Source organism: Cynocephalus volans, chromosome 16, assembly GCF_027409185.1.
Source record: "Cynocephalus volans isolate mCynVol1 chromosome 16, mCynVol1.pri, whole genome shotgun sequence".
In the NCBI taxonomy this organism is placed as follows: Eukaryota; Metazoa; Chordata; class Mammalia; order Dermoptera; family Cynocephalidae; genus Cynocephalus; species Cynocephalus volans.
The window spans coordinates 1,596,917-1,667,954 of NC_084475.1; the positions used below are offsets into that span (position 1 = coordinate 1,596,917).

The following is a 71,038-nucleotide window of genomic DNA, read 5'->3' on the forward strand; positions in this document are numbered from 1 at the left end:
TACTGGGCTGCCTGACCTAGGCAAAGGCACAAAGTGTGCAGACCTTGGTGTCCTCCCTCGGTTCTCCTCAGCCTGGCAGTGTTTGGCCAGGAACTGCCTTGCTGCCACCAAGCAGGGCATCTTTCCTAGCCGGTCTGAATGGACAGCCCAAAGGTGGGACTGGAGGTACCCACTGGGAGGAGTGGTGTGAAAAGGAGCCCCATTCAAGGATAGAAAGCAGCCCTTGCCCTGAACAAGGGGGAGACTTGAAAAGACCCCACCAAGAAGGCAAAGGAAGGCAGCCCTTAGGGTTGTGGGGGTCAGTGAGCAGACAGCAAGAGTGGGGACACCCATGGCCTAGAAGCATTTGTCATCACTCAAAACTTTATTGCTTACAGAGTTCACTACAACCTGAACTCTGCAGTACCATGGCTGCAGTTCTTCATGTGCTGGGGCAGGGTCTCTCCATGGGAGCAGTCTGGCTCGATGTGAATAGCTGGACAGAGGCCACCTTGGCAAGATGTGGGGACAAGCTTCTCCCAAAGAGGGGTCTCAGTGCCCCCAGGCCCTAGGAGGTTGAGGCCAGCAGGCCCCTCCCTCCCAACGATTCACAGTTGATTTAATGCTACATGAGTCCTGAGCAGCTCCCCGAGAGAAGAGGCTGGGCCGGGCAACGGGGAAGGGGGTGCTCATCTTGAAATCTGACATGGTTGACGGATCGCATGCAGGTGGACAGGTCAAGACTGAGTCTCTTCACCAATCTCCTGGCCTGCTTGTCCCACCCTCCTGGATGGCAGCTGTGAAAGTGCTTTGAGGTCATCAGAGTGCAAAGTGTAGTCGGCAGTGCCCTGCGACATGGGATGGGGCGGGGCAGGGTCGGCGTGATGCTGAGCTGCGCTCCCGGGGAACAGGAGTGCCTACATCCCCCGCTTTCTTCAGTCTCTGTTATGCTGCATCCTCCCACAATTCCTGTCAGGTGGGCCTCATGTCACCCTTCTCTTTAACAGATGAGGGAACTGAGTGCCAGCTAGTCAGAGGCAGTGACACTCTGGGGAAGAGTGGCCAGCCAGCAAGGAGCACGTGCTGGGCACTGAGAATCACTTCACTTCAACACCTTTGGTCCTTGGCTGAACTGGAGTTCAACTCAGGACCAGTGTGGCAACAATCTGACACAGAAGACTTCCCAGTGTCAGGCATTCCATCCTCCTACATCCGAAAGGGGCTTAGATGGCCAGGGAAGGCCAGACGAGGGGTCAGAGACCCCCATTAACCCAAGGCAGGCAAACCTGCTGCCCTGGTCCTGTACAAGACCTGGATCTGGGCCCTTGGACACCTGACACCCTCACCCTACCTGGGGGCTGAGGGGCCTCACCCCTCCTGACCCGGGCTGGAAGCTGCTCTCCCCTGACTGCCAGCAAGTGGTCACTGATCTGAATGGGTCAGGCCAACTTGTGTGGAGCAGGCAGAGAGGCACCTGTTCGTTTCCCAAGGAAGGGTCCTCCTGTCTTCTTCCTCATCTCCTCATGTTGGCAAAGTATTCTCTTGGCGGGTCAGGCAGGACTCAGGTGGGAAACCCTGGCAGGTGTTTTGCTTGCTGCCATGTTGTGGCTGCCAACCCCTGGGAGCAGGCTAAGCCTGGGTCTCCGGGTGGCATGGAGCACCAAGAAGGAAGGCTGCTTCTGGCAGAGTAGAGCCAGCAGTAGAAGGCGGGGCTAGGGCCGGTTCTCCAGCCGGCCATGCTTGACCCTCCAGCTCCAGGCAAAGCTGCCATCAGGGGCTAGGGTGCACTGCAGGTCAATCCCCGAGTCTGGCACCTCCATGTCATAGCGAACAGGCTGTCCATCTTTGGTCACCAGGCTGAAGGCTGCAGCCGGGATCTAGGGGCGGAGCAAACCAGTGTGCTGAGACAAGGGACTCAGAAGCCACCTAGGAGTGTAAAGCTGATGGCCCCTACTGTGCTGGGAGACATCTCCCTCCAGCCAAACAGGCAGCTTCGAGGGCACTGTCTTTCATTCTGGAAGACTCGGAAGATCCCACCTGGACCAAGTGGGTCTTGAAGACCTCTCAGTCACCACTGCCACTCTTGCTCTGGGACTCTGGGGACATCTGAGACCATGTCCAACTATTCTCTAGTGTGCCATTTCTACTTATTCGAAAACCTTCCTCCTGGAGGGCAGGGCCAGGTGCACTAGCTTCTGGGACTCTGCCCCTAAGTGTGTACCTTACCCGCTTACCTGGCTGCTGATGCCGGTTGCAATGTCTCCCACTTTGACCCGGTGGAACTCCCGGATGTGCAGGTGTTCGCCATTGAGAGACTGTATTTGGACCTTCACACCTAGAAGGAAGCAGGCAAGATGGTAGTCAGGAGGGCAGCTGGGGGAAACTTCTTGTTAAAGTCACTCTACCCTGTGTAGAGTGGAACAGGTCTGGCTGTGATGAAGTGGCAGGGATAAAATTTAGGCTGGAGTGGCCCCAATATTATACACCTGCTAACTTTTCCTGGCCACCAACACCCGGAATTTGGCCTGCACATAATTAAGAGCTGAGCTTGGCTCCTATTGGGAAGCAGGATTCCAACTTTCAGTTCAAAAAGGAACTGAATACAGAAATTTTAAAATTAGATTGTAGGCAACTTGGATTGTTCCCTGAATTGAAGCAGCCTTTGGCCAGGCCATGGGATCTGATGCTGCAAGTCACACCAGCCTGGGAGAGAGCCAGGGAACTGTGAGCTGATGAAGCCCTTGTTCTAGCAAAATCACAACATAACCTATGTAACCAAGCTTGAAAACTGAAAAATCACATGTTGTCTTTCTATCTTCTAACCTCAAATCCCAGAGGAGGGTCCAACAAACTTGTTGCCGAGTTCTTGATTAAAATGCTCATGGGTCCTGTTCCTTCCTTTTCCCTTCAGAAGGCATTAATTGCTCAGTTTCTTGACTCCAGGCCAGGAGAGGCTGCTCTCCTCCCCCAGCTAGGGGGCCTTCTGGGACTCCACCAGCAGCCAATGAGGGGACAATGGTCCTTTACTGTCCCATCAGGAAAGGCCCGTGGGCGATCACGGCCTTTGCTCTAAACCTAACTTACTAGCCAGGGACCTCACATTTTAGGCACCAGGTGCCTTCCTCTCCCTTCCCCACTATGCCAGGGAAAAGGACCATGAACCCTCAGTCCCAGGCAGATTGGCTGCCATGAGGCTGCTGAGCAGGTGAGTTGACAGTACCATTGAAATAGCTTGGGGTGTCGGTGGGCCGCCCCCGGACCAGCACCATGTTCCAGCTGGAGCTTCGAGCCTCTGCCTGGCTGCTCCACGAGTGTACGCCAGAACTCAGGGTGTCTCGTGAGCTCTGAGAGGCCTTTGATGGGTTCTGAAACAACAAGAGTGGCCAAGACTCAGTCCCCTGGGCTCAGGGAACCATCTCTGGCCTTGGTTTCATTTGGGACAGGGGTTCCTGGGCCCTTCCCTGCAGTGAAGAGCTGCTCGTGTCCTAGGCTGGAGGAGGGTAAATGGTACTATGGGGGGAGCAAAGGCTACCTCCCCTCTGTCCCTGGTAGCCAGACTCATTCCCTAATTCCCAGGACTGTTGAAGATGATGTCTCACTCTGAAAAACCATGACCCCCTGCCCCAGTGAGGACCCTCCCAGAAGGAAGGGGTGACCCGGTCACCCACTCTCCTGCCACTCCTTGCACACAGCCCATTCACCAGGGCTCCAGGCCCACAGCCCACTCACCTTCTCACTCTCATCTGACAGGGAGAGGCTGTCGACGCTGAGGCATGAGAGAATTTGCTCCTGCTCCTCCAGAGAAAATGGCTGCGACAGGCTGTTCAGAAATAATTCTGCAGGGAAAAGCGGAAGGTGGCTGTGAGAGACCCGCTGGGACAGGAGCTGAAAGAAAACCCACGCCAGACAGACAGCGGAGACACACGGCCTCGGCGGGAAGCCCAGGGCCCGTGCACCGGGACCCGGAGGCCCCAGGGCTGTGCGGCTGCGTGGCTGGCTGCACACACCGATTTCCAGCTGCTGCAGCTCCTGCTCGGGGAAGGTCGCTTTCCGCTCTGGTGAGCTGGGGGTTTTGGCAGGGGCCGGGTCCAAGGAGGACAGAGGCAAGGGTTCCCATGTCCCAGACTCCTCCTTGCTCAAGTGCAGGGTTGGAGACTTGTTCGGCTCTGGGGGTTCTGGTGGTAGAGGCGGCTGAGGCTTACAGGTCCCGCCTGTTGTGTCCTCAGCTGGCAGGGGCCCTGGAGCCCCTGGTAAGTGCTCCTTCGGCTGGGCGTGGGGGGTCTGGTGATAGTTGGCTTGGTTTGGCAGTGCACATCTTGGTTCCTTATATTCGCCCCTCCAAGGGCTCTGCAGACCTCCCACTACAAAACAGAGAGCACACGTGGTGAGGTGGAAACATGCCGGCACACAGGTGCCAGACCAGGTGGGGACGGCCTCTCCCGCCTAGAGGTGGCCGGCGGGGAGCAGGGGCAGGACTTTGCTGGGGCCCCCGATGGCAGATGATTTAGGAGGGCAGTGTGGTGGTCTCGGAGGAGGCCTCTTCAGTATGATGGCCCTATTTAACAGGAATAGGACTGTGTTTCTGTCTTTTATTCCATTTTCCTTTTAGGTATCAGTAGCAAATTCAGAATCAGCTCCAGAGAAAAACTTTGTTAACAGTGGGGAGAAGATTTAAGAACAACTCCGGGACGAGACCAACTCAGAGTTGTCCAGCAGACTGGCCTCCCCGACCCCTACCCGCAGTTAGCGCTTCCTAAGGGCACCATTTCTGTGGTATGGGAGGCAGTTCAGCTCTGGGGCCATCCTGGAAATTCATTATAACTACCATCTATTTTTGGTGAGGGGTTATGCAAGGTTTCTCATTCCTGTTTTATTAATCCCCGTTTTTTTTTGGCGTCTGGCCAGTATGGGAACTTGAACCCTTGACCTTGGTGTTATGACGCTATGCTCTAACCAACTGAGCTAACCGGCCAGCCCTACTTATTCCCTTTCCTTTCCTCTAACTGCTGCCTTTTCCCTGCCCACCCCGCAGGAAACATTTTATTATGTTTAATGTGTCACTTTTGATTTGATCATGTTCTTGCACAATGTGTGTTGTTTTTATTGATCGATTTTTACAAAAAAGGCATTATGTTCTAGGTCTCATTCTGTTGGTTCCTCATTACCTCAGCCTGTGGCTTTAAGGTCCACCTGTGTTGCTCTGGGAACATCGAGTTGCTGGAACTGCTGCTTAGTGCTCCACGGGGCACCCCCACCTTTTACTGCTCCACTTCCTCAGTGAGGGACCCCAGACTGTGCTCAACTCCCCTCCCACAAGTGTTGCTGTAGTGCACGTCCTCAGACGTATCCCCTTATAGATCTGGTGGGAATTCCTTTGGCAATGCATTCAGGTGCAGAGGTCTGCAGAGAGCTGCCTGAGTGCTGCCAGGTGCCCTCCAGCAGAGCCTAAGGGTCCTCCTGCCCCACATGCCCACCAACACTTGGCACTACCAACCTTCTGATTTTTCCCAGTCAAATGGCTGTCAAGTGGTACCCAGCTTTCTTTTGCACTCTCTGATTCCTAGAGAGTTTGAGCTCCCTTTGCATGCGGTGGCCCCTCTTTCTCGTGTCATGAGCACTGCCTGCACGTCAAGGCATGGCACCAAACACCCGTACTCACATCACCTCAATCTTCCGAACAGCTCAGAGGCTGGCATCATCCCCATACTCCAGATGGGTTAACAAAGGTTCAGAGAGGTCAGTTAAGTACTTTGCTCTTGACCATGACCTGCCCTGCCCTCTCCCTCAGCCAAGGCTCTCCGCCCCTGCTGGGCTCTTACCTTGCTGCAGCGCCCGGCTGACCTTCCCCCACAGCTCCGCTGCGGACGCTCGGTGCGCAGGCTCTTTCCTCAGCCCCTCCTGGATGGCCTGGGCTGTGAGAAGGGCACAGGAAGGTGGGATCTCCCGCACAGGCGGAGGCTCGCTGGCGATCTGAGGGCCGAAAGACAGCATGTAAGGCCTGCCCCTGTCACTGCCTAGCACCCAGCTTTGTTCCTGCTGTCCGCCAATTCCCCTGCTCCCCCGCCTACACTGTGCGGGGGTCTGTCACAAGGAATGGAGAGGTCTGGGCTAGATCAAGGGCTGGGACTTTTCCTAGAAAAGGCAAAAAAGGAGCCAGGTAGGACAGGCCAGAGCCAGGCAGCAAGATGCCCATGATCTCCAGGAACAGCCTGGCAGGAAGCAGGTGAAGATGTCTCAGTGTATGGACAGGAAAGAGCACTAACCTGTGGCAAACTCAGTGAGACCCTTCAGCTATGATCTCCCCTTGTACCCTCAGATTTGGTGGCAAGTATCTTAGTCAGGATCCCACATTTATGATGTGAGCCTCCCCTGTTCCCATCTGCCACTGAACAGCAGCCAAAACGGGAGGCCCCCTCCAGCCTTAAGCTTTCCCTCCCAACCATCCCAAGTGCTGTCACTGACCTTGAGGCAGAGCGGCCCTCGGAAGAACTGGGTCCAAGGGTGGCAGCCATTGAGCATGTGCAGCATCATGCAGCAGCTGCTCCAGACGTCCACCTTGGCATCACAAGGCTTGCCCATCACCACCTCTGGAGCCATGTGGGTCTCTGTGCCAGGGATGTAGTCCCCTGAGAAGGTGTGGGGGAGAAAGAAAAATCACCTGTGAACTCTGATGGCAAGAGCCTAGGCAAAGACCACCCCAGCCAATTTCTGGGCTGCCTTGAATTTGTCTCTCTTAAAGTACTTTAAGAAATAAAGCCTCCAAGTCAAAGTGGCTGGGGATGAGCTAAGACAGGGACTCAGCTGGGGACTGGTACAAAGCAACAGATCACCCATAACATGGGCTCTGCCCTCTGGACCAAACCTTTAAAGTGCTTTTTTAAAATGGGGAGGGGCCTGGACATTGAAAATTAGGTTGTAGAATAATAATTACTGGTATGATGTTCCTGAAATATCAGCAAGTGAAAAAACAAACCAATAATAGAAAACTTATATGTATAAAAGACTGGAAGGATTGATAGCAGATGTTAATTGTGTTTTTTTCCTGATGATTTGTATTAAAAATTTTTGCTTAGCTCTACTTCAAAAGATATTAGAAGAGATAGTATTTTTGTAATAGGAAGAAAACCACCAAAGTTATTTTAAGGTGGAAGTCAGGTGTCCATGTTCAATTTACACCTTCAGAATTACCAACACAGTCTTTTAGCAACACACAATCACAAACTTTTTTTTTTTTTTTTTCCCAAAAGATGACTGGTAAGGGGATCTTAACCCTTGACTTGGTGTTGTCAGCACCACGCTCAGCCAGTGAATCAACCAGCCCTCCCTATATGGGATCTGAACCCGTGGCCTTGGTGTTATCAGCACTGCACTCTCCCGAGTGAGCCACGGGCCAGCCTCTACAATCATATACTTCTAAAAGACTGTTTTTCCTTTGGCCAAAATGAAATTTTATGGTTAATGCTGTAAATGAGAAAAGCAGGGCCCCGAATTGTGTTATAAGGACCTTAACTAGGTACAGGAAAAAAACGTGGAAGGAATTATCTAAAATATTCATGAGTGTGATTATCTCTCTGGGTGACTGGAATGGTGAGAATTCTTCTTTTTCTCTTCTTTTATACCACTTAACTCTGTATATGCCAAATACTTTACAATGGGCATGGATTATTTTAGTAATCAGAAAAATAGAAGTTAAAAGTAGACATTTCACCAGCTACAGAGCCCAGGCTCCTTGGTCAGCCTGCCCTCTGTGCTTCCAGCCAACCATGCTCTCAGAGGTGCAGAAGAGCTGGGGTCACAGGCTGGCCACACAGCTCCCCTGAAAAGGCCAGACAAGAGGGGAGGAGGTACAGAGGCTCTAAGGCAGAAGTCCTGGGACCCAGGGCAAGTCACCCAGCCTTTCTTGTCTCTTCCCTGCTTAATGGGAGCATCAGAACCGAGCACCTGACATCCATTATTGCATTTACACATAACAACAAAAGCCTTATAGTAAGCCCCACTGGCTTAAGTACACTTGATGGATGTAAAGTGCTCACATCTCTTATTCTCGTTATGGAAAGCACGGAAGACACATGGCTAATGCTTAGTAATGGCTACTGGCTACTAACATTGTGGGGAGGGAGAGTCTGGGGGAGCCTTACCTGTGAGCAAGGACTTCCCCAGTCCATCAGGTTGAAGACACATGGCATGGCCAAAGTCGCAGAGGGCTGCACGGCTCCCATCGCTGGACAGGAGCACATTGTCAGCTGCCAGGCCAGCATCAAGGAGGAAGATGAACAGGTGAGTCATGTCGGGCCCCAGCCCACCCTGGCTCAGTTTGCCTGGACCTCCAGTGACCCTACGTGGCAGCTGCTGCTTCTGATTAGTTTCATTAGTCATGGAAGAAGGAAGGAGGGTATCGGTTCAGGCTAGAGGCAGGCAGCAGGCAGTATCTCTGAGGGTGTGGGGACAGGGACAGTGTTCACCCCTGGGGATAGTGCCACTCTGCTCTCCTGCCTTCACCCTCTCCCCGTGGTTACCAGGCTGTAGGAGCTCAATCTTAGTTCTCTGTGGACACCATCCACTGGAAACTACAGTGCCAGGCTGAGGGCTTGGAGAACATCGTTCTCCTTCCCACCGGGCACAGCCCTATCACCTGACTCAAACACTGCCAATGGAGATGACCAGACAGGCCCAGAAGATCTGGGAGGAAATCAGGCAGTATGGCATGAGGGAAGAGCCCACTGGGGACCAGGGCCAGGGGTGGGGGTGGGGTAGTTGAGCCTCACCTTTGACATCTCCATGTAGGACCCTTCGCGTATGGAGGTATTCCAACCCCTCCAGGGCCTGGCCCAGGTAGTAAAGGGCTCGGTCCTCTGGCAGACAGCCTTTCTGCTTTATGAGCTGGCCCAGTGAGCCACCTAGGAGACCAATGGCCAGACTTTACAAGGGGCTTTCCCAGGCCTCCCAGCAAACCAAGGGCAAGAGTGAAGGGCAGGTGATGGAAACGCAGGCCTTTCCTGCAGATGCCACAAGGTCAAGAGGTTAAAAATGGATTGAGTGGAGACCAAGGTCAACCTGGGCAAGACTCAGGGGGAAACCCTTGGCCCTGAATTTCAGGGGTGGAGAGAGAGTGGGTGGGACCTGGCTCCTTACCTTCCAGAAGCTCCATGAAGATGTTGACCCAAGGACCTTCCCTCACAGCTCCATACAAAGGGACAATTCTGGGTGAGGTCAATCCCGCACACGCCATCAATTCCTCTGCCCGAAATACTTCGACCCGCACCTGAAAGGCCCAGAGGCAGCTGTCAGTCATGGTGAGGGGACTGGGGCTGGTTCCCTGGCATCCTGTCAGGACCCTTGCTGCTCCACAGGCAGGGGCTGCTGATGTTTCCAGTGATGACACTGGGGCCAGGCAGGGATCTGGTGGACCCTCAGAGACTAAACTGTACCATGTACCCTTAGTGTCAGGGGCAACTTCTTGTATTTAACTAAAGTTCGGTAGTGCTGACCATGTGCGAAAACACAGTCACTCAAAAGCTACATTCCTTATCCAGCATGCTGCCCATTCTCAAATCTGCCAAACACAGAACATTTTTTCCCTAGCCCAAATGTCTGGACAATTTCTAGGACTTGGGACCTTTTGTTTATCAACATCAATGTCTACTCTCAGAAGCTGGGTTTCTGACTTATGTGACTCTGTCAAGGACCAAGATTCTGATTCTCTCGGGGGCCTCTGAATCCTCAGTATCCCTCTCAGCATTTTTCTTAACTCATTATAACTTGTCTCTTTCCCAGAGGACTAAAATGTCCATACAGACAGGGTAGTGTTTATGTTTATTCTGTTTGCAGCTGTTTCCCCAGCACCTGGGCACATAAAGAGGCTTCTGGGGAGGAGTTTGGCCAAGGCCCTTCCCACCACGGACTAGCCTGTCTGGGATCGTCCACTGCTTTCTGCAGGGACCAGCAGCTTGACATGGTGGGAAGAAATAGAGCTTGAATACAAACATCTTGGACTTAGATCCTGGCCTGATCATTTAAAAAATGGCAACACACTACTGTCAACCCTGTGTTTCCATGAGTATACAGGGGGGATGGAGGTGTCTGCTCCTGGGTAGAGTGAGGATTTTGGAAGGATGACAACTAGCACCATGCCTGGCAACCAGTGTCCTCTCAGGAAGTGGTCGATCCCCACATGCTCCCTCCAGCTCAGGTAAGAGCAGCTTATTAAACACTTAGACTTAGTAGAGACTCATCTCCTTCCTGGCTGCTGCTGGTTCCCCGGTAAGCCTTGAGTGGCATCGCCAGGGGGCGCCAGTGGTAACAGAACCAGCCTGGAAGAGTTCAATTAGGGACCCTGCAGTTTTGCTTGGAGACTTGCTGACGTGAACAGCAGCTCTGATGATGTGGGACTTTTGGACTTTTGGAAAAGTGGAACATGTTTCTCCTCTTGTTACTTAAAGAATATCTGGTTTGGTTAATCGACTCACAGGAACTTTGACTCACTGTTGGCGCTTCCAGTTCTAAAAGGCCTCTGAACCTGAGTTGGAACTAATTCACCAACAGGACTTGTATTAGCAAAGGTCTTTAACCTTACTACTCCTGAACCATGAGTTGAAGCACCCTGGGGGCACCGCAGAGAACTCAGAAGGGCAGAACAGGATATTGCACATTTGAGGGAGATGGTGACGTTCACCATCTGCAGGACACAGCGCAAACTACCAGCTCGAGGCAATTCAGTTTCAACATGAGACTGCACTACCTCTCTCTCTTGGTGGTATATCCTCATGAAGCTAGGGTTTTGGAGGTTGCTCTGATAAAAAGTACTTCAGGGGGAAAATGTAAAACAGGAATGAAGGCAGTGGTGTCCAATCTGATTTCAAGGTTTGAGAAGCTCTGCAGGGCCCAATGAGGAATCTGGTTGTTTAAGAACGGAAGGAAATTTTTCCTTTCAATTTATGTGTTTTGCTTTTTTTTTTTTTCTTTTTGTATTGCTTTTCAAATGGTTGCTAAGTTGTTAGGATAAAGACTTATTATTTGACCTAACTACTTAATAAACAGAAGTTAGGTATTTGTTTTGGCTTGGAATGCTATGAAAAAATTGTTGACATATTAAGGGTTGCGAACCCTTAAGAAATGTGTAAGTCCTCTAGAGTGTCCCAGCAATGCCAGTAAACATTTCCAACCACCCAGACCAAAGCAGGTGGGAGGGACACTTCAAAACACAAGGTGTTGGGCTGGCTGGTGAGTGCACTGGTTAGCTCAGTTGGTTAGTGCACTGCCTTGCAACATCAAAGTTAAGGGTTCAGATCCCCATACCGGCCAGCAGCGGCCAACAAACAAAAACTAAAAACTTCACTCTAAGACAAACAAACAACCACGAGGTGCTTTAAAAGTCTGTGCCCGCCAGAGAAAGCCAGCTGAGAGGGCAGCCCCGAGGGAGCCAGGTGGCAGCAAGCACCCCAGCCTTCCCGGATAGGCCAGCCGCCCGTCTGGCATTTTCTCCTCTCTGGACTTCAGTGTCCCTGTCTGTAAAGGGTAGGGGCTGGACTGTGACGAGGATGTTCACAGAACTAATATACAATGGTCACTTATATGCCAGGCACAAATCCAAAAGCCTCTTCTCTCCATTAAATTGCCTGGGGATCACTTTTTCCTCCATGAAACTCTCTTATTTTCTTTGGCATTTTTATCTGTTTCATTCCATCAGTAAAAAAGAGGATAATACCAATTCTGTAAGTTCTTTTGAAGATTCCAGGACTATAAACTATGAGGAAGTTTATATATGACAGTACCGGGCACACAGATATTCACCAAAGAGGAGGGTCCCCCCCTTATTTCCTCATCACCACCGAGATGTTCTCCCCTTGCTCCTTGCTCCATTTTCATTTGAAAGGTGTCCAGGGCCGGTGGCCACTTCTCTTCCTGCCAGGTGAATGTCTATCCCCTGTTATAATTTGAGTTCCTTCAGGTAAGGACTGTGGATTCCACATCTCTGTCCCCAGCCCTGGCACAGCATCTGGCATAGAGCAGGTGCTCAGGGACAGCTGATCCGACTTGGCCAAGGCCACAATGCCCCAGGTCAGTGGCAGAGCCAAAAGGAGGCTCCCAAAACTCATCCTTGAGCCAGATGTTCTAAAATAAAAGGTTCTTAGCCTTTTTTGGGTCACAAACCTCTGAGAATCTGATAAATGACATGGACCCTTCTCCATCAAAAATGTGTGCATGCCCATACACACAACACACAAACACACTTTGGAATAAAGTTCCAAGAATTTATGGATCCTCTGAATCCATTCACTGACTAGGATAAGAACTTACATGTTGGCTGTTAAAAAGCACAAGTGAGGGGCTGGCCCATGGCTCCCTCGGGAGAGTGCGGTGCTGAGAACACCAAGGCCACAGGTTCCGATCCCTGTGTAGGGATGGTCGGTTAGCTCACTTGGGAGAGCGTGGTGCTGACAACACCAAGCCAAGGGTTAAGATCCCCTTACCAATCATCTTAAAAAAAAAAAAAAAAAAAGCACAAGCAAGTGGTAAATGTATCAACAAGCAAATCTGTCCATGAGAAACTACTGCATGAAAGAAACATGGTAATCATCTCTAGAGTGGGATCTCACTTTTATAAAAAAAAAACAACCACATGTTTATATACGCATAAAAAGTCTAAAAGGATATGTTAAAGGGTGGTTACCTCTGAGAATGGAATTGGGAACAGGGAGACTGGCTTTTTTTGTTATATGAATTCTTTTATAATGAGCCTGTGTTTGTTTGCAATTAACAGCAAGATCAAACAAAAACCTTAAAAAAGAATTAAAAACCCTGCATTAAACCCTGGACCCATGCACGGTCAATCAGCATCTGATCTGAGGCTAAGGATGTTCTAGAAGAGGGAACAAGGCAGAGATGGCATCACCAAGTGATACCACATGCCCTGGATTCTCCCCAGGGAGCACTGGAGGGGCACTGACTTGCTCTGACCCTATGTGCAGACTGACCTCTGACCCCAGGCCCACCTCCTCAGTCCCTGTCCCCTGATTCAGGAAACTTTCTCATGTGGTCTTCCAGCTGATGATCCTAAAGCATACCACTGCCTGCCCTAACCCCTCCCCTTGAGAGAAAGGGAGGCCAGCTGCGTGGGCCAACAAGCCGTCCCCACTGCCCGCTCCTGGCTGGGAAGGAGGTGGGGTTCTCAGAGCGGCCAGCTCTGGTGGGCTTGGGTAGCATCTCTGGGCTAGAAAGTCCACGTTTTGTGCTTGGAGCTTTTCCGACTGCCTCGGGGGTGAGAAGTGAAGTATTTGTCCTCTCCCACTATATTGGGGTTGTTTACCTTGTTGCCTGGGACTCTGAGGACCTCAGCAGGGGAACAGCTGAGAAGCCCAGTGACTAAGCTCCCAGCACTGGGTGCCTGTCTAGGACACTTCACACTCTCTCACCCTCCTCCCACCAGCTCTCAGGAGGGACAGCTGAGCCTTCTCCGGTATCCTGGGGAGGGGAACTGTAGCTGAGGAGGTCAGGCACGTGGCCTTGGCATCCAAGTGGGAGACGATGAGCCACGCTGGCAAGAGCTCAGCATGTGTTTCTGTCAGTGGGGGTGGTGAGAGTGGAGCTTGCTTATTTGACACAGTATGTCTGAAGGTTGGGGTAATCCTACAGACAGTCCCCTCTCATCCCACTACCCCAAAGCCCAAACTCTAGAAATCCAACACCCTGGTACAAACTAGGGAAGCCAGGTTAATTCACATCACCCCTTAGAGCCACAGGCACCCGTGACAGCAGTGGCAGTGTCCACTCTGCATAGGGCCCGAGTGTGCTGGGCTTTTCTGGCTACTTAGTCCCTTTTCTTTTGGAGGTCAGAGTGTCTCTCACATAGGCCACTTGAAACAAGGTCCATCTCTGAGCTTATTTCACCCTACCCAGTAGGCCAAGAAAATGGTCTACAGAAATGTCTCTGAGGCCCTCGTGCTAGCTCTGAGGCTATGAGTTTGGGCTAGGACAAGGTGGCTTCCAATCAAGGTGAGCTGAGAGTCGGGGGAAGGAGAAAAGGTGCTGAAGAGGAGTAGGACTGATACCCTCAAGATCTGTGGACCTGTTGTCTCACCCTGGGCCTGGACTGTGTGGTTGACAAGATGAGGCCTCAGCTCTAGGCGCAGTGGTACAGCCTTGGGCAAGTCACACTACCCCCTCTGGTCTCCAGTTCTGACATCGGTGAGATGAAGGGATGGGAGAAGTGATTCATGCCTCTGCCTCTGATCCAAACCCTAGGCCACGAGTCTTCCTTTTCTTTCCCTGCTTCCCGAGGCATGGCTCAGAGCTGAACTCTAGGGCCAGACAAACCTGGGTTTGAATCCTGGTTCTTCAACTAGGCCAGTTACTTGCCAAATCTCGTTTCCTTACAATGTCCATCCCACAGGACCGTAGTATACCTGGCCAGCAGGAGGCAAAACCTGAACTCAAAGCAGATCTGCTGCACACCCAGAGGGTACGGGATAAGTGACAGGTGGAGGCTCCTGCTCTTATTACCTTCTGGTCCAGGTGGGGGTGGCCCTCTATGTGGTTTAGGGGTTTGAGCTCAGCATGAATTTCATGATGACCCCAGTCTCCCAGGCTTGACCTGCCGGAGGGCCAGGCTGTACTCAGACACCACGGCCGTGTGCTCACTCTCACCCTGCCCCTTACATCCACGCACAAGGACAGCGACCGGGCCAGGACATGGGTCTCAGCGCTCCCTTCCAGTTCCAACTGACCCAGGGAACGGCCAAACTCTGTTAACAAGTCAGACCCAGACCACTCTGTGACTGTCCTTGAAAGGAAGACGGGAGAATACAACAGGCCTCCTGCCTGGCCTCCCGCTTCAGCCCCCAGAGCCCTGGCACACTTCCATGACGGGCACACCTTTTTGACAGCACACTGGAAGCCGGTCTGCTTGTCCTCCATCCTGTGCACCTCTCCGAAGGAGCCTCTGCCCAGGCGGGGCTGCTGCGTGGCCCAGTGGACTTCTTCTCGGTACTCATAATCCACCGGCTTCAGTTTCTGGGGTTGGCGGGAGAGAGAAGCTGGTTTCAGCGGCCAGGACAGCGGAGGGACGAAGGGCTACAGTGGGGAAGGCTCGCTGCTGCTGGTCCCGGACAGGGCTGTGGGGCTGAGCCCTCAGACACCGCCAGCTCTCAAGCAGGGCTCTGGGAGGGGCAGGACCAGAGTGGGTCTTACAGCAATGAGGTGAAGGCAAAGGAGAGCTTCCCGGGCTGCCGGAGGCCACCTGACCCTTGTGGTAGAGACCCTTCTCCCAGACTTGGGATTGTGGGACAGAAGCGGAACTGCCAACACCTCTGGCAATGAAAAGACAACTCAGGAGCTACAAGGTGCAGAAAGGAACAGTGAAGAGGGGGGTCAAGGGACCGTGTTAACGGGGATGAAGCAGTTCAGTCCCCTTACTGGCCAGCTGCCAACAGATCACTAAACAAATAAAGTGGACAAGACAAGCCCCAGAAATTAAAGTCTGGTAAAACCCCTTAACATGACAAGGTTATCCAGGAAGAGAACTAGAGGAAAAAGGGAAGGAAGGGGGTAGTGAAGACGGGTAAATCCTCCTGTTTCATATCAGGGGGCCATGAAATAACAGCTCGAGTTGCTACTGCTTAGTTCTCTGTTTCTTCAGCAATAACGAGGTAGCCAAGCAGAGGAGCTAACACCAGAACCAGCTAACGAGGCTGTGGAAGTGCGGCTGGAGGGGAGTGGGGGACGACTGCTATCACGACGATGAGCACTCTCCTGCTATTTGACTTGTCACCACGTGCATGCGTGACCGATGAAGTGGCAACCCATTGCCCAGGTCTGGCTGGTGTGAGCAACGCCTCTCCTCCAAGCAGGCCCCGCCCTGGCTCCCAGCTGTGGTTCCCCACCCTGGAGTTGGTGGTGGAGGCATGTGGATGGCATCTTTGGGATTAGTTACCTCGGTAAGCAGGACCCCCTCGTTGTCCTCTGTTTCAGGGATGGGCTCTCGGGGCCTGGAGCCCCCTGCCGACCAGGTCTTGGCCAGGCTGGCCAGGCTGTGGGCCTGGCCTGAGCTCACGCTGCCTTGTAGAGCGTGCACTAGGTATTCCTCCACAGAAAACTTCTCACAGGCACCATGAGAAGGGCAGCTGGGCTCCACGTGGGGGCCGGGCAGGGGCTTCTGACTATCTACGTAGGCCAGTTTGCTCAGGTGTGGGCCAGGCAGAGGCTGCTGGCTATCTACACAGGACAGTTTGCCCAGGAAGGACTCCAGGGGGTGAGGTTTCCAGGGCTGAAGAGGGTGGAATGGGAAGGGATGGGGCAGTCTGCTGTAGGGGAAGGGGTGGGCGGGCTGGGGCAGGGGGCCTACATCCTGGGGGTGGTGGAGTTTCCACACATGGTTTAGACATTGCAAGGGGCTGATCAGTTTGTGGAGTTCTGCTCGAGGCAGTGCTGGCCGTAGGCCCTCGCCGAGTTTCTTAAAACAGAGTTGGCCAAGGCCTGGTTCCTTCAGAGGCTTGGTGAACTGAGGGGCATTTCTAGCATACGGGGTGCCTAGTGGAGATTCATCCTCCTGTGGGGGAAAACACAGATATTAGGACACAGGGCCAGGGCACAGGCACAGGCCCCATGAACCAAGGGTCCAGGCAGTGGGTCTTACCTGCACTGGGACTGCACAGCTCTCCTGTTCAGGGGTTCTGGGGAGGGGTTTGGCCAAGGCCACTCCTGCCTGAGCCAGGGACTTCGGGTTCTTCTTTCGTTTCTTCCGGGCTTTGCTGCGACGCTTTCCCTTCCAACACACACGGGTCATCTTGCCTTCAGTTGCATGGGCCACATTGTTGGGGATCTGATCGAGACTCTCAGACTGGCTGTTAAAAAGGGACAGATCCACTTGTTGAGCAGGAGGCAGGAAGATGGAATGCTTCAGATAACCGTATGTGGAGCCATACAGACCAGGTCAAATCCCAGCTTTCTTATTACTTGTGTGAATGTGGGAAAGTTCCTAAACCCCAAGGAACCTCAGTCTCCTCATTTATAAAATGGGTATAGTATTTTCTGCCATGCAGGGTAGAGATAAGGTTTAAATGAAATAGTTCATTTGAAGAGCCCACCTCAATGCCTGGCCCCCAGGCAAGCTGCCAACAAAAGTGCTTCTGACTATGGTGCTGGGGCGCACGCGGGGCTCTTCCTGAGGAGGGGGCCGACTCAGTTCTCTCACTGCTCTCCGAGTGGGCTGCCCCGCAGAGCTCCCAGAGGGGGCTACACACGCGATGAGCATTCTCATTCTGACTGACAAGAGTTTGTTTCTGTTGCCTCAGGAAGGAGGGACAGTGGTGGTTGGAGGCCTCCACCCCCACTGGTTCCTAGAGATATCTGGTTGCTGTAGGATGTAAGGAGCTGGGTATTGGGGAGACTGCTCTTCTCTGATGGCTCGAAGCTCACCACCACTGTGGCTCTAGCTGGGCTCACATCCCTGCCAGGTACTAAAGGAAATGGCAACAGCAGAGTTTCTGAAAGGGCTGCTGCAAACCAGCTGTGAAGCAGACCGCAGCCTCGGCCACCTCCTCCAGCCTCGGCCACCTCCTCCAGCCTCATCTTCTGCCCCACGAAGGAGGCGGACTCACTCAGCCCTGGGGACTGCTGGAGACCTGCAGGCTTCTCTCAGGCAGCCAGAAGTGGGTGCACCAGACACACCCAACCTTGGGCCATCTGGGGCAGCTGAGGGAATTCGACCAAACACTGAGCATCTCTTGGTCCGGGGCAGCAGCCCTCCCCACGACCTTTTTATGACTAGTGTTTTTTCACATTTTAATGCTAAAAAGTCTGCCTGGAAGAGGAGGGAATTGTTTCTAAGGTTCAACTCTTAGTTGTCAAAAATCATCTTTGAGGGACTGGGGAGACTGGGCCCCACCCTGGCTTCCTTGCACGGCTTGAGTCTGCCTGGGCCTCCTGCTTCCCCTCATCCTGCCCGGTGTGTCTCGCACGAGGAAAGACACGGGCGGGTTTCTCCCCTGCAGGACAGTGAAAGCGGCCCCTCTGAGCCTGGCCCGTGGTCACGCGCCAGCGGGAAGCAGCTCCTGTTCCCAGCCCCCGCCCTGTTGATGGGAAACAAGGAGGTGCAACAAGGACTCTGAGGAGAATAAAAATAAAACGTCAAGTTGATGTGACCCAGAGGCGGTCATCCACACGCCGTGAAAAGCTTATTTGGCTGAGAGAGCGGCTCAGCCAGGAAAGCCTGGGCGGGTTCCAGGGCTGAACCACAGGTGCTGAAGGAGGGAGCCAGGGTCAGCTGGGAGCAGCCTGGGCAGGCAGCTGGGGGTGCGGGTCACGCCGGTTCCAGTTCCCTGCCTTCCCGCTCAAGCTCGCCTTCTTACCTGTACTGTTTCGACCCAGCGATGAAAATTCGTTCTGAGAAGGTGGGGCTGAACTCTTGGCTATTCTCACCTTTTAAATAAAGGAGAAAGGGTTGGATAAGCAGAAAGGAGAGGAGAAAGACAGGAATTCAGCACGCAGGAGAGAGACTCTTTACAGAGATCCCCTCTTGGGCCACTCTTTCCCCCGCTTCCCAGACCGCCTCTGTCTGAGGATTCACCTCTCACCCTCCCGACCGTGCCCCCTGCCCTCACTCGCTGTGTCCCCTCTCCCTCCCAGCTGAATGGGCAAGAGCAGAGGGACACCTAAAATATGGGGGGCATACGGGTGCCCACTTCGCTTCACTCACTTGGAGTAAGTGGCGCTTAAGTGAGATAACCCATATCAAACCCTCAACACGGCACCTGGCGCACAGTACATAGAGGCTATTCTAAAAAGCTCAATAAATATAATCTATTATATATTTATATAGGTATGTGCACATAAGTGTGTGTATCGCCATTATTATGTCACTCACTACACTTTCATTTTTATTCTCTTATCTCTCTTCAAAAACCAACCAGAAGGAATTGGGAGACGAGAGGAAAGATATGTAGATGTGGGAAATGCCATGGCAAGCTGTCTGGCTCTCCAGATTCCACCCCAACAAACCTCTGGGTTGGAGGGTGGCTGCTGGAGAGAGAGGAGAACCCCTGGCCCCACCCGGACCTCCTGGAAGCTTCTATCAGGGGACGGCCACCACCACTGAGTAGAAGCATAAAGGGCACGACCAGGCCTCACCCTGGGGTTGCCTGCTGCCCCTGGACTGGCCCAGCAAGCCCAAGAGCAGGGTGTTTGTCCTATGGGGTGGGGCACCTCTAGGTGAAAGGTGGGGAAGGGCCTCCATGCACCAGCCGGGGCTTTCCAGGACACCTGGCCTTTCCTGTCTGGGGCCTCTCCAGACGCTCAGGCTGCTCAAGGTCACAGGAGAAGGTTAGTGGCCTGCTTAACAATCCTGCAAAGGGCCCCCAAGAAGTCTTGCCTCCCAGCTCTCTTCTCCTGCTCTGGTCACGACAGGCATAGCCTCCATTTGCCACGACTCCCATCTGTGTGCCATCCCGGCACTTGTACAGTTCCCACTTCACATTGAGTCTGGGCCTGGACCCCCAGTTGTGTCTCGTTAGAGTCTTGTAGAGTGGTCATCCTGACCTCTCTCTGCCAAAGTGGACCCTGGGCCTGGCCTCCCCTGTGCCCAGCCACCTGCCCCTGCACGCACAACCACCCCCGGCCCTTACATTCGGCCTGGGCGATGATGGAGATGGCGGCTGGCCCTCCCTCAGAGCCTTCCTTGGCTGTGCCTTTGGTGATCACGTCGTTCAGGATCTCCCACTTCCCGCAGAACACGGGGCTCTTCTCTACTGCCTGCAGCTTGTAAACGGGGCTCTGCTTCTTCCCCATCGGTGGTGGCTTCTCCTTGGCTTTGGCGAGCTCCTTCTGCTGCCCGACTGCTGAGCCAGGGGCGCCTGGGCAGGCCATTTCCATCACTGCCATTTCCCAGGCTCACGCTCACCCTGAGAGAGACCAAACAGAAACCAAACAGAACAGGTCACTCAGGGTCCCAGACCAGGGGGCACAGGAGGCACGGGTTGGAGGAGAAAGGGAGAAAAGGGTCTCTGCCTCTTTAGGCCACACATATTTATCCTCCAAACACCCCAAATGGTAATGGAGTCAACCGCTCAACATCTCCACATGTCCCACGTGGTGTAGGCCCCCAGGCTATCAGCGCCCCAACATAAACGGATTTCTGCACTGTGCCCAACAGGAGGATTCCAGCCCATTCCCTCGGGGACACAAATGTAGCGCAAATATTGGGTTGGTTCCTTCTTGCCTTTTTAAGGGCTAAATCTTTGTCTGTTGTTTGTTTTATGGCGAACTTTGCATCCCCAGGACAGCGTGGTGAATCCCATCCTTTAAGATCACCACCACCTCACTGACCCCACACAGCCTTGCCTTCTTAAAGTACATGTCTACACAGACCACAGGGGCTTTCTTCAAGTGAAGAGAATCAAGGTTTTGTTTTGTCCCCTGGCAGGAGGTAGATACATGCATATACGAGAGAGTATGTGTGTATGTATACATATTATAAAGTCTAAAACTCAACATGCAAATGGTACTCAGCACTTGACTTCTTTCCCAAGACTCATCTGCTTGTGAGTCTCCAGAAGGCACACGTTTTCTCCTCTAATGTCCAAACGCACTGGCTGCAAACTTCTTGTATCATTTTTTTTTCAGGCGACATTAGTAGTAGAATTCACATCAGAGACCCTAACACCAACCTGTACCTCTAAAAATAGGACAAAGCACGAGAATTCACTTCTCTCTGGGTCCTGCCTCACCCAGCCCTGTGCATCGCTGAGGATGCTGCAAGGGAGAGCAGCCCACTGTTGCCAACAATTTGGGCCAACAGCACATAGACCAGATTGTCATGAAAGAGAACAGCACCGATCTGAGATGGTTACCATTTGGAAACCTTTTAAAAGACTGGGACTTTTTCACAGGGCAGGGCCCCTCTGGGGTGTGACTTGCTTTAAACAAATCCTGAAAAGTCACCAAATGCAGACAGTTTTTTCATAATTGCTCTCTGATAGTAGGTTGGTCTTAAAGGTGTTACTAACAGCTTTGGTCTTCCCTGCTGTAGCTCCATGAAGCCTGGATCACTTCTGTTTGTTCTCTGGGCAGAAAGGTAGACCACGTGGGGCCGGCCCATGGCTCACTCGGTAGAGTGCGGTGCTGATAACAACAAGGCCACGGGTTCGGATCCTATATAGGGATGGCCGGTTAGCTCACTTGGGAGAGCATGGTGCTGACAACACCAAGTCAAGGGTTAGGATCCCCTTACCGGTCATCTTTAAAAAAAAAAAAAAAGAAAGGCAGACCGCGTGAAGCCAAAGTTACAGTACCTCTGGCCTTTTGCCCGGTCAGGCCCAAAGAGGAAAGGAGACAGTGGGAAAGCGAGGACCACGAGGCGGAAGCGTCCTCCTACTGCACCGGCCTCACTCATCTTTTCCCCACGATGGCTACGAAAGGCTGGGCCTTTCGATTGGGAAGGGGGTGGGGTTTGCTGGTCACTATTAATTTGTTCCCTGCATCTCTGCCTTCAGGAGCCTCCTAACTTTGAACTCAGAGCAGCTCCAGCTTCCAGCATGAATGCCTGGATTTGGTTCTGGAGGCCAGTTGCTAAGGAGGCCGAATGGGCAACCTCACAGTCACTTGATGATCTTAAGAAGTCTTAGGGGGATTCTGACTTCTGATTAGGTGAAAGGCCTCCAAGGCAGGCTATTTTTCTTGCAATCATAGTTTCATTCCACCACATGCTTCCCCAACACACTCCACCTCCGAAAAAGAACTGATAAGGCCTAGAGTAGAGGTTACCTTTCTCAGCCTCTTTTCCAGCGGAAATGAAATCTAAAGGGCAAACTAAATTCTCCAAGCCTAACAGTAGTAGAGGTGTGCTTACAGGGAGCTCAACGTCACTTTAACCTGCTCCTTTTTATTTGGAGAATCTCAGGCCTAATTAAGTGGAGACTAGCCCAACGTCTCTCAGCCCACGTGTGGCAGGGGCAGACCCAGACCCCGGGCTCTTTAGTCCGTGCTGCCCACTCCCCAGCCCCTGGGTTGCAGGCAAACACAAGGAGAGAAAACCCATGGTCCTTCCTGGTCAGAAGGATCCTAAGGGCAGAGGTAAGGCACATGGTGGCACCCCCAGTGTACAGCACAGCGGGGCACAGATGAGACAACTGATGTTGGCTGAACAAGGGACTCAAAGGACGAAGAGCACTTTCCCATGACCTTCAGAGACAGGAAGATCCTGAGCACCAAGCAGGAAGACAGAATCCCATCTGATTAATGAGAAAAACAGGGCCAGGTGGCAGTAGCTACCCCGAGAACAGCCAGCCATTCAGATCTAGCTGTGCTCGGGCTCACATAGCCTGTCTCTGCCTGGCATGGCCCAGCCCAGTGTTCCAGACAGCTCACCCTGAGCTAGAGATCCTCCAGAAAAGCTGTGGGGCACTCCCGCAGCCCAGGAGCCATCCGCTCAGCTGGGCAGCCAGCCAGGGGCCCCGATCCTCTCTCTATGAGCACACCCGGCGCCCCTCTCCCTGGAGGAGAGGTTGAGGCTGAGGCTGAGGCTGAGGCCGAGGCCGCCGAGCTCAGAGCCTCCTTTGCAGTGCCCTGATGACTCATCTGACAATCTGGCAGGCAGACAGTAACAAGAAGGCTGTTGAGAAGCTGACCCCGCAGATGGCAGCTGAACCTGTGAAGGGCATGGAGAAAACAGGCTGACCCTCACCTCCCAGGGGCACAAAATCACGGCCTGGGAGCTGTAAAGCTTCTCCTGCAGCTGGCTTTCCTGGGCCACATGACTATGACTCAGACTCTCACCGAACAGCCTCCAAGTCCAAGAGGCTATTCTTGGGACACTGGTATGACAGCAGCCCTCCTACACATACATACATGTTTGCTCCTGCTCTCCTTCCCCACTTCTCCATGGTTCTGGTCTACAAAAACCAGGGTTCTGTATGAAGCCTGGGATGCCGGCCAGGTGGCCTCCCCAGCCCTGGGCTTTGACTGCTGGCTGTTCACCCAGCTCACAGCCCTGCAGCTTGGCCCCTTCTCTCTCCTGCAGTGTGTGGGGACTGAAGACCAAGTGGGAGTCAATTAGGTCTCTGCCTCTAACAGCAAGTCAAAATCCTGATCCAAGACTTGGCCTGCACACTCTCCCAGCTCCATTCAGGCCTCCAATACTGTTGGATGAGTCATCAGGGTACTGCAAAGGAGGCTCTGAGCTCAGCAGCCTTGGCCTCAATCTCTCCTCCAAGGAGAGGGGAGCCCAGCATGCTCATGGAGGGAGGATCAGGGCCTCCGTCCAGCTGCTCTCTGCATCAGAGCTGAGGACGTGAGCAGGGCAACAGTCAAACCCACTGGCTCACCCACAAGCCATGAAAACAAAAGAGGAAAGGAAAGGAATGGAACTCATCCTTTCAGGCCTGATGATAAACACGCCTGCTCTCTCTTCTGTGGGGCCTCAATGGTCCCCTGGAGAAGTCTTGGGGTAAGAATGACTGGGATGGTACCAGATCAACTCCTGGGCATAGCTGTATGAGTTCTTTATCTGGCCCAAGGATGGCTTCAGGGAGGTCTGTGAGCCCCAGAAAATATATGCAATTTGTATTTTCCTAGGGAAGAGGTCCATAGCTTCGCCACATACTCCAAGGATCTGCCACTCCCCAGAAGGTTGCTCTTAGTCCTCCCAGAAGATTGGTGCTAGGGCTAAATGCCTGGTTCTGGTTCTTTTCTTCCATTCCAAAATAGAGCTCTCTAATACAGTGGTTTCCAACCTGACTGCAATTAGCATATCCAGATGAGTTCTTAAAACCTACTGAATCAGAGTCACTGGGTGTTAGGCCCAGAATCTGTACTTTGACAAGTTCTCTAGGTGATTCTGATGCTAAGGGACCGGAGACTACCATCTGACCCCTGCTCTATACTCTATGGCCACAATGTCTAAAATGGTAGCCGCTTGCACCATACGGCTATTTACATGTAATTAAATAAAATTTAAAGATCAGTTTCTCTGCCACACTGGCTACAATATTAAACAGTGCAGATAGAGAACATTTCCATCACTACAGAACGTTCTATTGGACAATGAGGGCCCAACACTATCACAGCAATGTTTTCTATGACAGCAAAATTTCTGTTCCTAGGATTCTGGGACAGAAATGACGTTTAGGCTAAATGAATTTTTGATTCACTGAAAGGTACAAAAGTAATGTTTTAAATGTTGGTCTTCAAAGATGGTAACCTTTCTAAAATGTATCATTATTTCAGTTCCCTGTTTTAGTAAGTACAGTACAGTGAGAACACAAGACCAGGAACCAGAAGTTATGGGTTATAGCTTGGCAACTTTTTAAAAAAAAAGCAGCAGGACCATTTCTGTCAAATGAAATCATACCTCAAACCCCGATATATAAAAGAGCTAGGAGCATGCAACTGCATGTAACCCACACTAGAAACAGCTGCTCTGACTAAAGGAGGTGGGTGAGAGTTCCTTACACTCAGCTTCCCTCCACTTACCAAGGACCCCTGTAGAATCCTAGGTCTCCAAGAGTTTGGAAACCAGTGGCCTAGGAAATTTTTTGAGGTTCCTTCTAGTTCCCAGAATGTAACTGACTTGTCAGGACTGTTTGAGGGCTGGATGACTCCAATTCTAAACAATAATTGTCAATATTTATTAAACACCTGCCACTATTAATCTCATTTTCAGATGTGAAGATATGATTAGAGAAGTTCAGTAGCATGCCAAAAAGTTTACGCAGTTACAAACTGGGGTTGAACCCGGGCTGCTGCCTCCTGAGCCCACATATAAGCCTTGAACAGGCCACTTAAATGCTGTAAGTTTCTTCTCTTAGCTTCCTCAGAGTTGACTTGAGGACTGAGTGAAGGAGAGGACATGAAATGCTGATCAATTTGCCTGGCCAATAGAAGATGCTAAATGAATGTTCATCCCCTTGCCTGTCACCAGGCTTCTAAAACCCATCCCTGAGATGGTGGGACTTCTCTGTTTCAGCACCATATAGTCAAGGCATCTTGAGCCTTACCTTAGACATTCCACACTATGGAGCCTTAGTTCTCCATACATGAAAGGAAAATAAAAATAAAAATCTGTCTTGAAAATAAAAATCCATCTTGAGAATGTCCACTGAGGGGCCAGGGCAAATCCCTGTCATGACTATTTCATCTGGAAGTAAAAATTTGTCCTTCTCTGAATGCCCAGAGGGGATAAATAGCAGAAGTAGAATGACTCAACTTCCTTAATAAGGTATTGGTTGAAAACCAATTTCATCCTGATGCTTCCTCTTTTAAGCTTTCAGCTTGTCTGGCCACCAGGCCACACTGGGCAAGACTCTGCCTATCAAAAATGAAATGAAGGTCTATGCAGGCAGGGGAACCAAAGGCAAGTGCCAGGCAGAGTGAGCTGGCCTGGCAAAACAGCCTTCTGGCCAGGTGGACCCAAAGATCCACATATATGCTTAGCCCTGGCTCCCCTTTCTGCTCTGCCTGCCCTCCCAGAGCTCCCCACTGCCCACCCCAACCTCTGTTCCAGCCAGACTGATGCTTTCACTTGCCTGAGCAGGGCTGCATGCGCAACCCTCTGATTCTCTTCCTTCACTCACAGTTCCTCTCATAGGGAATGCCTTCTTTCTGTCCTCCTTTATTAATGTCTGCCCAAATCTCACCTATCCTTTATGACCTAGCTCCTCAATGAAACCTTTCATGGTAGACTCCTGCATTCACCACTCAGCAAGTGTTCAGTGAGTGTCTCCTAAGTGCCAAGAAATGTAATAACCACTTCCGTTCATAAATGTCTTTTGTGTGCTGGGCATTGTGCTAGGTGCTTTATCTGTATTATCGATGTACCTCACAGCAACCTTGCAAGATTGGTAATATTGTTCCCATTTTATAGATAAAGAAACTGAGGCTCAGAGACTTAAGTTAACTGCAGGAACAAATGAGGCGCATTTTATACAACTAGAATATCTAACATGGGGCTAGGGCTCAATCCAGGACACTTCTGGCCCATTCCCCTGGGACCCAAGGATCACCAGTTCCTTTCTAGAATAACAATTTGTTGGCAGAGGTACCCAAAACATCCAGAAACTGAGCAGTATTACTATTCACATGGATATTATAACCCATATTTTACCCCCAGGGTCTGCCTATCTACTGTTGGTAATAATTTCTTAGCCCATGTAGGAAATACAAGAACAAAACATGAGGGGTCTCGTCAGCAAGGGTTGCATCAGCAACAAATCTGTCAGACTTCTAGTTGAGTTGTACCAGTCCGTCCTCCTGGGGTGTTATGATTTTTAACTTGATTAGCTTTAACAGGTCATTTCATTTCCTTAAAACAACTGAACAAATCCACACACAATACATACATACACAAACGAGAGTTCTAGGTAAGATGGCACTACCTTCACTGAAAGAACCACTGAAGGAAGTGCTTTGGAAAGCAGAAAAGTAAGCCAGAGAAAAGAAATGAGATGTCAGAAACAGTGGGTAGGAACTGATACAATATGTTAGTCGATTTAATTAACAATTAAATATTAAAAAATTAGTTAAAACCATTTAAAAACATTAAACTTTAGACAACAATAATAAGAAAGAAGAGTGGAGTGGCTTGCTCAATAGGGTAAAGAGTAATAAGACCCTTGCCTTTTTGGAGAACTTACATAAGAAAATATCTAAATTTCATTAGAAAAGTTACAGTTAAGTACACATGTTAAATGTAAGAGTAACTACTGTAAGAACAGAAATACAATTCAGAGTTTCCAAACCAGAAGAGTAAAGAAGGAAAAATAGAAAACTTTGTCATTCTAACAGAACGCAAGGAAAGGAGGAAAAAAGAAGCAAAAAGGACAATAAATATAAAATGAAAACATAAGGTGGCAGAAATGAGCCAAAATATTAATATATTATTAATCACAATACACACAAATAGATTAAAAAACAGACAAATCAGATAGGATTAAAAAAGATTCAGCTAGAGCCTGACTAAAAGAAACAAAATTGTACAGAAAAGTTGAAAATAAAGGGATAGAAAGAGAGATGCTGGACCAATACTAACCAAAACCATGTAATATTAATATCAGACAAAATACTTAAGACAAAAAGATACAACAATCATATACAGGCACCCGATAAAGAACGTCAGAATCCAGTGACTGAGGGCAGGTTGAGGCTTTATGGTGAGTAAGGTGTTGGCTTCAGAGTGTCCTGTCCAAGTGCAGAGTGCTGCAGGATGTGACAACACAGCAGTCCTTGCGCATGTATGGGGTCTGCTGGGTGCTGGGCCCTGCGCTGAGCGCTGGGAGGACACTGAGGAAGAAGACGCAGTCCTTTGAGGAACTCACAGTCTACTAGGGGAGAGAGACAAGCAGTCAGGAGAGTACAATACGATACAGGAGTGCAAGGACAGAGACACACACAGCAGATGCAAGGGAGGGACACAGAGAGGGACACACAGAGGGACAGCCAGCCCAGCCTGGGGGTGTCAGGAAAGGCTTCCTAAAGGAGGTGATGCCTGGGCTGGGTCTCAAGGATAAACATCAATTGCCCAAGAAAAAAGAGAGGCTATTCCAGGTAGAGGGGACGGCAAAAGGTAAGGCACAGAGGTGACTCTACGTAGGAATCACAACAGTTTGAAGTTGCTGGTGGGTAAAGCTTAAGTCGGGCAGCTGCAGGCGAGGAGGCTGGAGATGAAGTTCAGGTTCCAGATCACGGACATGTGCTTGGTCCTCTTACACTCTCACGGTTTAAATTCTCAGAAGAGTGAAGGGGGTATAATTCTGAATTCCTCTGAATTGGGGGCAGAGTTCCAGACTGGAGGAACTTACAGGGTAAGGGCAGATAGGGAATGCTGGACATTAGATGAAAACCCTGCCATTGGTACAGTCCCCCACCCTGGCCTGGACTAACAGTATCACAAGTTACAGGCCTGTGGAAGACTTCATTAATTATTTCCCTCAGGTGGAGAGAAGGAGGGGGCATATGATCACTGGGATCTAGGGACAGATGTCTGAGGAAGGAAGAAGGGGCATCACTGGGGTCCGCACTTGGGCACTCTGAGTGAAACTCAGCAGGAGGAATCTCAAAACCTGCTCACTGGCCAGCTTGAAACCTGATTCCCAGGAGAGTGATTTCTGCATAAGCATTTCCCATTAAGGAGGATATGAAATGTGAAGGTACATTAATCATTAAATTCTTATAGATCAGTTATAAAAAAGAAACCTAACATGCCCACAAAAACTCAGTCTCGCCGCCAATTCCACAGGTCAAACTGCAGGGTAAATAAAATGTATGGAATAAAACTTATGACTCCTCTAAGCCCCACCACATGCCTGGCAATGTTGGCTAATCCCAGGCACACAGAAACACTGCTGTCTACAAGGCCCCTTCAGAAGTTTAAGGCATCTTAATTAGCTCACATCTATTCCATTAGCACAGGTCTTACCTACTTCCAGCTTTTCCCTGACCTCCATCCATCCCACACTGATGCCAAGCTAATCCTAAATCATCGTGCCTTTAAGACAACCTCAAGCGCAAAGATAACTGCTGATGGAACCAGGCCCAACTCTGTGGTCCATAATCTACCTGACCACTGTTTCCCTAAACACAGGGTTTGTCTCTGGCCAGTCTGATCTCTCCACACCCCCACCTACTCAACTCCACATGTCTCCATGTGTATGTCTCCATGTGTGCCACTTTCTTGTGTGGGCCACCCTGCACATGCTGCTGGTCCTTCAGAGGTGAAGCTCAGGCCTCTACCTTCACAAAACCCCTCCCAGCAGCTTCACTGCACTGATGGCCTCCTTTTCTGACCACCCACAGTGCCTTGTTTCCTCTCTCCTCCCCTCACGCTGGCCCTTACTCACACCCTCACTCCCTTTTACTCATCAAATGAAATAATGTAGATAAAAGGACTCGAGAGACCATAAACATTATACCAAGAGAAGATAACTGCTTTTTGTATGCACAACTCCTAGAATTGCAATCTAGGTATGGAGCAAATAGAAATACAGAAAAAGAGGCACAATCAAAGATGTTCAGAGTACCTCTATAATAGTAAAACACTGGAATTAAAAAATTCTAATTACAGGAGAAGGATAATTATTAAATAAATCATGGCACATCCATTAAAAATGTTTATAAATAATTTTTAACAATATGGAGAAATGCTTTTGGGATATAATGGTACTAGAAAAAGTACAGAATTATATCTACAGTATGATCCCACATAACACGTATCTGTATATTATGCCAACATTTATAAAAACACAGACACCTAGTACAGATATGTAGCAATGATTCTCTTGGTGGTGGGCCTATGGATGTTTTAATATTTATTATACTCTTCTAATTTTGCCACCTTTTTTTCAGTGAGCATATATCAGTTTTCTCAGTTTTCCTTTTTTTTTTTTTCAATTTTTTTGGCAGCTGGCCAGTATGGGGATCCCATCCCACGACCTTGGTATTATAAGGCTGTGCTCTAACCAACTGAGTAACCAGCCAGCCCCCTAGTTTTCATTTTTTAATAGATAATGTTTCTAAGTGGTTTTAAAAAAAAAAGAAAGGGATATACAGTGAAAAGCATAAGTCCTTCCCATCCTTCCCCCACTCCTCTAAGGCAGTGCTCATTACCAGCTTCTTGCATCTCCCTCCACAGATGTTCTCTGTAGGGTATCACTTTTATAATGAAAATAAGCTCTAACTAAACAAGGACCTTTTGGTATGGGAAGAGAATTTGGGAGGCGCCTGGTCCACGTTTGTGAGTGGGGCTTAATAAGCACGTGATAAGCTGCTTCCCCCTGCCCCACGCTGTGCACACCTGTGAGAGAACTCACCAGAACCTCTGGGGCTGGTCACTAGCTCTGGCAAATGGACCACGAAAGCAGGAGGCATGCAATGGGTGAACTTGCTCCCATTTTGGTTTTTATTTCACTCCCTTTCCTGTTCTCTCTTGCAACTGCAAGTTTGATCAGTTGTGACTTAAGTAGGAAGGGGCTCAGAGACGGCTGTCAACTCCGATGGCCAGCACTCCCCGGTCTTTATTTATTATCATCCAACAACAAATATGTGCAGTGGTTGGAGGCCTGCACTGGCGTGGGGTGTAAGGGGCACTCCTGGGAATGAGTGGCCCCAGAAAGAGTAGCAGAACTGGACCAGAGAGAAAAACACTGGCCCCTCCTCCGCTCCTTATGTGAAGGGGTGAAATGGGCAGGCTGGGCCCAGTCCGGGAAATCCAAGGGAGGCAGGTTTTTCTGGCTAGCCTCTCTTATTTTCTTTATATAATCTCTGACTCTGCCCTAAAAAAATTTTTTTCAAATACAAAAGAAGTATTTGTTCATTATAAAAATTTAAACAATACAAAAGTACATAGAGCAAAAAAGCAATTTCTGCACTGTTCCCTCTTCCCCACAACGTAAGAAACACAGAAAGAGAAATACTGTATGTTCTCACTCATAAGTGGGAGCTAAAATAATAAACATGTAAATAAAAGAAAGATACAACATTCACAATAATACATTGAACTTTCAAAAGGAGAACTGAAGTGGGAAGGGAGGGGGAAGGAGGAATTGGGAAAGGGCCACGAATAGCAATGACAGTGTATATTATTGAATATAATAATTATTCTGATTTGAGCATCACATATTGCTCAGGAATATTGATATTCAATTCTGCAACCCACAGATATGTACATTCAACTATGTTACAATAAAAAATTAAATAAAAAACAAAAACAAAAGAACAAAAAACAAACGAAAAGAAACACAAGTTTGGTGTAAATCCTTCTAGCTCTATTACTATGCATACAAACATACAGCTTGGAACTATTTTTTAAATAAACATGGGATTATACACACATAATATTATACAAGCCACATCTTTCACTTAACAATATATTGTAAGTACTGTTCCATTTCAGCATATGTAGATTTGTTTCATTCTTTTAATGGCTCCATAAGATAACATGGTATAGATGTACCATCATTTCTCCACCTATTCTATGGATGGACTTTGTTTCCAATTTTTCACTTATAAGTAATACTGCAAAAAACCCACCTTTAGTCACATCTTTGTATCTTGGAAGTGCAAGTAATTCTAGGTGGGAAATTCCTGGGATTGGAATTTCTGTGTGATCCTTTTGTTAGTGTGCTCTTTTCTCCTGTTTCTATGTGTCATGGAAGTAGGTAGGATCAGATGGGTGGTTCCCAAACATTATATTCCTTATTTATTGGAAAGATACTATCCTTGCCCTTAAGGTGCTTACAATCTAGTATGGGAGAAGATGGGCAGATGGATAAATAATTGATAAAGGAACCACAAAATGTCCTAAAATCAGAAGATCATCACATCACCTCAGCACATCATTTTCTAATCCTGAGAGATGGCCGACCAGTTACATAACAGGATGATGTTCGAGTCAAAAGGTCTGAGTTCAAATCTTAGTCTCTCAACACTCTGGTGTGTGACCATGGGCAGGTCACTTAATCTGAGACTCAAGTATACTATCTGTAAAATACAGATTTTCAAACCTACATAACAGGATTTTTTAGGATGATTAAATGCAAGAAACAATGTTTAAGTTTCCCATTACAGTACTTGGCATGCAGTGGGGGCTCCATAAATGTTAGCTGAACCTCCAGTGAGACAGAAGCCGTTACAAGATGGGAGTCCTTATGGTGAATGGAAGTGCAAGTTGTTTGAAAGTCCCTGTCTATGCAGACCTGGGACCCACCCTCCCTAGATTCTAGCCAGCAGCCCTAGTATCAGACGAAAAGTCTGGACAGACCCTGTCAAAGGAGGAGGAGGAGAATCTCAAGAGCAGAGGGACAGCGTGGTCAGCAAGAAAAGGACAACCCATGAGCATGTTCTTTGAAGAGTATTCTGCACATCCATCCGGCTTCTGTGACCCCTGGCAGTGCCTCAGCTCTAAATGGTGAGGAATGACCCACAATTCCTTGGGTCATGAGGAACCAGGACCCACAATTCCTTGGCAGCTAGAGTTGAAATTAGTTGTCCCGTGGTCATCTTTGGGTGTTTTCAACAATCTGCTATTTGTATATACATGATCACAAGCTGGTTATCAATAATAATACAAATTAATAATAATGGCAGCTATTAGTGCATACTATGTACTAGGTAATGTATGCAGTGTTTCTGGAATCCTCACAACTCTGTGAGCAAGATACTACTATTATTCTCTTTATATGGAGGAAGAAACTTATAGCAGGTCAAGTAATTTTCCCAAGGCCACATTGCAGGGAAATGCAGCAGCAGGATTTGTACAAGGAAATTCTATGTCAAAGCCCATACTCATAATCATGACACTCTATCCACTTTCTTCTTTTTTTGTTTTGGTTTTGGTTTATGGTGGCTGGCCGGTATGGGGATTCGAACCCTTGACCTTGGTGTTGTCAGCACCATGTTCTATCAACTGAGCTAATCAGGCAGCCTACTGTATCCACTTTCAAAATGATCTGAGCTTTAAAAATTGGGACTCTTTATTGTGTGACTTGGAAAAAAGTAGGAAAAAAAAAAGGGACTCAAATGCAGAAGCTGCCACAAGCCAAAGGTTTGTGAGTGAGTAACCCAAGTACTGACCTAGGAGGGAGCACCTTAATTAGGAAGCATGAGCAGAGTAAGCCTATGTTCTGGAAAAAGCAGGGGTTTTTTTTTCCCCCTATGTTCTGGAAAAAGCAATGGGTACAAAGACTCTAGGCTGGACTTGTGGCAGACCTGTGTTCCTTAGCCCACCCATGCCCAGCATAGCTGGGCCCATCCCAAAGATCATTTCTATGAATTTGAAAAAATTCAAATTTGCCATTCATTTCATAAAGCCTGGCTCCGGCTTCTTGAGGCTATCTTTTATAACAAAGCCTTGAGCATCAGCTACTATCTTCATAAATGTGATCAGTACTGTGTCCCCAGGCCCCAGACATAGGGCATTTTATCAATTTTAAAATAAAAGTGTTACAAGGACATTTTCAATTCAACTCAAATCTTTTGCACGAGGAGAGCCAAGAGCAAGTGGAAAAGATACCACAGGGGGCATAACTGATCCACAGACACCAACATGGAATTATTATTATTATTTTTTTTTTAAAATTTTTTTAAAAGATGACTGGTAAGGGGATCTTAACCCATGACTTGGTGTTGTCAGCACCACGCTCTCCCAACTGAGCGAACCAGCCATCCCTATACAGGGATCAAAACCCATGGCCTTGGTGTTATCAGCACCACACTTTTCAAAGTGAGCCACGGGCCGGCACCAACATGGAATTAGAATGTAGAGAACATGAGGGAGAGGAAGTAGTATTGAGGAAAAAAACATAGCCAGGTGTGTAATTCATTTTATACAATAAGTAGCAAGGAATTTTTTTATGTATGCACACAAAAACATTTCAAGTGTTACTGCAATCTGCAAGTGAGGGTATTTTGTGTTACTGAATTTTGTGATCAAGTGGGGTCTGCACTGTATACCATTCAGCAGTGACCAATTTCCAAAGATTGCAGTGCTATCAGCTGCCTTCAATGCTAAAATTGTGCCAAACACAGTTTCTTTGATGAGTCAAAATGCACTTTGTGATCTTGCCAAGCCTGAAGTCATCACTACAAGCGTTTTGGTTGTGAAAAACAACTCTCCTTATCTAACCTTTCAGACTGAATTCTAAACAAGTAGCAGTACCCTGGGCTATGATCAATCTCACCACTCAACTCCTTTTTGGGTTTGTAAACCTGGTTTTCACAGGGGGGACTGGTTTCAATCAGGGTCTACCTGTATTAGAAGATGAAGAGAGACAGACTCAGGCTCCCTATAAGGGAGGAGGTTTCAAGTTCATTATTGTCACTGGTGACTGGTTCTGAAATTGAGGAACTAGTTTGAGGAACTTCAGAATAAACAAGAAACCCAAACAACTTGGCTTTCCACAGACTTCCAATGCATGGGAGGAAATGGAAGGAAGCATACAGTCCAGCTCTGCCCTTTGGCAGTGGGACCATGACCTTGGCCTAATTTCAGATGCTGCCCTACACGCACTTTGACAACCGGCCCGAGTGATCAACTTGAGGACATGAGCAGCAGGGGTGCATCTGATATGTCCCTTAATAATCAGGGGTCATAAGGGCCGGCCCGCGGCTCACTCAGGAGAGTGCAGTGCTGATAACACCAGGCCATGGGTTCGGATCCTATATAGGGATGGCTGGTTCGCTCACTGGCTGAGTGTGGTGTTGACAACACCAAGCCAAGGGTTGAGATCCCCTTACCGGTCATCCTTTAAAAAAAAAAAAATCAGGGGTCATATTCTTGCCCTCCCCCCAGGGAGGGAGGAAAGGGCTTGGGACATGCGATATGACAGGGAATATTCTCAGAGGATCTCAGACCAATTCCTTGATAAAGAAGTTTGAACTATGAAACAACCTGTGACTATCTCATGCTCTCTCAGGCCAGCAGGGCCTACCAGGAGGAGCCTGGATTCAAGATTTCACTCAGCAACAAATACTTAACCACTGGCTACCATGTACCAGGTGCAGTACTAGCCAGCAGGAATATGACGGTGACCAAGACAGATGAGGTCCTTGCCCTCACAGAGCTTTCACTGTTGTAACCCTGAAAGGCTTCCTTGGAAGGCTGAACCTCGTTACCAAGAAGCACTGTCATGGGTCAGGCCAGGAGCCATCTGCTTATCATTCTGTCTGAGTGGCACTAAGCACATGGCATTTGCCAGTGTGGCCACTGCCCATTCTATTCCAGCCTAGAAGGGTAGGAGAAGTTAGTGACATCTTTTCTACTGTCTACTTCTGCACTGAACTGTGTTTGAACACATTTCTACTGACAGTGCCTACACTTCTGAAAATGCACTCCTTTCCCCCAGAGTGTTCAAGTTTGCAGATGGCTACCAAGCTCCTATTTCAAGCTGGCAAGCAGTACAAGGCTCCAGGAGGAGAGAAATGCCAAGGGTGTTCCCGTCCAGACACCTGCAGAATGGGAGGTGGGCTCCTTCCTTTGAGGAGCTCTGTGAGTGACTGAAGTGAATTGAATTACGTCACCCCCAAAACTCACTGAAGCTTAAATTGTGTCCCCCAAATTTTATGTATTAGAAACTTAGCCCCCACTGTGATGGTTAAGAGTGTAGGAAACCCTATTTTGGCAATTGAAAGGTAGAGCCTTGAAGAAGTGATTAGATTTTAGTACCATGCAGTAGTGAATGGATTAAAAATGGTGGTCAGGAGTGTGGTTCTGAGGGCCTTAAATGAAGAGGAGAGTCTGTGTCTCTGCTCTCTCTGTTTCCACCCTCTTGCAATGTGAGACCCCTGGGTTGCTGTCGCCACCAGCAGATGGACTTTGGACCTCCCAGCCTCAGAAACTATTAGCAATAAATTTAGTTTTCTTTAGAAATCACTCAGATCCAGGTATTTTGTTACAAGCAACACAAAACGGACTAATACAGAAAACCGGTTCCAGGAGTTGGGGTGCTGCTTATAACAAATGCTTGAAAATGTGGAAACAGCTTTGGAACTGGGTGTTGAGGAGAGCCTGCAGGAATCTGGAGGGACAGGCTAGAAAAGGCCAAGATGCTGGTAAAAGTTTAGAAGACAAGAAAACTAGGGAGGATTTGGAACTTTTTAGAGACTGGTTAAATGGTGGTGAGCAGAATGCTGATAAAAATATGGACAGTAAAGGCCATTCTGAGAAGGTCTCAGATGTAAATGAGAAGGGACTTATTGGAAATTAGGGCAAAGCTCACCCTTGCTGTGAACTGGCAAGGAACTTGGCTGCATTGTGTCCATGCCCTAGGACTTTGTGGAAATTGGAACTTAAGAGTTGTGAACCAGAGTATTTGGCAGAAGAAATTTCTAAGCAGCAAAACATTCAGGAAGCTGCATGGCTACTTGTAACAGCCTGCTCTAAGTTATGGTGGCAAAGGCACGACATAAAGCCAGAATTTAAAAGGGAAGCAGAGCATATAGATTTGGAAAATTTGCAGCCTGGCCGTGTGGTAGAGAAGCAGAGAGCACTTTTAGAAGAAAAATCCAAGGGTGCTGAGAAGATTAGTATAAAGGAAAGGGATTATCAAGAGAAGCGGGAAAAGGCCCTGAAGGCATTACAGAAGCCTCTGGGGCTAACCCTTTCATTTCAGGCCCCAAAACCTATGGAGACAAAATGGTCTTGGGGAACAGGCCTGAGGTGCCCTCCACGGGCTCACTGCCCAGGGCCACCTTAGGATACTTCTCCCCACACCAGCTCCCCAGCTGCTTTGGCTGCCCCAGCCATGGCTAAATTGGCCCCAGGTGTGGCTGGATGTGCAGCTTTGGAAAATATAAGCCAGAAGCCTTAGCAGAGTCCATATGGTGTTAAGTCTGCAGACTCCCAGAATGCCAGAGCTGGGAGGGCTTGGGAGCCTCCACCCTGATTTCAAAGGATGTATGGAAAAGTCTGGGGGCCCAGCAAGAGATCTGTCGCAGGGAAGGAGTCACCGCAGACAGCCTTCACTAGAGCAATGCCCAATGGAAACATGGGGTCAGAGTTGCAGCAGAGAAACCCCATCAGCACCATGTCTAGTGGAGCCGTGAGAGTGGGACTGCCATGGAGACCCCAGACCTGTGGAGCTATGAGAGTGGAACACCAGCCTGGGAGAGGTGTAGTGTGGCCTGAGACCCGGAAAGCCATAGGAGCAGAGTTGCCCAAGAGGACTTGGGGACCTAACTCCCACACCAGTGTGCAGAGGACACCAAACATGGAGTCAAAGTATATGATTCACCAGCTTTAAGATTTAATGCCTGCCCTGCTGGGTTTCAGACTTGTTTGGGACCTGTTACACCTTTCTTTTGGCCTATTTTTTCCTTTTGGAATGGGAATATGTACCCTATCTTAATCCCACCATTGTATCTTGGAAGTAGATAACTTATATTGATTTCACAGATGGGACTTTGAACGATGGACTTTTGAGTTGAAACAAGTTAAGACTTGGGGGTTGAAATGAATATACTTGCATGTGAAAATATATGAGTTTTGGGGGGCCAGGGGCAGAATGTAGTGGATTGAATTATGTCTCCCCAAAATTCACTGAAGTTTGAATTGTGTCCCCCAAGTTTTATGTATTAGAAACTTAGCCCCACTGTGACTGTTAAGAGGGTGGGAAATCCTACTATGGTAATTGAAAGGTGCAGCCTTGAAGAGGTGATTGGATTGTTGGACCATGCCCCATGTCATGGTGAACTGATTAAAAATTGTGGCCAGGGCGTGGTTCTGAGGGCTTTAAAAGAAAAGGAGAGTCTGTCTCTCTCTCTGCTTCCACCATCTTGCAATGTGAGACCCGTGGGTCGCTGTCACCAACACCAGATGGATTTTGGACTTCCCAGCCTCAGAAACTGTAAGCAATAAATTTAGTCTTCTTTAGAAATCACCCAGATCCAGGTATTTTGTTAAAAGCAACACAAAACAGACTAATACAGTGACAGCACGGTTCATGCTGGAAGAGGAGCACCACTGGTCTGTGGTGTCTTCCTCACTCCCCTCCAACTCCCACAGTCAGCACCTGGTTGGCCTGTAATGTGTCTGCTTCCGTGTCCCTCTTTCCCCTGCCACAGTGAGCTCCTTGAGGGCAGTGCCTCAGCTGTATTCGTTTTTATATTCTAGCCCCTAGCAGAACCTGGCACATTGGACACACTTGGCAAACGTTCACTGACACACTCCTGGGGAAAAAACGAATGCTGCAGGCTCTGAGAGCCTGGCTGGCCTGTGACACGAGTGTCCACATTGCCAATCACCTGGCAAGCTGGAGAGGACGGAGCCAGCCCCCTGCAGAAGGGGTCACAGCATGGTGGCTGTAGTTTGACTGCATCCCAGTAAGCTGGCTACTTAGCCATCCTTGTCATTCCCTTTCCTAAATGGTGGCCTAGAGACCCAACTATTTCTAACTGCTTGAGAAGATGGCCCTTCTGAACTGGACAATATCCATCTGGGCTCAGATTTGCATACACATGCTAGATGGGAAGAGGTACACGAATCTCTATCTTTTACATTTATCTCTGTAGAGCTAGTCCTTCCTCTCAAAGCACAGCATCTGCCAGCTGATACTGCTGGGCATGGGCTCAAGGAGCCTAGTTCATCCAGTTAATGGAGTCAAAGGACTCCATTTGTAATCTTAATTGGCAATCACATCATCATTTGAGGCTGGCTAAGCACCCCCTTTCTTCCCATGCCTCCCAACTATCCCCAGTATCGACCAGAAAACTAACTCTAACCGAGTAAAAGGAAATGTCAACATCCGCAGAAGGTGGGTGGTGGTTCTCGACTGCAATAGCTCTTTACACTTCCAGGGGCCACCATCCAGATATGACATCATGCTTAGCACACAAGGAAGAGTCTCTCATCAAGAGGAGCCAGACGGATCCAGTTGGGATGATGCCCAATGACTCTGGCTCTTCTGACCACCTGCATGCCACTGCCAACATGCCCCCTCTTCACAGAAGAAAGACACAAAAAAGCTTCTTGGTGCTCAATGGCTTTGAGCCCTCGTGATCGATCATTAATAGTTACCAAATGCCCACTCTGGGTAAGATACTGATTGGCAAGGTAGGAAAGTGCCCTAAAGGTGCAGGCAACCTTTGAGACTTCCGGGTAACCTTGCCCAGAATTGTATTTTCTTATCAACTTTGGCCTCCTTTTGATTACATGAACCTCATGGTACAAGAGAGCGTCAAATAAATAGCTTTCTGTTTACTTTTTCTTGGACTCAGAGCAGCAGCTGTGCTGGCTCCACCCTTCCCAGGCCTGGCAGAGCTTGCAGAAAGGCTGAGAGTGATGGGGTCAGGGTAGGGAAATAAAGGGATGAGCTAGTTAAAAAAAAATAAAATTCTTGCTCCAGGAGTTCCTTTGTTCAGTGGCAGCAGAGCACAGTGAAAAGCAATTGGGTTTTAGTTCAGGCTCTGCCATTAACTAGCTGTGTAGTGTTAGGCAACTCACTCAGCTTTCTTAGGCCCCCATTTTCTCTTTTGCAAGATAGGGGTTATGTGCAAATGTTAATGATCAGTTCCAGTCTGTGATTCTAGTAGCTCTTTCTTGACAGAGTGGTTAAGGCCTAATGTTATTTAGCCACATCAGCCTGAGTGACTGCTAGGCAGTGGAGATTGATGACTTGCACAGGAATAATAGTCCTCTGCTACAGCTTCAATAAAGTCAAGCCCACCTTGTGGGTGGATCCCGGACATTGCTTATTGATGTCCCTGACCGTCAGCAGTCAAGTTCAGCACCGATCGCATTAGTCTAGGGCAGAGTCTGAACAAAATCTCTGCCTTGATGGATACCTGATCTTGGCTTTAGTGGGAAAAGGATCAGCAGAAGTCACAGCAACCAGAAACTGGGAGAAAGAAATGGTTCAGGGGTCTCCCCTGCTGCTTCTGAGTCCAAACACTGCCCTAGAAGTCGAGACAACTGAGATGGTGGCAGGCTTGGAATTCTCAAAGCTTCCTGAAATCCAGGGTTTTATTAGCCTTTCCAATCACTGGAGCTCTTCAGAGCCTCCAACCCAGGTGGCTAAAAGGCAGGCAGGTGGATAAGGGTTCCCCAAAATGTCTTTCATACCAAAGTACCGTTTGTATCTCTCTGCCAAGGGATTTCCCAGCTCCCTGGGGCCAAAGCTCCCCTCCTGCTTCTTTGCTGACTGTTACTGGAAGTGAGCCATTTTCCACTCTCAAGGTGGCTGGACTCAAGAGTACAGTGACACTGATGATCTGCTCTCTGTGCCCTGTCCACATTTTCCCCCACCAGGGGGTCTTACTTGTCAGTCAGCAAGCCCCAGGAGCCCCTAGAGTTCCTCATTTACTTCCTGCTCCCTGCCTTGGGCTGGGATGAGGGTGAACTTTGGCAGAGGGCTTCTCAACAAGGTCTGTTCAGGACTTCCTTTGCAACTGTGCTGGGGAAGAAATCGCCTGTCACCTACACCCCTGCATGGGTGACTCACCTTCCAGAGAAAGTGCACTGCTCACCTAAGCAAAGCTGCTTGGAAAATGACTAAGGCACCTATCAAATGCAGTCTGTGGGGCCAAGCAGTTATTGAGCAGGGTCCAGACACACTGCCTTCTCACCTCCAGCCTGAAGTCAAGCACAGAGCTACCGTTCCAGGCTTGCTGGTTTCATTTTCAACTGAGCCGAGCTCCACATGAGGCTTGACATCCGGTGATCTATTTTTTCTAAAAACTAGCTTCACTTTAGAAATGACTCTTTGGTCATTAAGACAGCTTCCCCAAGAGAAAATAAAATGTTATTTAAAGGGAATGTCAGCCAGGTGGGAGCCTATATTTTTGTTTTGTATTAAGGGGAAAAAAGATTTAAAATCTAATATGAAAATGTTTTGTTTTGTTTTTTCTTGTGAGATTGAAAAGGAAATCTGCAAGTCCCTGACTGCAGATCCAGAGCCCCCAGATGTGATGGTGGAGATAAGGTGACAAAAATATACACATAAAAAAGAAAGGGTGGTGAGCTGGGGATGCCATGGGGTGGTGCGAACTGTACCCCACAAAAAAAAACTTTCCCTCCTAGTCCTCCAAAGAAGAACAAGTCCTTGCTCCTTGTTGACTTATATTCTACACAGCATTCTCCTTTTTCTCGGCTCCAGGGGTCAGGCTGGGACCTGCTTACCTACCTGCAGGACCCAGGGAGCCCCTAGACAGACCCAGCTCTGCCTCTGGCTCAGAGTCCTGGGAAGACCTGAGGGTGCCATGGTTTAGGATCGGGATTGCCAACTCTGACAGGGCAGAGCCTGGGCCTTTGTAGGCTCATCTGGAGTATGGTCAGGGCAGTGTTTAGTGTAAGACAGGGAGAACGTGACAGCTAAACCTCTAGACAGAAAAATGTCCCCATGGAGGTCCTACTGAGAAAAACGACTCTGTCCTGACATCACCTTACAGAAAACACTTCTAGTCACAATTTAGTAATTGGCAACTACTACTACTGCTATTACTACTACTACTACTATTATTACTACTACTAACAACAACAACTACAGCCACTGTGTTCTATAGCTTATAATGTGCCAGGCACTGAGCTCAGTACTTTACATCTATTCTCTCATTTTTTACTTAAAACAGCCCCATGAAGTACTGTATTTCTGATCCCATTTACAGATGAGGCACCAGATGCCTAGAGAAGTGAAGTGATTTGCCCAAGGGCACACAGACACACAGGCAGACAGCAGCAGACCTGGCTCCGACCCAGGTCTGTCTGACCTGACAGCCTAAACAACCACAGTTGGTTTTTTTTTAAAAGATGACCGGTAAGGGGATCTTAACCCTTGACATGGTGTTGTCAGCACCACGCTCTCCCAAGTGAGCTAACCAGCCATCCCCATATATGGATCCGAACCCGTGGCCTTGGTGTTATCAGCACCACACTTGTCCAAGTGAGCCACGGGCCGGCCCTAAACCACCACAGTTGACGTGGAGATAACATAGACTGGCTTTATTGTGCTGGGCAAATCACTTGACCTCTCTGCCTTAGTTTCTGCATCTGGAAAATGGGCATAAGCAGATCTGACCAGACAATAGGCTATTCACCTTTTAGCCTTTTATGAACAATCACTATCAATTAATAATTAATGTGATATCGATTAATAATTAATTATTACAATAAATAAATAAAATTGCTACCCTAGTTTAGTTATGTTCAAAACTGACATGTTTGGGGGGAAAAATCCTTATCCTTTCACAAGCAAGTTAGTAAAAAAAGCAGTGAACTAGATGTCAAGAAAAGTGGGTTTAAATTCTGGGCATGACACTGATTTCCTGAGTAATCTCATCTACTTTATTCCTCCTTATAGGTCTCACTTTTCTGACCTTTATCCCTGCCTTTCTTCATATGAGTATTGTGTAAAAATACAGACTGGCTATAAAGTTACTCTTGATGCCACATAGGAATTTATACCAGTGAGAAAAAAGGATTAAAGGATATAAAATAGTAAGAAGGGAACAGGACTCTTTAAACTAGAATATAACGAAAAACACACAGGCCACTGAGGAACAATTAGGTTTTCTGCATGGTCACTTGGGCAATAAGACAGGCCCAGAACTAAGGAGCCCATTCCTTTTTTTTTTTTTTTTTTTAAAAAAAGATGACCGGTAAGGGGATCTTAGCCCTTGACTTGGTGTTGTCAGCACCACGCTCTCCCAAGTGAGCTAACCGGTCATCACTATATAGGGATCCGAACCTGTGGCCTTGGTGTTATCAGCACAACACTCTCCCAAGTGAGCCACAGGCCGGCCCAGGAGCCCATTCCTTGACGTCCTGCTCAGCTCAACTGAAATGTTCTCCTATACAATTTGCCCTACATCTGGCCTTCCATTCTCAGCTACTGCTTTCAACATTTCAGTCAGCATCACCAAGTACCTGTGAAGCCTCTTCATGTGATCCCTTTAAATGCTCACCCTACCCCCTGAAGATGCTAAATCCCCATTCCTTTCCCTTATGAGGGGGCCAACATCCTTAGAGCTCCCCAAATCCACCAACACGGGATTGTCCCCCTTCCCACCAATTTCACACTGGTGCCATCAAAAGTGCCTAAATGCTCTCAGATGTTTCCAGTTTAACTGAAATACTAAAATGGGGCAAACAGGAAGCATCAGACACAACTGCGGTAGTGACTTATTAATCACGAAAGCAGAATTTTAGTTGCATTTTAACCTTTTGCCAGGAAAAAAAAAACAGCGTTGACATGATGGAAGCCATTGGTAGAAATATGCTGCCTGTATGCGTATCAATCTGACTTAGACTTTTTATTTAGGACTGAACTTGATTTTAAGATTTCTGAACGTTCCCCCCAGAAAGAACATCTGTCGAGGAGACCACCGTGAATCTGTCAGCTCATCACCGAGGCAGGCAAGCCTGTTAGGAAAAGCCATGTGCTGTCCATTGAGACAGGAAAAAAAAAAAGAAAATTAAAATGACTTCACAAGCCAAAGTGATACAGCACTCTTAAGAGTGTGCCAACGATGAAGAAAACAACTCTGGATAACGCTTTTACCTCTTTCACATCTCAACAGATCTCCCTCCAGACCCTAGCCAGGGATGAGCTGTTCTCACTCACCAAAAAAAAAATCACAACAGTTGCCTAGGGTTGGACAACCAATGAGGGCAAGCCCTTTTCTTAGCTTTAAATGATATACAGACGCTCCAAGCAGATCACAAAGGAGTCACTGTTCAACAGGAGAACCAAAATGAGGAACCAAACTTCCATCTGTTGAGGTGAAACGGCCCGACCAGACATTTTTGTTCAATAGATGAAAGCTCATTTGGCAGGGTCTCTGTCTGTGGTGCCGCTCCCACAAACTCTAACAGACAATACTAGGGGCAAAAACTCCCTTTCACAACTACTGTTTATAGTCAGAAAACAGCCAGAAGATGACCCCAAAGCTTGGCAGCTTAGTGCTGTCTGACTTCACAAAAGTGATGGTATATGTACCTGAGAACTTATTTCTAAAATTAAAGTCAGAGACTATTACTTTTTTTTTTGAGATCTTCTGGGAAGTTCACCACACCCTTCAAAATAAATGAGGATGTCCTAAAAGTGTTTGACAAACTCAGAGATCTGGCATTGCTCCAAAGGAACTGACTTTCATATCACGTAAAAAAACACAAAGAATAAATCCAAACCTATCCTGAGCAAGACAAGTACCTTTTAAGTGTTTTCTCACATTAAGAGCATAAATACCACACCAAACACTACTCCGTCCTTTCTGCATCTGAGTTCTATAATGCTGTCCTGATCCAGGGGCCTGGGGAAGACTCACCCTCAGTCCTAGCTATGAGGCATCAGGTAAAATACAACCACCGCCGCCACCACCCCCTCCCCACCTGCCTCAGGTGCCTCACCTATAAAACAGGACAACACTATCTATGTCACACAACTGTCCGAAGGAAAAACGAGGTTACAGGTACGAAGATACTAAGTAAAAACACATTACTAACGTTAAGATACTATCTCCCTCTGATGTTTCAGAAAGACCATGCTTCGTGTCAAGGGGTTTTTCCTGGAATAAACTTCAGACTGTTATCTTGTGTCATGGCCTCACTCTCATCACTTAACTTCACTTGCTTTTAGAGTCCTTAATCAAGTAATTGGTGTTCATTGTCTCCAGTTAACAGAAGTCATTTTGCCATTTACACCACTGATTTCTGCACCTTTTCTCCACTCAGCCTCTCCTCCCCATACTCATTCACACTCCAGTCCACCCTGTAGGGCTGAGAGCAACTTTTTAACCTCAACTAGGAAGGAAACACTTTTTTTCCTGAAATCATCGAGCAGCAAGGAGGCTCCCGGGCAGGTGGGAAACTGCACTGTACAAGTGTCCTCTGTCTGCCTGGTGCACGGTGGCTGTAAGCTGCCAGGGCCACGATGGGCTTTCAATATGGGAATATTATATCTGAACCGACAGATAAAGTCCCGAGTGGAGCGCACAGAATTACAGAGGAGGGTCGGAGCCAGGGGAAGGAGCGAGGATGCTGCGGGCAGCCAACAGTGCCCCGCTGGGTGCCGAGGGCAGGCTCTGCTCCTTCTCTCCGCCTTGGGGTGGGACCCCGAGAACTTCCCAGGGAAGCAGAAGGGTTTCACCGCCACGGAAGGTGGGAGAGCGCACTTGGGCAGGAGACGCCATCCTGGGCGGCACTCGGGGCGCGGAGCAGGACCGGGCCTGGCGGTGCGGCAGCTGAGCGCAATGGCACGGGGCGCTGGGGAAGGGGAAGCAGGGTGCCCCTGCGCGCGCTGCGGGCGAGCGTGTGGCCCGCGGGGGTGCGCGGCCTGGAAGCTCGGGGCGAGCACGGCGTGCGACCGCGCCGCTGGCAGCCCGTGAGGGCGCGCCGGCGGATGGTCGCGGGCGCCGAGGGGCCGCCGCTGGTAGGTCCGAAGGGATGCGCCTGGCCGTGCGGGGCCGGGCCGCCGACCCCCAGCATTCCCGGGCGGCGAGCCAGGCCGCAGCCCGGCCCGCGGCTGACGGGCGACCCACCCCTGCCGCTCCCTCAACGCCCAGCTCCAGGACTCGGGGTCCCGCCCAGTCACCTACCGGCCGAGCGCCGATCTCCCCAACCAAGCGAGTGTAACGCTCCGCTCGCTGGTGATCTCCCGCCGCCGGCCGCCGACCGCCGCTCTCCGACACCACGCTCGCCCCGCCCCGGGCCCCGCCCCCTAACCGCCTTCACGGCCGCCCCGGGCCACGCCCCCCCCCCCCCCCCCCCCGGCGGCAGCAATTTCGCCTCGCTTGGCGCCTCCTTTCTGTGGCCGCACCACGACCCTTGCCCCGCCCACCCCTCCAAGCTAGCCAATGAGACGACCCGTCCTGGCTAGCCGTCATCCCGATCCTTAGCAACGATTGGTTAAGGAGGACTGGTTTCCAGAAATGGTCACTATTTCCGGACAAGGTTTCTAGAGAAGATTGCCGGGTGGACAGATTGACAGAAGGAGGAGGTGGTTGGCGTGCTCGTGTAACCACACATGCGCGCTCAGCTTCTGGCCGTCTTTTTACCGGTTGCGTTCTTCTTGAGGTTACGGGAAGGAAGGGCACATGTGCGCATGCGTGGGCACTCCCGCTCACTTCGGTTACCTTGGGGACGGCGAGGCTCTGTCCCGCCTGGGTCGCGTTCTGCTTCCACTCTGCTCCCAGACTTTGGCGGCCGAGGCGGGGAGGTGGGGTTGGAAACACTTTTATTGAGCACTTAGTGTGTGCCTGGCGCTGTAGAGTCCAGGAGGATGATTAAGAAGGTTCCAGTGCCTGCCCTCGAGAACTGGGGAGCCAAGGGTCTACACAGGGAAGACCTATGTGTTGAAACCCAGCTCTAAAGAGTGCCTCGTGCCACCCCTTTCCGCCGCCGGAGGAGCAGCGTGGTGCCAGCACTGTGCGAAGATTCTTCTTGCTGGGTTTAGAGACTACAGAGCCTGAGAGAAGGCCGGACCTTTGCATAAGCAAAGAAAGGACCTAGAGTTTGAATATGACCCGAGCTGTCAACAGTGCTTTCGGAATGGGGGCGGGGTTAGTAGAGAAGGTATGGGTATTTTTTTCTTTCCAAGTTTTTGCTTATCTGTATTTTCTAGTGTTTTTACAGTGAGCTTGTATTTTTATTGGTAATTTTTTAAAAGTCCAAACTTTATATTTTTAGGTTTGCAAAATAAAAGATGTGCTCCTACCTCGGGCACCCGCCTCCATCAGGGTCCACACCTGGGTCCACCGCAGGAGTGGAGACTGGCTCTCGTGGTGGCAATGAGCAGGCCCTATCCAAGGTTGGTCTTGAGTAGGGAGCACACCATCTCTGGAAGCGTTTGAGCAAAGGCCACCGTCTGCTCGGGACCATTTTGCACACAGTCCCTGATAGCTCAAAGCCTCTTTCTGGAGATCTGCACCCAATAGACATCTCTGTTGTTGTGGGATAGGAAAGACCATTCATTTAGGCAGCGGTTGAAAACTCACAACCTGAGGGCCTCACGTACTCACCCAGGCCAGAAATATGCTTTGTTTGGCTGGTCTAATGTTTTTTCAAATTTGAATTCAGACTTGGAGCAGAGCCTGCAGTTCCTTGTAGCCCCCGCCCCTGTTATCTCATACCCAACCATTTAACCTTATGTCATCGGTCTGGCCCCTGAAGCATTTGAGTTTGTGGCTCCCGTGAGAGGCTGTGCTTTACAGCCAGTTTCTGGTGCATATCCTGGTTCTGCCACTGATTCGCTGGGAGGTGGTGGACCAGGAAGAAGGTGGTCTGGTGGCCCCTAAAGCTTCTTCCACCCCTAAGGTTTTGTATTGCAGTGACTCAAGAATAGGCGGAGCTTGGCCAGGTATATAGGTCGGTATCAGCAATCTTGGATGCCCTTATTGTCTCTCACACCACCTGCTTTGCCTCTGGGCACACCACTTCTCAGGAAAGACCTGGGCACAGGCCCAGAGTCTGAGGATGCTCCCTGGCTCGCCTTTGCCTTCTCCCTCTTCTCCCTTCGTTCTTTAGGACACCCAATGCCCCTCTACTTTTTGCAGCTTCCCTTGACGCTTCTCTGGTCCTGGGTCCCCTGCACGCCTACACCTACCCCATCAAGATTATCCGTCTTTAAATCTACTAACACTAAGTGCATTAATGGGCTGTGTTAACCCAAAGCTGCAACTTTGGAGAAGGAATGTCACATCAGGTTGCCGTGGGGATGGGGAACAAACCACACTAGTAAGGAGCACTGCACACTAGTAAGGAAGCTTTTCGGGACAAGCAGGGCCTCTCGGGGTTTCAGCTGCTTTTCTCAGGTCTTTCCAAGCCCCGCTGTGTGTGGGTTGAGGTGAGAAAGAACACAACACCCACCTGGAGGAGCATCGTGGTGTCTCTGAATCTTGAAATGCTTGCACCTTCTGGAAGGAGAGCTTCAGGGCAAAATTACTTCCTCCCAGCCCAAGACATGACACTCTGAGAAGGCTTCTAGCCCTGAGTCACTTCTGCAGCCTCAGCTCTGCTTGAATAAAACAAATTGACATTTACAGGGTGACTCACACCTGGAGCCGTGAGCTAGATTCTCAGTACTCAAAGATTTTCACATCTTATCTATTTCAGTCTGGAAATAGAAGGGTAAAACTTCTCTTCCAAAAGAATAGTAGCTTGTGTTTTTTGAGAGCTTATAAAAAGTAAGCCAGACCCTACGTGCTTGGTGTGCATAACCTCACTGAATATTCACTCTAGTCCAGGATTTCTCAACCTGGCACTATTGACATTTTGGGTTGGATAATTTATTGGAGGGCGAAAGTCATGTGCATTGTAGGATGTTTAAGAGCTTTCCTGGCCTCTGTCTGCTAGAGACCAATAGCACTCCCCCCCCCACCCAATGTGACAAAAAAAAAAAAAAAAAGTCTCCAGCCATTGCCAAATGTCCCCAAGGGAGCAAAGTTGCCCTCAGTTGAGAACCCCTGCAGTTGAACCCCATAGAGTAGGTATTATTATTATTATCCCCATTTCATGATGAGCAAACTAAGGCTCAGAGTGAAGTAACTTTGTCTGAGGTTATTTTGCTGGAAGAGAAGACCCAGAATTCAAACCAAGTGTGACTCCAGAGCCCTTGCCCTTCTGCATGCAGGACACTGCAAAGAGACTTTGGCTTCAAGAAGCCAATTTAATTGCCCATCAGTTGTGTAGAAGAGTGATGAAGAGTGAGGAAAATTTGTGCATGGGTGAGAGAATGCCATCCTTGGATCATCTTTCCTTTTATGTTTGCCTTGGAGAAAGGAAATTATATTCTGGTTTTTATTGCCTTAGCACAGTTTATGGTGTCCAGTGAGAAAGTGGCTGGTAAATCATCTGAGTGACTGTAGATCTCAGGCCCCAAAGTCCTGTGAGATTCCAAAGTTACACTTCAGAAGCACTAAGATGTGAGGCTAAGATGAGAGATGACTGGGAGCTGGAGGTGGATGTTCCTGGAGGAGAGGCAGTTTTACTTTCCCCGTCAGGGGTCTGCTTGAGGTTGCAGGCACGATGCTGTGGCTGCCCTCCCCAGCTTGGACCTGCCCCACTGCTGCCGCCCAGTCCAGAGGTCTATGGAGGGGTCAGGGAGTTGGGAGAGGGAACGGATGAATGGACGCAGGCAGTGGCGTGATAGAGCTCTCTTCCTATTCTGCGATCAGTGACCTCATGTTGGTAGCTTGAAATTGGACATGGTGGGAGTATTTACTGGCAAACAGTATAAACCAGGGCTGCCCACCCCCCAAGCTGGTTGTTAAACATTTACCAGCACACGACTGCATGCTGGTTCTGGCCCCCGCCTGCTGCCCACCAATCCCACCCCACACAAGGAGATGCAAGGGGGCACCCTAAACCACAGAGCTGTTGGAGAAGAGGAGGAGCCATGGTGATGCGGTGAAGGGGAGAAGAGGTGCCAGTCTCAGCAAAGGATGGAGCTGCCTGGGTGGGGTCTCTGTGGAGCATTGGGCAAATATGACCCTACCAAGAGCAGGTCCTCGACATACCTTCCTGATACACTCCTCCCCACCCCAACTTTGGAGCCTTCTTAGGGAGCCCTGGCTTGACTCAAATTCTTCTCACTTCCTGATTGGTTTTCCCCTCCCAAATCACTGCCTACCTCCAGTCTCCTCTCCACACCATCCTCAACCCATCTGGTGGATCTAATCCTCCTAAGAGGCCACTTAGGTCATGTGATTCCACCCTCAATGTCCCAGCATCTCCTGCTCTTCAACATTTCCCTCCTTTAGCTTCTGCCTCTCAACCTACAGATGCAATCAAGCCTCACCAGCCTAAGAACAACAAACAAACAAAACCTCCCCTGTCCAGGCTTTCCCCTACACTGTTAGCCCAACGTCTTTCCCCTTTGACTCCCAAGCGTCTCGATACTCCAGGCGTCTGCTTCATCTCCCACTCGAGTGTGCCCCTTGCAGTCTGATTTCTGCCCACCGCCCCTTCCCTCCACGGACACCTGCTAACTGCCTCTGAGTAGCTAACCTTGGTCTCGATCCTTATCTGCAGCCAACCACAAATGGCTCTGGGGAGGGAACACAGAACCTCTAGACCAGTTGCTGCTCTTGGGGAGCTTCCAGTCTAGTGGGTGGGCAGACCTTGAACAAGGAACTGCAGAGGAGGTCTTAAGTCATTCCACATGTGGTGAGGGTGATGTGAGAATGAATCAAATGTACTATATCAGGCAGGATCCAGCCAGGGAAACAGAACCCACTCTAAGTTTTTAATGCAGGGAATTGGTTACACAGGAGATGCAGGAGTGGAGAAAACCAACAGAGATGGCAAAGTAACCAGGAATCCACTACTACCCCTGGGTCGGAGGGACTGGATGAGGCAGTATAATCAGAGACTGGAGACCAGGATCACGTGGAAGAAGTTGGTACCACAGAGGTGACACAAGCACTTCCACAGATACCACTCAAGACCAAGAGGGATGGGGAGAAAACCTGGATTCTCCTTTCCTTCCACCCTCTGGTTTCCGCCAGAACCTCTCCCTGGCCTGGAGCCTGCAGGCATCAGTCACCTGTAGGGCAGGGCAGAGCGAAGCAGAGGTGGGGGATGGAGAGGAGGGCCACAGGCCAGCACCTGCACAGGTATAGAATAGGAGAGGATAAGTGGGGACTAACTCAGTGGAGGAGGCTCAGAGAAGGCTTCGGGGAGGAATTAGCTGTGACCTGAAAGATGAGGGAAATAAAAGAGGGGAAAGTATTTTTGGCAATCACTGGCATTTTTGGCCAGTTATCTTCCTGAAGCTTCTGAGATACTGTACTGTCTGTTTCCTTCTCCCGTGCCTTAAAGATTGAGGCACTTCCCAAGTTTCAGTCCTAAGCTCCTCACTTCTCTACACTCTCTCCCTTGAAGTTCTCATCCACCCCTTGCTTCATTTAATCATTCAAAAAAAAAAAAATTGAGCACCTGCTATATGCCAGGCACTTGACCAGGCCCTGGTGACAAAGAGAGATGAAGGAGTGATGAGGCCTGCCCTCCACAGGGGAGATGGACATGGTTGTCATGCAATGTGGAGGGTAGAAGGAATCCCTGGAAGAGGTAAGAACACATAGAAGGGATCAAAGATGGCTTCCTAGAGGAGGTGATGCCTGAACTGAATGCTGCCAGGCACACTGGCAGTAAGCCAGGTGAATGAGGTGGGAAAGGCATTCTGGCAGAAAGAATAACATGTGCAAAGGCAAGGAGACAGGGACAGTCAAGACATTTGGGGGAGGGGCCGGCCCCGTGGCTCACTTGGGAGAGTGCCGTGCTGGGAGCACCGAGGCCGCAGGTTCGGATCCTATATAGGGATGGCCGGTGCACTCACTGGCTGAGCGTGGTGCGGACCACACCATGCCGAGGGTTGTGATCCTCTTACCTGTCAAAAAAAAAAAAAAAAAGACATTTGGGGAACTGGGTGTGGGATACAAGGGAGGTGGAGATATAGCTGGCCTTGCAGTCTATAACCTGAATTGTTAGGGCCCTGTTGGTCATACTTAGTAGGCTTAGTAGGCATACTTAGTAGGCCTAGTGGGCTGGGGAAAAGACAAATAACATTGCTAGAACGGAATTTTAGAAAGATTTCTCTGTCCACAGTGTGAGACGGTTGGAGGTGCAGACTACAGACCAAGAAGCCAGTTAGGGGCTTTGCAGTAAGCCAGGCGAGAGATGATGGGAGCTGGGCTAGGGCAGTGGCGGAAGGATGGGGAGCCGGGACAGATTAGCAAAACAGGGAAAGATCCAGCATTGAGCAAATAAGTAGGACGATAGGGCGTGGATAGGGAGGGGTGAGTGTGAGATGCTGCTCCTGAGGCCGGGAATCATAGGAGGAGAGAAGGTTCTGGGAGGAAGGAGTGTCGGCTTTGGACACAGTCTGTCTGGGGTGCCTCTGGCCCTCTCAATTAACCTCTCTCAGCTGTTGACTTCCAAATTAACATCGTCAATTCTGACCTCAGTCCTGAGCTCCAAACCAGAATTTTCATGGGCCCATAGAGCACTTCCACCTCTAGCTACCTGGCATCTCCAACTCCACATTTGTCTTCCAGACCTGTTCCTTGACCACTGCTCTATGTTAGTGACATCACCACCAGCCCAGGAGTCTCCATTGCCTCTTCTTGCTGCCTCATCCCAAGCCATGTTGATTCTATTTCCATGATACCCTCTGTGTGTGTGGCCTCCCTTTGTCTCCCCTTTCTGCTAATGCCCTGTGACATCCCACCTTTTCCTCTTGCTTCCTGTTATTTGCACTCCAATCCTTCCTACACTGTCTGTCACTCACTTGCTCAAAACTGTCCTTGGCTCCCTATTGTCTACTGAGGAAGTACAAGCTTGTTGTCTGCCTCTCGAGGTCCTCACAATCTAGCCCAAATTCAATTTGTTTTTGTTTTGTTTTTATTTTTGGTGGCTGGCCCATGCAAGGATTGAACCCTGGACCTTGGTGTTATCAGCACCACACTCTACCAACTGAGCTAACTAGTCAGTCCTTTTTGGTCTTATTTTTACCACTTCCCTGTGGGCATCCTTCTGTACTACTTACCATTGCCCCAACTTACCTGTTTGTGCATTCAGACTGAGGGCTGCCGGGCAGACTGAAATGCATGCCTCCGCCTCTGCCTGTCAAATCACACCCGTCGGTCATTTCCCTGATGAAATGTCTCCCCTCCAAGCATCACATTTTCCAGCTATTTATCTCACTGCCTTGTCTCTCTTAACAGACAGTACGCACCAAGGTGGCAGCTTATAATCACCATATGATGAGCTGATATTCAGTAAATATGCATTGAGTTGAATTGGCTCAAAAACCATTCGCCCGATCAAGAACGTCTGTGGCTCCTATTGTCAACCACTTCAGAAGCCTGTTCTTCTGAGTGGCGTCCAGGATTCCATCTTGAGTATCTAACCTTACTCCCCCACTGTTGCCCCCAAATATGTCCCATATTCAATTTCAACCCTATGCTAGCTGTGTGAAAGACATAAAAATGAATAAAACACATCTTCCCTGCCCTCCAGAAGTACGCAGTCTCCCAAGGTGGATAAGCTATGCACACTAATAGCTAATATAATTGGCTTAAAATAATATCTTTTGCTCATGGAGTATGCAGTCTCTTCTTTATGATTGGAACTCTGATTTTATTCATAGTGGCAATCTGCTCGGCTTGAACTGCTTCCCCGGGCTCCCTCGCAGCTAGGGTGGCTATATGATGCAATTCTGGCCAGTGAGATGTACATGGAAGTCTCTGGATGGAACTTCTGGGGAAGCTTGCTAAAGGGGGCTGGCCCAGCTGGCATATGCTCTTCTGCCTTTTGTCCTTTGCCTTATCCCCTGGATAAGGCCTGGAATGCAGACCCAGTGCCTTAGAGGTAGTAGCCAGTGTTTGAGCATAAGAATGAAAACCCCATTTTCTGATGGCAGAGCAGAAAGCTAGATGTGCTGAGTCCCCAGTAGCCTCAAGGAACCATCATACAACCAAGGACTGCTCACCTTCCAGGGATGGCCCACCTTCAGTTTCTGGACATGTGATTAAGCCACTGGGTTTCTGTGACATGCAGTACTGACTGGTACAGTGAGAGATTTGTAAGATGTAGCCAACTTCAGAATTCCCAACAGTGAAAAGTGGGCCCAGGATGAAACCACACTATGGCAAAAGTCTTAGATGTAATAAGCTTATGCTGATTAGGGATTGTGTAACACATGGAAACAGGTCTGCAGCCCAGGGGAGCTGAGAGTGCCACTCCTGTTTTTGAGAAAGGAAACCTCACCTAGGAAAAGCTGTGGAAGGAGATGAATGACATCATGGACTGGAGAAGATGCCAGGTATGTCAGTCAAGGACTACGTGACTCTTCGTGCTAATGGACCGATCAGGACCATGATATGTTTTATCCAATTAAGATAAAGGATGCTCAAATTAGGTGGAGGGGAAACCCAGGTGTTAAGATTCAGAGATTAGAGCAGATGTTTGTCTGTGGAGACAAGAATGTTTTTACACAATCCATGCATTCCTGGCATAGTTTTTCTGTAAACCAAAGAGGGGTATGTGGTTCCCCAGGGGTGCACTAGATGATGCTTGGTGGTCCACAACTCTAAGTAACATTGGATCTCATGCTGAGCTAGTTATTCTCTTTCCAGTTCTTTTGTAGACTGGACTACTTCTTGAATAGTTAATGTGTGCACTTTGTAAAAATTTCAAAAAAATATGTTTCTCCCACTTCTGGCCCCAGGTTGCCCTCTTTTGAGGTAACTATTCTTACCAGTTTCTTGTGTATTTTTCCAAATATATTTTATGCGTCTACAAACACATACATTCATATAGCCTCTTTAAAAAAAGAAAATCAGTGGAAGCACACTATACATAACTGCTCTGTGCCTTGCTTATTCACTTTATATCAGGAGTTCCATATTGTACATATAGATCTGCCTCGTTCTTTATGAAGACTGCGTGCTATTCCATTATGCGGCTGGTGTGTAACTTACCTGGCCCACTATTGATGGACTTACCTGTTTCCAACCATTTCCTATTATAAGAATTGTTGCAGTATATTTCCTTGTACCTATTTCATTTTGCATATTAATTAATCCATGCATTCAAGATATATTTTTTGAGCACTTACTATGCACCAGATTGACTCTAGGCTCTGGAGGTAGAGCAGTGAATACAACAAATCATGGAGCTGCCATTCTGTAGTGGAGCACAGCCACAGGATAAAGTCCTAGGTGTGGGTCACACTTTCCCTCAATCCTTCTAATTAAGTCAAGAAGAAAGTCTCACTTTGGTGAGAAAGGCTCACTTTGGTGCAAATACGTCTTTAACACTCTCTCCCGACACTTGCTAATCTGTTTAAGACAGAGGGTGTGGGGCTCAGGTTTAGAGTATTTGTCAGGCCACAGAGTCTAGCTAGAGTTTAATAACAATGTTTGGTTGTTATTAAATTTATTTTTACATAGCAAATGATACTAATTTTCCATCTTAAATCAAAATATGAAGGTTCCTTTTAAAATATGAAGGCTTATTTGAAAAAAATTTAAGTTAAAAGAAAAAGTGACTCAATTTAGAGAAGAATGTTAAGTATATATAACATAGATGGAATTCAGATGTGGAAAAAACCCACGAAGGTGATTATTCAAACGACCGTAGTTAGGAAATCACTGAATTAAACAAAGCAGGGAGGAAGGGTTAGGCTCTTCAAACTGTATTAGATTTTCTTTTGTTTTGTTTTTGTATCCTCACACTCATCTTTGGTGTCGAAATGGTCTTGCCTCCATATTTCTTCCTGGGCAGCTTACTTACTTATTATTTATCATTGTTCATCATTTGTTTAGATTTCACTGAGAAAAAAAAAGATTTCACAGCTTCTGGTCATGAATGTTTTGCTTTTTTTTTTAAAGTAAACTGTCATCAATTTGCATTCTCTTAGAAAATCTCTTTCTCTTTAATCTCCCAGGTGGTCCGTCCTCTTTGTCGTTCCTGGTTCTGGAGATATTTGGAGATGTTCCTGCCAGGGACCTTTATGGCAGCACCCTTAGTCAGATTTTCATAATCTGGCTGAGGCTTGCCCAGTAATTCTCTAAAAATATAATATGACGAAACAACCAAACCCAAGTAGGCCTTCGAAGAGATCTCAGAGCCAGAAGCTACTGAACAATGCCCAAAACCACCAATGGGCTTGTGATCACCCAAAGCTTGTTAGTTAAAGACACAACCAATTAGCTTGCTGGTTAGAAATGTAAACAATGGGCAGTTCACAAATGTGCTTTTAATGCCAAGTAGGTGGTAGTAAGTCTCTAGCAGTGGTTGTTAGCTTTTTCTGGGGCACAAGGGTTGGATGGTGTCTCCAGGCCCAGGGGCAGAGGACCTTTGTGTATGAGCTAAGAGTGGCCAGAGTTCAGTGGAGGGGTAAGGTGGGGGTGGGGAGCAAGCAGGGATTCAAGGAAATAGAATGAGCATCTGGGAGCTTGGAAAATATGAAACGACAAAAAAGTAAGGCCATCCATTAAAGGTTAAGTCCTTGAGCTTGGAAATCTCATGGAGATGAACAGTTCTCAATGAATCACTGAGGACCTGCCATGTACCAGGCACTGATTTAAGTATTTTATAAGTACTAACTTAGTGCTTCTCAAACTTTTTGGCTTACTTCATAAAATATTTTGAGGACCCCAAAGAGCTTGTGTTTATATAGTTTATACCTGGCGGTATGATGGTAAATGTTTAACAATTGGTTTTCTGCGGAAAAGTCCTGATTTGTAGTAGCATTTGCCAATTTCCATGGTGTAAATATCCCCACCATTGTCAATTTCAAGATATCAACCTGACGTCACTGAATGAGAAGTAGGAAGAGATGTGGACAGTTGGCTTTCCCAAGCCAGTGCAAGCTGATTCCAACACGCTGCTGGATATTTATTGATATTTAAGGTATTAGAAATAAAACTGAGAAATTTAAAAAATGTTTTTACTAAAAACACTAACAAACCCATTACATATTAATACAAATAACATTCTTTTTGAAAATAACTATATTTTCCAAAATAAGAAATATTTAGTGAAAAAAGTGACATTGTTTTATATTTTTGTAAATCCCTTTAATGTATAGCTTCATCAAAGACAGCTGGATTCATACATCAGCATTCAATCTGTTGTGATTTCACACATCATATGGTCTCTGGAAAATTCCACTGGAGAGCAAGAAAGGTAAACAATGTCTCAGTATTACTATGAAAATAGTTTTGATCTCATGGACCCCCTGAAAGAGACTTGGGTAGTTCTAGTGGGTCCCATGAACACACCTTGAGAGAACTGCTGTACTAATGCATTTAATTTTTCCAAACAGCCCAATGAGGCAGATTTCTTATATCCTTATTTTACAGATGGGGAAACTGAGGCACAAAGAAGTTAAGTAATTTACTCAAGAGCACTTAGCTAGAGAGTGGCAAAGTAGGATTCAGTCTATACAGGTGGAGAGTTGAGTTGGTGACTATCACTTACTAGATGTGTGATCTTGCAGAAAATGAACCTCTCTGAGCCTGTGGGATTGTCATTTGACTAATCCACTGTCATCTCCTAGGCTAGGCTGCACTCAGGTCTTCCCAGTGGGCCCTCATCTGTTGGTCCCTTAGCACTATCTCTTTTTTCTGTTCACATTTATTCCACACTATTGTGGCATTCTTTGATTGTCCACATTGGACTGTGCACCCTGTGAGGACAAACATCACATCTACGAGTACGTTGATTACAGTCGTAAGTCAGGATCTGGAACAATGAAAATCTTTGCCAAAGAAAGAAATGAATAAATAAGTGGACAGACATTTTGCAAGAAGATAGGACCAGTCTATCCTACCTAGACTCTTCTCTGTAGCTCCAGTGAGGGGGAGAGGAGTGAAGATGAGGGAGGGGAGGGGGTTAAAATGGTCCCGCCCCCGAAATGCACTTGCATACACTTGCCTGAGCCTGTTGCATCATCACAGTTGCAGGACAAATAACAGGCTGAGAAAAGCCTCCTAGGGGAACTCTTCTACACTGTTGGTTGGTGGGACTGGAAATTAGTACAGCCATTACGGAAAACAGTATGGAAGTGCCTCAGAAAACTAAAAATAGAACTACCATATGATCCAGCAATCCCACTACCGGTATACATCCAAAGGAAAGGAAATCAGTACATCTAATACACACCTGCCCTCCCATGCTTATTACGACACTATTCACAATAGCCAAGATATAGAATCAACCTAAGTGTCCATCAGTAGATGAAAGGATAAAGAAAATGTGGTGTGTATGCACAATGGGATACTATTCAGCAATAAAATAGAATGAAATCCTGCTATTTACTGCAACATGATTGAGCTTGGAGGACACTATGTTAAGTGAAGTAAGCCAGGAACAGAAAGAAATACCACATGTTCTCACTCATATGTGGAAGCTGAGAAAGTTGATTGCATGAAAGTAGAGAATAGAATGTATCTGCAACCACAGGCTGCAAAAAAGGTAGGGAGGTCAAAGGGATCGTGAGAGGTTGCTTAATGGATACAAAATTACAGCTAGAAAAGAGAAATAAGATCTAGTGTCCTATAAGCACTGTAGGGTGACAACAATTAACAATAATTTATTATATGCTTTCAATTAGCTAGAAGAGAGGATTTTGAATGTTCCAGCACAAAGAAATGATACATGTTTGGGATTAACCTGATGTGTTCATTACACATTGCATCCATGTATTGAAATATCACACAGTACCCCATAAATATGTACCATTATTATGTGTAAGTTAAAAAAATTTTTTAATTAAAAATAAAAACTAAAAAAAAAAAACTTCCTCGTAAATTATCCAAAGATCACCCCCTTTTAACCTGTAGTCACCTCTGCTCAATCTTCTCATCACTTGGCATTCAGACACTCAGTTTAGCAATCCTCCCAGATATGCTTTCATCCTTCTAGAAAATTCTGCATCTCCTGTGCAGCTGCAGGTGGGATGAGGGAGCTCTCTGCCTTTTCCCTTTATATCCTGGGCTCTGTGAGTTATCAGCAACTCCCTCCCCCACCCTTTTCTACAACAGTTAAACCTTTTTATTTCATCACCTATGGAAAGGATCCCCACACCACTTGTGCCTAGTTAATGGCTGCACTTCTGGAGGCTGGGGACTCTGGCAGGTGCGAGCAGTTGTGTGGAAGCCATCTCCCTGGGCTAGGGCCGCTCAGCTTCCTCTTTTGCTATCTATAGGTCCTTTCCAGCAGTGACCTTCTAGGATTCTCAGAAGCCCTGAGAAGGGAGAAGTGTAATTGTGGGGGAGGGTGGAGCAGCACAGAGACAGTCCAGATCTGCCTGGAAGGTCACGGGGCTGAGCTCTGGCACCCGAGACTTTTAAAAAGCAAAAAGGAACTGAGAGAGCAGCCAGGACTCTGCTCAGCCTGGAGTTCCTGGAATCCCGCTTTGTGTGTGAGCTTCCTGCGGCAGCCAAGGCCCCTCCTTCTGCCTAACAGGAGATGAGGATGGGAAGGGAGCAGTGCGGGAGGAGAGGCGGCCTGGCCTGCCAGCTCGCCCAACACTGCAGCTCCCCTGACTGGCTCCGGGTTTCCTCTGGGGGCTGAGCTGGGTCTCTTGGGAGCCTCACCCACGTGGGTGGGTGGCTGACTGCCTGCTGGGCAGAAGCCGGGCAAATCTGCAAGTCAGGCTCTCTTCCCATCCAGGATCAAGCTCTCTGCCTACCTGGTCTGGAGTAGGCAACCAAACCAAGGCCATTATCTCTAGAAAGCCATCTTTAAAATGTGGTCTTTACCTAGGAAGGAACACTTGACCCCATAGTCACCTTGGAAGGCACTGTGAGCCTGGCCTGGGCCACAGGACTGATGGGTTTCGGTAGGAGGGCGGAGAATGAAACAGTAAGGCCAGGCCTGTGAACCAAACTGACTCCATTTTCCCTGCAGAGGACACTTTGTTACTTTTCCACTCCTCAGTCATGAGACCCCTCAGGGCAAATGATTACCCCATTGGCCGCCCTGACAAAATAGACTGAGCTAAGAGAGGAAACAGATATTTACTGAGTTGCAAAACCCCTCCCCAAGGCTTGTTTACCATAATTGTAAAAGTTACAGACTAACCTTAAGACCCCTTTAGGAATTCCCACCTGTGCACAAAGCATCAAGGTGACTGCTACAGTGACCCTCCTGGGGTGACGATGATGAACACCACTGCCATCTTGGATCTACTGAGCAAGCACCCGTGACGCAACCAGGAAGAACAGAACGGACCCCCTCCAGTGACACTGGCCTGCACCCCTTAACTCCTTTCCCTATAAAAGAGCCTGACCAGCTCCCCTCGGGGGGCTAGCCCTACTGTCGTCACCCCCCTTATGCATAAGTCTATCTCTTCTTTTAATAAGTGTTGCTTGCTTTGCTGTTGGGTACATTGTTCGTTTTTATGACTTTGGAATCCAAGAGCCTAATTTAATCACTGGCAAAAATTGGAAAGCTTTGGGCACCAGAGAAGACTAGCTGCAAGAGGCAAGTGGCCACTGGGGCTGTTTTGCTCCCATGTCTCTGCTGGTAAGTCTCTCCTGGAGTCCCGGGCCTAAATTCTGACAAGGCAATAATGCTTTATTCTCTTTACCTTTCTCTGATTTTCTGAGCCCTCTTCTGTTTGGTTGGATTGTATCCACTTCTGTACAGGTGCACCCTGGAGGGCTCCTGGCTAGGCTTTGTTTTTCTGATTTAAATCTAGTCAATACTTTTCTTCTTTATGCTGAAAACAGTGGGAAGAACTGCTTTTATCAATGACGGTTAATGGAATAGGTTGATCCCACTGATTGGGACTAGGCTAAACTGGACCCCACTGCTCCTCTTTTCTCTTTGTTTGTTTGCTTGGTTAGACATTTAGTTGAGTACCAGTAATCTGAATAAACCTTCCAATCCTTGCATCAACTTTTGGACTTTGAGGTCGTTTGCTTGATGCGAGAGGGCAGGGCAAGCCTGGCCTGTCGGTAACAAGAAGAAGGGATCAGGAGCAGCAGGGGTGTCAGGAATCCTGGCAGGAGTGGGATTCTTAGGAAATAGGTGAAATTGGGATGAGAGCCCTTCCTGAGGTCGCAGAAAAATCCAGAGATCCCTATTCCTCCCAACTCCACCCAACTTTAGTGCAGGTGAAATCTTGCTAAAGTAATAGTCAAGGGTCGCCTGGTGTACTATGAACTTCTCACACGATGTCACAATAGTTATTCTCACATCTGCCTCCCCCTCGAACCTGTGAGCTCTTGGAGGACAGAGCCTGGTTGTAGTCACCTCTGTGTACCAGCATCCTGCTCTGGGTCTGCACATGGAGAGGACTTAGGAGGCATGACATGAATGAGTGAATGAGCAAATGAATGAATGAAGCCACAAATGTGAGGAACTACAGTCAGAAGTAGGATGTTGTTGGGAGAAGACAGGACACCCAGGGGGAGCTAAAAGCAAAAGCTGTTGATTGGGGTGGGGGTATGAACATAGTTGTCCTGCTGCTACTTTTTGTGTTTTAGCTGCTCAGAGCAGCAGCCGCCGCCTCCTTCCTCTCTCTCTCCTCCTCCTCCTCTTCCTCCTCCTCTCCCCTCTCCCTCCCCTCTCCTTCCATCCCACTCCTCTCTCAGGAGCTGCCCTGGTTTCTAAATGCTCAGATAAGGTGATTTATTCATCCATCCAACAAATATTTATTGAGCACCCGCTGCGACAGGCCCATGATCAGGAATGAGACCTACACATTTCCTGCCTCCTGGAGCTTCCAGACAAGTGTCATTATATAAGTGATGACAATGAGTAGTGACAAGTACTGTGACCTGGTAGGTCTCATAGAGCTAGGATGACTGTATCGTGTATTGTCCTAACTGGGACACTTTTGGCAGTAAAAGCGATTGTTGCGAATTGAGTTTCCCAGGAAGCAGACTTTGGGATGGAGATTAATGTGCAGAAAGTTGATCAGGAGGCTTTGGGGATCAACGCCTGTGAAAAGGAAGGGACAGAAGTGAGACTGAGCAGAAGTTGAGATGTGATGCGGTCTCAGCAAAGGTCTCAGTCAACCTCACAGGGCTCTCAGGGCCAAGATGGCCCTTTGCATCGTCTCCAGGTGGGGTGAAGGGACCTGGCCTTTATACCATCGTGCAGACCAGTCATTGGAGACTGGCTCCCTCTGGAAGGATGTGTGACCTTGGGCGAGGCTGTTTTCTTCAGCTGAGGCCATCTCCAAAGAAGGCTGACAGCTGAAGGTGTCTTCTGGCAGCAATCCCAACAGACGGAGGTTTGGGTGCTGTCAGTCATTATGCCCAGACAAAAGGCTAAACCAGGGCTGGTTCAGGTACCCACGGCAGGCGTGGGTTTCAGCTGGAACCCTGCACAGTTGCATGGTGGCGTCAAGCTCCCAGCATCAGGAACAAGCTCAGGGCTTGCTCAACCTGCAGCCTCTTCATGACTATCTCTCCTCCTTCCCCTTGCCTGTTTCCTTCACTTTTTAGGCCCATTCGAGGCTTTCACCTACACCATAGCATTCATGTCACACGCATTATGTCATCCACCTCAAAAGCATGACAGCATCTAATTTGCAGTGGGGTGGGTGTACGTATTATTCTCGCCCCCCACATCCAGACTATCAGGAAGTCCTTTCACTGTTACTTCCAAAACAGCCCCAAACCTTCCCTCTCTCCATCTTCACCACCCCAGCCTGGTGCAAACCAGCACTGTCTCTCTCCTAACTGCTGGCATTGTCTTGATTTTGAGCCAAGGTGGCCAACAGCATGCAGCTGCTGAGAAGACAGATGTCAGTGTGAATTACACAACCAAGGCCACGGACAGAGGCCCACATAGAGCTCATACACTGAAAAAGCTCAGGGAAGCCAAAACCATGATCTTTGAACGGAAAAATGAACACATGAGCTAAAAGTCGAGGATACTCCCTCTTGTGAATAAAACTGAGAGGCAGGGTCTGGGTTTGCACAACCTTGGGCCAACTTCTTGATGTCTCTGTGCCTCAGTTTCCTTGTCTGTAAAGCAGGAGTGATGATAATAGAGCATTGATACAGGGCTGTTAAGAGAAGTAATGAGTCACTATGGGTAAGACTTTTAGAACCGTGCTCGGGGCACACGGGAAGTGCTCCACTGGGCTTGGCTATGGGCAGTGCCCTGCAAGGCTGCCATCTTGGTCCACATTCAGCATGGCAGACGTGGCTGTTAGCTCCCCTTCTTGCCGGCTTCTATCTCCAACACCCTCTGCGCCACCCCCACGTGGAACCATTTATCCATTTAACAAATATTTCTTGAGCATCTACTCAAGGACTAGGCACTAAGCTCTTGTTTCATTCTCCTGTACAGGTCCTTGAGCCTAGGGAAGTGCTGCCCTGGGCTTGCTTTCGCTGGGGATGGAGCCTCCCTGCACTGCCATTTCTTGTTAACACTTGAGGTCATCCAGATGAAAAGCCAGCTTCTGTGCGGACCAGCTGCCTCCTGTCCTCCCTTTTGGACACTTGGCTGCTGCATCTGAGCCCCTGGGCTGAGAGTGAGCATCATGAGTGATCCCCCGGCCCCAGTGGAAAAAGAAGCCGAGGGTTTTCCTTGGGCCTTTAGCAGCACGGACGCTGCTCTCTCGCGTGTCTACATTCTCCACGTGGATCCTGCTTTGGTCGTGGCAATGGCCTGTGTGCTCCTGGCCTGTGCCTCCTCTTCCTGGATGTCAGCTCCCCACCTCAGGAAAGGCCCTGGAAGGGATGAGGGAGGGGCAGACAGGAGTGAGCAGGGGGCAGAGGGAGTGGAAGGAAGGAGCTGGGTCAAGTCAGGCAAATGGGGTCAGAGGGAAGAGGGGTGAGAGGATGCTGATGACAACACCTGATATGAATTAACTCATTAACTCCTTAATCCCTATGAGATCAATACTATTACCATCCCCATTTTACAGAGGAGACTGAGGCAAGGCATGTTATGAAACTTGCCCAAAGTCTTAACACTTTTAACCAGCAGAGCTGGTATTTGAACTTGGATAACCTGGTCCCACCCTCCTGGAAGGGGAAGAGTACAGATGTCCCAAAAGGACATGCTGAGGAGCGCATGCACCTGGCATATGGCAGGCACGCAATGAACAGTGTTGCATGGAGGTGGTGGAGGGGGTGGGCTGAAGCCTCTGGGCTGGCTCTTCACACAGATCCCTGGTGTCTGTTGGCACCGACTAGGGAGGCGTGTTATCTTCCCCATGCAGTAACTCCTCAGCCACTTGGGTCAGGATCCCACGATCCATCAGCCAGAGGCAAACCTGGATTCACCAGGTTCTGGGCCGGCACTGCCCATACCAGCTGTGTGAGGAGGAAGATGGATGTGGCATGGGCACAGGCCTGACATGGATCCCGTCCTACCCCTGAGACCGTAAGCGAGGCATTTAGCCTCCCTTTCCTCAGTCACAAAATAGGAATGCTGAAGCCATCCTCACAAGGTCGTTGTGAGGATGAAATTGCATCCGGGGGCCCAGCATAGGGCAGGGATGCACTACCGGGCACTGCTGTCATTACTGAGCAGATGGCTGGAGGGGTCTTTACTGTCGACAAAGCCCTTGCCACTTCCGTCTCATTCTGACTTGGATCCTCTTGGCAGGTGAGTAGGCCCTGCAGAATCTCTTGCCCAGATGAGCGAATTGAAGCCTGGGAGGTCAGAGAGGACGAGGAGGCTTGTGGGGGTCGTCAGGGGTGTCAGCAAGAGAGGGTCCTCTGGGTGGAGGAGGAGAGGCTCAGGAGCCCGGTGCAGCCTGCCTGCACCCTTCCTCCGCCAGCCGCTGAGCCCATCCATGCGGCTGAGATCTGTTGGCCCATAGCTGGTCTCCTTGTCCCTTTCCAGCAGTAGCCTGACCTCGTGCACTTGGAAAAAAACAGGAAGCTGGGCTCTGCCAGGAATTGGGACACGCCTTTCCTCAGCCCTAGGCTGCGAGAATGTAGGGATGGTGGGGGGCTCTAGGGAAAGGTCATGGGACAGGGTATGGGGTGGGGGCTCTGCAGGCTAAGCTGGGGTCCAGGCGGGGGGTGGGGGGCAGGTAGGTTCAATCCACTGGCCTTGCCCAGACACTCCAGGGGCTGAGAAGATGCAATGAGGCGGGAAGTGAGGAGAAGAAGCTCCTAACCTCTCCGTGTGGGGACAGACCATGGGACATCAGGGCCACATCTGACTTTGCCCTCATGGGTCCCTTCCTCCATAAAAAAATATTGAAAATTATATTATATGACTGTGTTGGTATAAAGATGTATATAATCCAAGCTGGATTTATGATTACATATTCATTATTATTTTGTTCAATTTTTCTTCTGATTTTAAAATAAAATGAAATTAAAACAACTTCATGTGCCCCTAAAAGTATTGCAGGTCCTAGGCACTGTGCCTCCTGTATCTAAGGGAGAAGTTGGCCGGGGGTGGGGAGAGGAGCTCCTAGTGCTTTCCTGTCCCCAGAAGCTGTGTTACCCCCACATGGCCATGCAGCACAGAGATTAGCACCCCAATGTTACAGGGGAATGCTGACTCAGCCTAGAAACAGAACCTCACCGAGCCTCAGTTTCCTCTTCTGTAGAATGTGCAATGAGAATACCTGCCTGCCTCCTGATGCTCTTATGAGATTGTCTTATGAAAAGTGTTAGGTCCAGGGCCAGACCCAAGCAAGCCCCTGCTGTCTTCACCGGGTATGTGAGCCTCAGAGCCCAGGAAAGACCCCACAGCTGCAAGGTGCCTAGCTTTGGGATTTGGGGACATCCCCAGGTTTCCAATGTCTTTTACTTCTCCCTCCTCTCGTCTGTCCCTCTTGGACCCCTGCCTCAGAGGTACACCCCAGGAAACCAGGAATCTAATGAATTGTGTTCATCCAGTTCACAAACCACTTTCACTCCATGGCTCCGTCAGTCCTCACAACAACCCCAGAAGGGATGTCTTATGTGATTATTCATCCCATTTGCCTAGAGAAGATACTAACCATCAGAGAGGTTAGGCACCTTGTCCAAGGTCACACAGCTGGAAGGGATAGAGCTGGGACAAAAGTTTAGAACTGTCCTCAGTTGGCTCTGTTAAATCTAAATCTGACACTCCAAGGTGTTTGTGTATGTTTGTATGTGTGTGTCTTGGCTATTGTGACAAGGTAGGTGACAAGGATTGGAGTGACCCGGGAAGGCGTCCAGACTTTGCTGTCATGTGCTGATAGGTATATAATAGGTCTTCTTGCTGTCTCTGACGGGTCCCCGAGGATCTGGACCTTTGTCATTGCCCCACTTACCGTATCCTTTGCTGTGCTGCCCAGATGCACCCCTCCCCCCCGCCACCGCCTCCTGTGCCCCGCCCCCTTTACTAGCTGTCTCTTTACTGGCAACCTAGGTTAGGCACCTAATGAGTGCAAAACCCAGGGAGGAAGTGGCTTAAGAGAACCCTGCTGTCTTATCCTAGAGCTTAGAGTCATCTTTAATTTTTAAGTTTTCATTGGAAAACAATTTACTATCTTCAAATACACATAATTTCCTAAATAGAAATACAGTGAAAAGCTGGTGTTTATGTTAGATTTTGGTGAAGAAGATTTAGGCTTAGGATGAAGAAGAATTCACAGCCCATGAATACTGTTTAAGCATGAATACTGATGACTGTACTGCGTAGTGTGTGGAGAGCCCTTTTTAAAGAACTTGAAGGAGAGACCGAGTTTCCATCTGGCACTGATGGTTTGGGTTATGGTTTTAACTTCTGTGATGTTTCTGATTAAAACCTTCCAGCTCCTCTGACTGAGTGAAGCCGCATTGGTCTCTTGTTATTTCATTATTTCCTAAGAATCTGAGCTGGAGCTGGATGACAAATGTGGTCCTCTGCCCCACCAACCCTCTCCTCTGCCAGAGGAAGACGGGGATGGGGGTGGGGAGGACAGGTCACCCAGCTGGTAGGTGCTGAGACCAAGAGTGAATCCAATGCTGGGGGATGATCTCTTAATGACTCAAATATGATCCTGTCACTGCTCTGCCTGAAACCCTTAGGAGCATCCTAGGGCTCTCCCAGTGGGGGCTGGGTGACTGGGCAGCCCAGCAGGGTCCTGTCCCCTAACCGCTGGGACCAGGCTGGCTCCTTCTCCAGTCTCAATTCCTCACTTCCTGCTGCTTTTGCTGAAGCAGGCTCCATGGCTACTTCCTGTTCCAGCCTGCTATTGTCTGCCTTTCCAGCCATCAGCATCTGCAGATGACCCGTTTATGCATGCAAGTCTTTGAGTAGAGTCTCTGCTCCACTGCACTGTAAGTTCCCTGAAGGCTGAGCCGGATCCTGTCCTGCTCACCACCCTGTGCCCAGTGCCCAGCTCTGCCCCCAGCTCACAAGAGGCACCCAGTAAGCATGCGTTGACTCCATTAATGTATTTAACCATACGCTATTAATCCACATAATAACAGAATCAACATATTCACTGGAAGACAGACTTAGAAGTCACACAGACCGGGCTCCTATTTCATCTCAGCAAGCCGCTCCAAGTGGGGATGATAATTCCACCTGGCTCACTGGGCAGCTGTGGGGAAAATGAGGCAACACACACCAAGCACGCAGCAGAACACCCGATGGGAGCTGCTAAGAGGAGGTTTCCTCTGGGATTGGGGTGGGTGAGGGTGGGAGCCCAGGACCCACTGTGCAGGCCGATGCAAGGTGGGCAGAGCAGAAAGGAGGCCGGAGGCCCACGTGCCTTGATATAGCAGGGAGGATTGATCTATGCCGTGGACACTGGCCAACATCATGTCAAATGGGCCAGAAAATACACCTCAGTGGTTGCCTGCGGAGGTTGGTGAAGGCAGGAATGAGGCTGGCGCAGGAAGAGGGGAGAGGAGGACAGGGGGCACCAGCCAGGCAGATCGGGGAGGGCAGGCCAGGCGCTGCTCCTGCAGATACACTGACAGCCACGTGTATATCTCTCCCCTGGCTGCCGCTAGGACTCGGCCTCCAGTCAGAAGCAGGGCAGGGAGCAAGCATGGTGGTTTTGATGTCATGGATCCTGGCTGGGTGACTCTGCTCCGTTTATCTGGCCCTCAGTTTCCAGGAGATGCTATGCAGCAGAGGGGTGAGGGGCATAGACTCCAGAATTGGACCTCAGGTTCAAATCCCTGTTTTGACTATGGGAACTTGGACAAGGCAATTAAACTCTGGGCCTCATTTTACCAATCTGTTAAATGGGGATGGATATAATCCTCCTTTCATAGGGATATTGTGAGAGGTAAATGAGGTAATAAACATAAATCCCTTAGAACAGTGCTGGCACTATTGGTGAATATTATATTACTAAATGTCACTGAATGTAAGACACCATCAGTGATAAGATGCATCTCCCTTTCAAAAATGTTAAAATGCAAAAAATATGCATCCCTAGAATTGAGGAAGTATGGTGTAATTTTGAGATGTTACATAGAAAATATTATTGTAAACTCTAAAGTGATAGAATGATAGCTAAAAATTACTGGCAGTTTTCTATGTGCCAGGCACTGTACCAAGGCCATACAACCATTGTTTCATTCAGCCCTTATAAATTATCTTCACAGATGAAGAAATAGAGGCCCCAAAAAGAGGAAGTGACTTGCCCAAGCTCACACACCTTTGTCTACATAAATGGTGGACGCTCATTACCACAACCACCACTGTTCCACTCCTATGTTGCCTTCATCTGACTTAGAATGGTTTTGCTCCATGGTTCCTGAGCCTGGCTGCGTGCTGGAATCCCTGGGGAGCTTTAAGAAATCTCGGTGCCAGCGTGCCACCCTGGAAGATTCTGATGTAATAAGTCTGGGGTGTGGACATCGGAACATTTAAAATGACCCCAAGTGATTCTAACATGCAACCAAGGGTGGGAAATGCTGCCTTTCTCCAGCTATGACTTCAGAGGGCTTCTACCTCCTCCCCTGTTTCTCCCTTCCCGTCTGAAGTTCATTTGACACGGCACAGTAAAGACAAATGATGTAAAACGCAGAGGCTGACTGAGGAGGGAAAGCGGCTGAACCTCATGCTGCACATGCTCCATCCAGCAGCTGTCAGCTTCCTTCCTGTCTTCCTAGCAGGATGGGGATTCAAGCAGAGGGCTGGGCCCTGGGAGCAGGAAGGGACAGGGAGATAGGATCTGCTATCTAGAGACCCATGTCCTAACTTCAACTCTGCCACTGTGTAAATGTGGACAAACCACCCCTTTCTCTCACCCTGGGTCTCAGCCTCCCCCCCATGAAATGACATTCCTTTGAGAGCCAGCATCCTAGAACTAAGGATGCAATCCTAAGACCCAGCCTTCCAACACTCCTAAAGCCTGTACGTCTGTGCAGCCTCCCCGGGGTCTAGCTTGCTGTGCTTTCTGAAGCTTATTTGTTTAACACAGTTGAGTTATTATAAAGCTTAATTCCCAGAAGATATCACTGTACTTTTGAGATTATAAAGCAACTCAAAGTTTATTTATGAGGTGTTGACAGGTAGAGGTCATGGGGGACCAGCTTTTCATCACATAAAAGAGAATCTTCTATAGTCAGCTGGAGGCTTGTCTGCAATTAGATGTTGTCTAAGAGGGTAAAAACAGTTCCTCTGTAGAGCAGGTCAACGTGGAGCCACTGTAACAACGTTTGTTTTTTTTTTCAAAAGATGACCAGTAAGGGGATCTTAACTCTTGACTTGGTGTTGTCAGCACCACGCTCTCCCAAGTGAGCCATGGGCTGGCCCTTGTAAAAACTTTTTCACACAAGTTATTTAAAGGGAACCATGTTCTTATTCCTGTGGTTACCAATTAATTGATGAGGTTTTATAGTTCTTGGAAGAAAGAAGAAATGGAAATTCCAAGGAAGAGACAGGAGACCTATAAAGCACTTTTAATGAGATACAGGAGCAAGTAGGGTTCTTGGTAGAGGAATGCCCTGGAACCAGCCTGAAGGGTGGGCCCAGGAAGCTGTCCCTGGGCAACTACTCTTGGCTTTCAGATTTTTTTCCAGTCATGGCTGAGGGCTTTCCAGCTGTGGAGCCTAATCAGGCCACGATGATTTCACAAATCAAAAACATCTAGCACCAGCCCAATCAGGCTCAAACCCAACTTTTTTGAATGTTAGGACTTGCACATTTGAGGTCAAGCTTTGGACACAGACGGAAAGAGTATTTGGGAAAGAACAAACTTTTTCCAGAAACTCTTTGGCACCCAGTCCCCCCTCTCCCCAGTTCAGAATTAGAAGCACATCCAAAGCAAGGCACTGGCACGAAGACTGCTCAGATACCCTGGGGAAACTTTCTAGATAAAATCTATCTAGCCACCTTAAAATACGCATCGACTGAGTCTCTTTGTGCCCAGCACCAGGCTAGATGCTTGATTAGGGTTGGGAGGTTAGTAAACTTGGTATCATTCCTGTTCTCCCAGGAGAGCTGAACGATCCCGGGTTCCAGCACTGTGCCAGGGACTGGGAGCTCAGAGGGTAGGAAGGCTCGTCCCTCCTCTGGAGGGGTCCACAGTCGATGGGGGAGACAGACAATAGGCCTGGCCTGACTCCCCTGCTGCCCCATCTGGACAAACCCTGGCTCATGGTGATCATCACAGTGTTGTACCCACCCTTGTCCCACCGGCTGCCCAGTGCGCTATCTGGTTGGCCCAGCCTGCAAGTAATAATCTGTTTTGATTACTGAGTTTTTGGCACCTCCTGAAATTTTGCTTTCAAAGAGAATGCCTAACTCATTTAACCCAAATTGAGGCCCCGAGACCTCCAACTGATGGCGACACATACAGAAGCAGCTGCAAGCCAGAGGGGTGAGTGCTTAGAGAAGGGCCCCATGAGAGTCCGGAAGGACATTTGAATAATTCTGGGGTGGTATTTCCCGAAGTGTGGAACTTCAATCCTGTTAGGTGTTCCTCCAAAAATAAAAGTTTTTTTTTTTTTTTTTGTCTTTTTCGTGACCAGCACTCAGCCAGTGAGTGCACCGGCCATTCCTATATAGGATCCGAACCCGCGGCGGGAGCGCCGCACTCTCCCGAGTGTGCCACGGGCTCGGCCCCAAAAATAAAAGATTTTGCGGGCAAATATGTTTGGGAAATAGTGCACACTCTAGCTTCCACCTTAGATATCACAACGTACATAAACACACTAAAGGCTCTTAAATGCCTGTGTAAAGAAACATTACTTTTCTAACCATTGCTCTTTGGCTACTTGGCTGGACCAGCTCGGACAAGTCTATCAATGTTTCTTAAAGAGAAATGAGAGGGCCTTATTCTCAGAATCTCTTAGGAGTGCTTGTTAGAAATAGTCTCCAGACCTGCTGCAAAATTTCTGAGTCAGCGTGTCTGGAGCCCAGGAACCAGGAATCTGCTTTGAACAGTGCCCAGCTGACTATGAGGCATGTTCTAGTTGAGACCCCAGATAAACCTTTCCAGGACTTGGCTTTTTCTCAGAGTGTTATAAAGATCAAGAGATGAGTTTGACCAAGAGGTTAGTCAAAAAGAAACCTAGACACTTCCCAACTCATTCTATGAGATCAGTGTTACCCTGATACCCAAACCAGGCAAAGATGTCACAAGAAGAGAAAACCACAGACCAATATAGATACTATGAATATAGATGCAAAATCCTCAACAAAATACCAGAAACCAAATCCAGCAAATCCATACCAAAAGGATTATGTACACCAAGACCAAGTGAGATTTATTCCAGGAAGGCAAGGTTGGTTTAAAACCCCAAAATTAATTAATGTAATACACAATATCAGCAGAATAAAAGACAAATGCCATACAATCATCTCAATACATACAGAAAAAGCATTTGACAAAATCCAACACTCTTTCATGATAAAACCATTCAACAAAGAATAGTTTCTTTCATCAGTTTGATAAATGGCTTCTACAACCCCCCCACAGCTAACATCATATTTAATGGTGAAAGACTGAATGCTTTCCCCCTAAGATCAGGAACAAAACAAGGATGCCCATTCTTGCCACTTTGGTTCAACGTTGTACTGGAGGTTCTAGCCACGGCAATTAGGGAAGAAAATGAAATAAAAGGCACCCATATTGGAAAGGAAGGAGTAAAACTATCTATATTATCAGATGACTTATTATTTTATGAGAATGTTTATGAGAAAATGCTAAGGAATCCATTAAAAATTATTCGAACTAATAAGCAAGTTTAACAAGATTGCAGGATACAAAAATCAGTTATACTTCTATACAGTTGC

At 48.6% G+C, this 71,038-nt stretch overlaps 2 protein-coding genes across 2 annotated transcripts; one reads left to right on the top strand and one right to left on the bottom strand.

Moving 5' to 3' along the window:
- Positions 1 to 345: 345 nt before the first annotated feature.
- On the bottom strand, positions 346 to 45,069 carry MAP3K14 (mitogen-activated protein kinase kinase kinase 14). The gene is made up of 16 exons (XM_063080979.1): positions 44,980 to 45,069; positions 19,596 to 19,871; positions 18,324 to 18,393; positions 16,610 to 16,817; positions 15,908 to 16,522; positions 14,851 to 14,988; positions 9,112 to 9,241; positions 8,745 to 8,876; positions 8,118 to 8,222; positions 6,442 to 6,605; positions 5,799 to 5,949; positions 3,987 to 4,340; positions 3,709 to 3,815; positions 3,200 to 3,344; positions 2,214 to 2,314; positions 346 to 1,856 (listed from the first exon to the last, which is right to left on the bottom strand). Exons 2-16 carry the CDS (start codon positions 19,849 to 19,851, stop codon positions 1,692 to 1,694), a joined length of 2,841 nt encoding a protein of 946 aa, XP_062937049.1. The 5' UTR covers positions 19,852 to 19,871; positions 44,980 to 45,069; the 3' UTR covers positions 346 to 1,691.
- Positions 44,316 to 45,260, top strand: LOC134365071 (WAS/WASL-interacting protein family member 1-like). Its single transcript, XM_063081262.1, has one exon. The coding sequence runs from the start codon at positions 44,316 to 44,318 to the stop codon at positions 45,258 to 45,260; it is 945 nt and encodes a 314-aa protein (XP_062937332.1).
- Positions 45,261 to 71,038: the final 25,778 nt, after the last annotated feature.

Excerpts from the sequence above, each read along its gene's own strand:
- MAP3K14 (XM_063080979.1), bottom strand. The coding sequence starts at position 19,851 with ATGGCAGTGATGGAAATGGCCTGCCCAGGCGCCCCTGGCTCAGCAGTC. Across the intron at positions 8,877-9,111 it reads CTTCATGGAGCTTCTGGAAG|GTGGCTCACTGGGCCAGCTC; the intron begins GTAAGGAGCCAG and ends TTGGTCTCCTAG. Across the intron at positions 3,816-3,986 it reads GCTGCAGCAGCTGGAAATCG|AATTATTTCTGAACAGCCTG; the intron begins GTGTGTGCAGCC and ends TTTTCCCTGCAG.
- LOC134365071 (XM_063081262.1), top strand. The coding sequence starts at position 44,316 with ATGGGCTTTCAATATGGGAATATTATATCTGAACCGACAGATAAAGTC.